We start from the raw sequence: 72089 nt of genomic DNA on the forward strand, positions 1-72089 counted from the left end.
GAAGAGGAAAGGGAATTAGTAAATGGGGAGGAGGGAAAGGAACAAGTAAGGGGTTATATGAACTAAATATATTATTGTATACACTTATGAAACTGTCATAATTATCATATAGGATTAGCATGTGCTTGTGTATAGCATAAGGTAGATGGCTTAGCAAGGAACAGGCCTTGTCACCAAGACTGGCAAACTGAGTGTGCTCCCTGGGACCCACATAAGGGAAAGAAAGAACAAACACCAGAAGTTGACCTCTGACCTCCATGCCCTATGGCATGTACCCCCACAAGTATGTAATCAAACAGACACACAAATAAACGTCAGCAACTTTACATTTTTCTAACATTTGAAAACTTGAAGGCGCTGTACGGAGGCGGTGCACGCCTTTAATCCACACACTCGGGAGGCAGAGGCATCTCTGTGAGTTTGAGGCCAGTCTGGTCCAAGGAGTGAGTTCCAGAACAGCCAGGGATACACTGAGAAACCCTGTCTTGAAAAGTCAGAACGAACAACAAAAACTTGAAGGCAATGTTGTCCTTTCCCAAGCTGGACCACAGTAGACTTTCTTCAGACATGTTTTGGGCTGAAGATATGCATATATCCTTGTTCAAAAACAGGTGTTCACAGATCACTCTGGTCCTGGGATCCTCCCTGCTTCTTCCTCCACTCACCTTTAGACTGCACACAAGGGAGAAAAGCTTGCTTTTGCTGTTGCATGACCCTTCCCGATGATATCTACTTCTTAATCACCCCCATAGGAGGGGGGGGCAACTAGGGAGGACCAAGTGGCTTCAGAGGGCTGTCACTGGCATTCCCTTCTCAAGTTACTGCCCTGCAGCTGTGGGGGTACTCAAATAAACAACTCAGGGTCCTGACTTTCCTGCCGGAAAAAGCACAAGCCCATTTCTGAAGGCAAATCCAGTCACAGCATCAGGATGTGGTCTTCCATGCCCTTGTTTTCTGAAATAGCTCCTCCAGAATAAAAGCTCCTACCTTTCAGTGGCAGGTTGCCCTGAGAAACCAGTACACTGTGTTCATTGAGCTCTTAGTCCGTGCTCTGTCTCACTGCTAGGATTGGGCTCCTATTTCCCATTTGAATAGGACTTACGCTCGCTGCCTCGCCTAAACAGCCCTCATATTTTTATTCTACTGATTAACTCAAACAGTTTTATGGCTAAACCGTTTTATTTAACAGTCTCCAAAAGCACCCCAATAAAATGCATGATGAGTCCTTTCTTGGGGCTATTTTAATAAGCAAGACCTACTTCCCTCTCAAAATCCCCATGAGCAAAATCTCATTCATTCTAGTTGACAGAAAAGCCATCTACAGAAACACACTACCTGTGAGGGACAGAATGACAAACAGCAGACACCAATAGAAGAGGTTGAAACGCACTAATTCTGCTCAGCACTTCCCTGTTCGAGTAACTTCCTTCCTTCCTCACCCACTCCCACTCAGCAGGCCATTGGTGGCCATGTTTACATACCAGCTCAATGCCCCTTCCAGGGTGTTCCTAGCTCTTCAGAGGGGTCAGAAAGATGCTCAGCTAATAAAGATGGCCTCTGAGCCCTGGTGGTTCCATTGTCATGAGCCACTTAGTTAAATAAAAAACCATGGACAGGCCATGGGGCTGGTGACTGAGGATGCAGGGACCAGCTCTCCCGGGCAGTCTGGCTTACTTGGTGAAGCTCCAGGCAGGGAGAAATGCTGTCATAAACAAACGGTAGAAGGCACCTGAGAAATGACACCCAAGACTGATTTATCTAACAATAGGAAAAAACTTACATACCCTCCCAGCACCCAGGCTTTCGGATCCATTGGCATCGTGTGGTCACCCCTCACTGACTAGGCAGGATCAGGACCTCTAACAGCTCTGGGCAGACTCCTGCAGGTTGGTTCCTCTTGGCCTGGTAAGTCATAACTTCCTACACAAGGCTATCCGCTAACCTCCAGATTCATTCACACACTCACACACTCACACACTCACCTGTAGACATATACCCACATACATCAGAGAGAGAGAGAGAGAGAGAGAGAGAGAGAGAGAGAGAGAGAGACAGAGACAGAGACAGAGACAGAGAGAGAGAGAAGAGGAGATGGGGAAATAGTGTCCTTTTACAAGTTAAAATGCATTCTGGATTAAAGTAGAAAGGGGTAAAACTACCTAAAGAAGATAAGTGCCTCTTAGGCCAAAGGTCTCCACTTTAGCCTGTTCCCATGTTTCCTGCATCATCTAGGTAAGTCCTCCAGACTTCTAATGACCAAGCCTGCTAGCCCAAGCCTCCCTTGAAAAGCAAGAAGAGAAAAATCTGAGTAACAAACCCCCAGTGTAAAGAAGCACATGCCAGATCGGCTCAAAACTGGAGGATGCCTCTCTAAACTGAAAATATGCCTTCACACAGCCCCCAAATGGCAAGGTGGTCCTTTGCCAGACTAGAAGGAAATGATTTTAAATCTTCCTAGATTGGGGTCCAAGACCCTGGAAGAAGCAGAGACTAGAACGGAAGTGAGAGCGGGTGGGGAAGTTGGGCGGCGGCGGGCTCTCTAAAGGGTTTTACTCAGCCTAACTGCCTCCTATAAAGATGTTAAGATGCGGAAATCATTGCCAAATGTCACCCAGATCCCAAAGCTGAACCGGCAGGGCCTCTCCAAGGGCAGCACATAGCAGCACGACTCTCTAGTATTTTCCCTTTTTATTGATCCCAGCTGATCTATTAATTTAGTCCAACGCGCACAGTAAGAAGGCTGGTCCTGTGAGTCCTCAGACCTCTGGGGTCTGTTTAATTGCACATGGTGCCAAGTTGATCGCCTTTCTCATGAAAGATGTCATCGGCACCCTGCCACAGGGTGTTCTTTATAACAGCTTTCTCTAGAGCGCACTTCACCTGACAAACGGGGAAGCACAGCTCGCCAGGCGGCTTGGGGCGGGGCCAGGGCGGGGCCGGGGCGCAGGGTTGGGGGCATTTCTCACGCTCTGAGAGTTCTCTCTGATGCTGAGCAGGCAGTGATCTGGGCATTTTTGAGACCTCCTGGCATCAGTAAATGACTGTGTCCCCACGCCAGGTTACACAAGTGCCCTGGTGCTTTAGGAAACACCTCTGTTTGGTTCCCCTCACCAGGAATTTAGAACTTGAACTTCTGGACTCAGACCAAAATCTGTCTCCTTCTCACTGCTATGTTGCTTTTTAAAAAATAAATAAACAAATAAAATAAGAGGCTTAGGTGTTCTTTTTAAAATAAAATTATTATTGATTTTATTTTATGGGTTTGGGTATTTTGCCAAAATGCACGTCTGCCTGGTACCCATAGAGGCCAGAAGATGCCATCAGATCCTCTGGAACTGGGCTTAAAGATCATTGTTCGCTGTCATGTGGGTGCTGGGAATCAAATTTAGATCCTCCGGAAGAACAGTCAGTGCTTTTAACCAATGACCCATCTCTCCAGGCCCAGGTATTCCTTAAGAAAGCTTTCAGCCTGAAAATATTATAAATAACCTCATAGAAATTTATAGAAATTCTGTGCTTTCATGTTCTGTACAATTATTTTTCCATCTTTTTTATTGTCTTAATGCAGTGCTTTTCTTTTTTATTATTGATTTTTATTGAGCTATAAATTTTTCTCTGCTCCCCTCCCTGCTTCTCCCCTCCCCTTCAACCCTCCCCCAAGGTCTTCATGCTCCCAATTTACTCAGGAGATCTTGTCTTTTTCTACTTCCCATGTAGATTAGATCCATGTACGACTCTCTTAGTGTCCTCATAGCTGTCTAAGTTCTCTGGGATTGTGATTTGTAGGCTGGTTTTCTTTGCTTTATATTTAAAAACCACTTATGAGTGAGTTCATGTGATAATTGTCTTTCTGGGTCTGGGTTACCTCACTCAAAATGATGGTAGGCTACAATTACCTTGATACTCAAGCCACAGAAAGACATTACTAAGAAAGAGAATTACAGACCAATCTTACTCATGAACATTGATGCAAAAATGCTAAATAAAATACTGGCAAATCGAATCCAAGAACACATCAGAACCATCATCCACCATGACCAAGTCGGCTTCATCCCAGAGATGCAGGGATGGTTCAACATACGAAAATCTGTCAACGTAATCCACCATATAAACAAACTGAAAAATGAAAAACCACGTGATAATCTCATTAGATGCCAAAAAAGCTTTTGACAAAATACAACATCCCTTCATGATAAAGGTCTTGGAGAGAGCAGGGATACAAGGAACATGCCTAAACATAATAAAGGCAATATACAGCAAGCCAACAGCCAACATCAAATTAAATGGAGAGCAACTCCCAGCAATCCCACTGAAATCAGGAACAAGACAAGGTTGTCCACTGTCTCCATATCTATTCAATATTTTTCCATCTTTTGAAGCACATTGGCAAATAACATTGTATATATGGAGGGTATCTATAAGCAGAGTTTCTCTGTCCCACCCAGTCTTACAGACACTTCCAAATAAATATCAGTCAGGCTTATATTAATTATAAATGTTTGGCTGATGATACAGGTTTATTATGAGAGAGCTCCTGCATTTAAATTAGTCCATATTTTTTTTCAATGCTTTGCCATGTGGTTCATGGCTTACTACTGTGTATCTTTATGTCTTGCCTCCTCAATGGCTGGCTGGTATCTCCCAGACTCTGCCCTTCTTCTCCTGTAGCTCTGCTTGGTTTTCTCGTCTGGCTATATCCTGCCTTGCCATAGGGCAAAGCAGCTTTATTTATCAGTCGATGAGAGTGATATATATTCACAGCATACAGAAAGACCATCCCACTACAGGTATCCACATGGTGGTGTAAAATATGTTTCTCGTGAAATGTTTGCTACAATCAAGTCAGCTGGTAAATCTCTCACCTCATATGGTTTTATTTATCCACTATAGTATTAAAATTTTTAGCAATTATTTTATTAATCAAATAATCCATGTATTTCATTCAAAAACTACAAATGCATATTAGTAAAAAGATTAAAATGTAAGTTTCTATAATCTTGTCACTGTTAATATTTTTTAAGATTTATTTATTTTTATTTTATGTGTATGGGTGTTTTGCCTGCTTGTTTGTCTGTTTACCACATGCTTGCAGAATCCAAGGAGGCCATAAGAAGGCATCAAATTCCCTGGGAGTGGAGTTACAGTTGTTGTTAGCTGTCATGCAGGACTGACACCCAGGGAGTCTAACCCAGGTTCTCTGGAAGAGCAACCAGTGCACTTGTTCTCTCTCTCTCTCCTTCCCTCCCTCTCTATCTCTCTCTGTCACACACACACACACACACACACACACACACACACACACACACACACACACACACACGGTCTCTCTATGTAGTCTTGGTTTGGTTGTTCTGAAACTCCCTATATAAACCAGGCTGGCTTCGAGTTCACACGGACCTGTCTGCCTCTGCCTCCCAAATGCTGGGATTAAAGGTGTAATCCACCACACCCAGCTTGCAGCCTTCTCTCCAGCACCCTGTTGGTATTTTGCAGGCATCTTTCTAGACATCGTTATTGTCATTACTATTACTATCTGAGTGTGTTTTTGTTGTGTGTGCACACATGCTGTGTTGCCGTCAGGTGACCACTCTGAGGAACCACTTCTCTCTTCCCACCTTTTTCTGGGTCCTGGGGATTGAACTCAGGTGTGGGCTGCAAGCACCTTTATCCACCGTCTCTCATCTCAGTGGCCCAGGCTTTCATCTGAGCATCATTATGTTAGAAATCCTCTTAGGAAACGAACTTACTCATGTTAATTTTTCCACAGTACTTTTCACTAAGCACAATACTGAACACCCCCCCAAAAAAAGGGAAAAAGAAAATACCCCAATATTCAGAACTCTTTTCTTATTTATTTATTAAAGATTTCTGCCTCCTCCCCGCCACCGCGTCCCATTTCCCTCCCCCTCCCCTAATCAAGTCCCCCTCCCTCATCAGCCCTAGAACTCTTTTCTTTGCTAAAGATATCTGCACATAGTCATTTCAAGCATAGTATTCTAAGAAAATACCAAGATTTATTTTGCCAAAGTCTTGGCTTTTGCATTATAAATATTTCTCTGTTGATCATCCTATAAACCTGCTTTCCACAAAGAAGATTGTTACTAAAATGTAAAAACCGTGAATGTGAGGCCCGCCTGAGCTATGTGGCTCATAAAAGTGACAGTAAGTTATGGAGGACTGGGATGTCTGCAAAATGTGCAACCTCAATACTGATATTCATCCACTCTTAGGATTTTATATTGTTTTTGTTTGGTTGGTTGGTTACTTAGTTGTCTTTTTTTTTTTTTTTTGTACTTTAGTACACTGAGTCAGGACTGTGCTTTCCAAATATGTAAATTCCCCTAGTAAGCTGTATCTTTATAGCATTTGGGTTTGTTCATTCAAGACGCTAGAACAGTGGTTCTCAACCTGGGGGTCAAGACCACACTGGGAGTTAAGCAACGCTTTTATGAGAATGCCTTGAGACCACCAGAAAACACAGATCTCTACATTATGATTCATAACAGTAGCAAAATTACAGTTATGAAGCAGCAACAAAATATTTTTCCAGTTGGAGGTCCCCACAACATGAGGAACTGTGTTAAAGGCCGCAGCACTAGGAAGGTTGAGAACTACTGGGTTGGAGCATACAGAAGACTTTGGGGTATTTCATCTGGAATAGTTAGGACACACACAATACTCAGACGAATGGGAGCTGACGGAGTGGAAGATTTCCTCAAACCATAGGTCAGTCCATGACACCGGAAGTGGGGATGGGGTCCATAGTTGCAATACGCTCTGGCTTCTTTGGAGCTGGGAGAATTGAGAGAAGCCAGTTTCCAGTCCGCTCACCCTGGTTTTCCCTACAGACTAAGGCAGCAAGGCTCCGTACTGCACTGGCAATGGCAGTGGGACATGAGGCCGTTTGCACAGTGATCTATGTGTATTACAACGTCACGCAAAAGCTCAGACTCTTGACTGGAGGGAACCGGAAACCAGAATGTGAGTCCACAGCTGCTGTTTAGTCACTCACTGCTGCTCACTGAGAGAAGGTCTCAGAATCACTCCAACCCGCCCCCTCCCTTGTCTGCCCTGTAACACCACTGCTAGAGAGTGCTATACCAAATCGTTAATTCAGTCATGTGCCCCATCCTCAAGACAGGAGGAGATTAGTAAATAAGGCTCGCTTTTATGATTCGCTTACTTCGAGGCCTGTATTAGTAGGCGCTTTTCAGATTTCTTGTCCCTCACCCCGCCACTTTCTCCCTTCGGTGAGCTTTGTTCCCTTAGACCTGAGGCTAAGTACCATGGCTCCCAGCTCCCAGACCCAGGGAAGACAGTAGGGGATATTTCGCAGCATCTCCAGCAAATAAATAATAGCCACCCGGGACACAGACCTTTGTTTCAGCACTTCAGGAGAATTCATTCTCAGTAGAGAAAACTCATTTGCTGGTGGCAGCAGTTCAAACTGCTGGCTTCCCAGAGAGGATTGCCGGAGCCAAATCCTTGCTCAGCTACGGAGGTCAGAGGTGAAGCAACTGTGCTTACAGGGCAGAGCGGTTTTATAGATTCCCCTGGCTTTCTGCTCCCTTCTTTACAGCTGATTAACACTCAATGGCCACTTCTCTTAAAAAGAAAAAAAATTCAATTCCTAGTTTTAATTAACTTCCCTATCACAGCTCGCTGGAAACCAGACCGTGACTTGAGACTTTAGACTCCTTGATTTCCGTCAAGGTAATTCACTAACGTGGCTCAAAGACTTCCAAATACGATGTCAGGGCTAGGTGGCTGTGGTAAGGCCTAGATTTAACATCTGGGTAGCTCTATGAGGACCCCCGAACGCTGTGTTAGTGTAACCATCTCAGGTGACTGACCTCCTCCCTGTTTTGGATTGACACTTTACCCGCCACCCCATAGCCAAGCTGAAATTAGTCTTCCCTTCCTCTCCCGACCCCAGGTTCAATGACAGCGGGACTTCCGTTGTCAGTTTGAACAAACTGTGGGGCGTTTCTGTCCACTTCATCCTTTGATCAACTAGCAGAAAGTGTTTATGGGAGATCACAGCATAGCCTCCTCTCTGTTAAGTCGCTGTAAACTAAGACAATCGTATGCGTGTTTAGCCTCTATTCCAGCTCTCCAGTACTGTAGCATTGCAGCAACACAGTGTAGTTGCCGAAAGCATAAAGACTGAACCAAACTGCCTGCGTTCGTGTGAGCTATGATTTTAAGCAGGGTAAGCTCTGTGACTCGGTGGCTTCGTGCATCGAGTAAGGCTATAATAACAGATAACGGTATCTACCTTGGGGTTATGCCCTTGATTAGTGGAAAATATAAAACAATTATGACAATGATTGGGTCCACAGTGGCCTTCATGGTGCATTTGTGGGAGGTCAATCTCACAGAAAGGTCATTTCACCGAGCTTGAGGCTATAAATTATTGCTGTCACAGCACGTCTCCTTCAGCAGTTACCTGGGAAGCACGAAGACAAGGCCTCACAGCCCACCCTTGAGTCAAATGAGAACTGGGCACATTCGTCAGAGTCCCATAACAGGCTACTGCCTGAGGAAATGACCCCACTGCCAGGGCCTGGCTGTCATGAGTGAGGCCTCGTGCATCACAGGGTAACATAAAGTGGCCGAGTTCTGATTTCTGACACAATCCTCTCTTCAAGGTTTGTTGAAAGCATGCATCTCACCTTTGTGATCTCTCCTGGAAAAGCCCAGGACGCGAGGAAGGAAGAAATTCTCAGGGGTCAGTCTGGGTATGCACTGCTGTGAGCATAAGGCCTTTCATTCCTTTGAAATTGAATACAGCAAGAAAGCATCCACCGTCGACATGCGAACCAGCTTGGTTACGAAGCCGTCTGTCCCTCAACTGAGTAATAGCATTGTCTGTAGCACAGAACTTGTAATTTATTGTTGATAGAATGCCCTGGAAAAAAAAAAAAAACATCGTGCTATGATTCAAAGTGAAAGGAAAAGTTACTGCGGTGGAGAAGGGCTCCGAGGAGCAGCGTGACACACGGGGAGAGGAACTCTGCCAGGCAGTTTGGCACAGTGCTTTTCCTAAACATAAAACCAACTCTAGATGCCGAAGAAGCTTCGGGTCATAGCTTGGTGGGCAGAGCTCTCTTGTTTTCTCGTGTATGTATGCACAATATTGATGACTTTTATAAATTAACTCTTCAGAAGCCGGGTGCAGGGGCTCATACCTGAAATCCTAACACTTGGGAGACTGAGGCAGGAGGATTGCCTCAAGTTTAAGGTCAGCCTGGGATACAGAGTTGGGGGAGCGAGTGTACTCATATGAGCGAGCATTCATAAACTAAGAATGGTCCTGTCAAGGACACAGATGTCTCAGACTAATGGGACATGGGAACCCACAGTGACTCCATTCCATCTTGACCTAAGGTCAGAGAGTTCAAGCTTGCTCTTGCTCCTCAAGACCAAATAGCAGGATATTTGACCAGTGGTTACTAGATGTTTGAGATTTAAGAAGGTGATTGTGCTTGTTTATTCCTTGAACCATGGTAAGGAAGTCTTTTGCACCCACCCTCCTTTGCTTTGGATATAAAAGGGCTATGAGAAACAAATCTGGGGCTGCTGCGGTCACTGAGAATCCTCCCGAGTCTATCCTTCTGTCTTTTGTCTCTTTCTTTAATCCTCTCTCCCCTTTTCAGGCGCTGTTCCACAGGTCAGCTGGTCAAGAACCAAAAGAAAGATAACTAGTTGAATAAGCAAAATAAAAATTAACCTCACTTTGGTGGAGTCTGTTATACTCTAAAGAACTATTGACAGCTGGATTCCAGAATAACAACCTGAAAGTTTTCTTCAGTATTTCAAATTTTCAATTAATGCAAAGTCAAGTTCTATCTGCATTAAGATAGTTTTCCTTTACACTCATTTTATTTTAAGCCTATATATGTTAATTTTGAAAACAGTATTTTGGTTATAAATGTGAACTGAGGTTTTGGTGTATAATTGAATTATTTGAGTATAAATTAAAATAAATTCATTTCTGTTAAGATGCAGAAAAGAAGGCCCAGTCGACCACCCTTATGTCTAATCATCTCCCAATAGAGTGTAGAACCTAGAACACAGATGAGGCTCTGCCCAGACCCATGGCTTCCTCCCAGCCAAGGCAGATCCCAAACCCACAGTGTCAGACTCTCTGCAATGGCTTTCAAGAAACTTCTCCTGAAATCATGCAGGTGAACTGAGCTCCCAGACAGCCATTGTCCGTATAAGATGCAGCTTCTCCATCACCTTAATTCCAAAACTTATTTTTCTCATGTAGAGGTAGAGAGTTAGGCAGACTGCTTTGGGGCTCATAGACTTCAGAGGAGACAGTCGCATTTTCTTACCAACATTCTGACACAATGGTGGGGGGGGGTGGATAAGGAAGTAGATCTCCTATTTCAGCTGAGGGGAGACATTTTCCAGATTAGTACTTGGCCTTCATTCACTCTCCGCTTGTAAACCGAGCAATGCTCTTCTGAGTCAGTGGAGCAAGGCGTTCCCATCCGGGCAGGGTTCTCTGTCGAAATGCCTGGAAGAAGTCCCGTTTATCAGCAAGTGACACCTCTGCACTTTGCACGTCTCACTAACTATGGTGGTTGAGTTTTCCGGACCCTATCAGAAGAGCAGCTCATTGACTTTAATTCTTTTTCAAATTCATTGGCTCCATCTTAGTCTGAAGCTGGCAGGTGCCGGTAGGATTTTATTGCCAGAAATTAATTAACAAGTGAGTGGAAGGCTTTGGGAGTTGATACTTACCCTTCATCTCCCCATTTAGGCAGTTGAGAGTGGACCTAAGAACCCACACGCTAGAAGGGAGGACAGGTACAAGGTGAGTAGCCAAGACACAAGAAAATCACATCTCAAGGTCAGCCAGAGATGTGACACTTGTTTCTACCCCATTTGCTTTCCAACTAAGTCACCACGAGACCTCCATTCAGAGGTCTGGGTACCGGATCATTTCCAGCTGGTGTCTGCATCTAGTTGGCTCTAGATAGAAATGACACTTAAGAAGTTGAATAAAAAAAAAAATAAAAAGATTTATGGCAGGAGGAGAGGTGGGGGAAGAACTATAGTTAGAATGTAAAATGAAATTAAAATAAATGAATATAAAAAAAAGAAGTTGAATGAGATTCTCCCTGCATGCAGTCTGTTGAAGTTTGCTTTCATTGGCCTGTGCAAGTCCTGCTTTGTAGCATGTCCCTGATATTCCTCACTCATCAAAGTGGCTAGTCCCCTGTTGCAGATCCATGTCTGCTGCAGTTCCTCTATTGAAAAGTAATTTGGGGGAATATAGGACTCCTCACCATAGCTAGATTACCTCACCATGGCTAGAGACTCCTCACCATGGTACCCAAAGAATTCTCTTTCTCTGTGTGTATTATATGTCATAAAACATACATAATATTTAATTAAAATTTCCACAAATATTTTGCACAAAGAAATCATACAAGAATATATATCAGAACAAAGATGCCTACTATAGCATTAATCATAGCAATTAAACATTAGAGAAACAAACCAAATATCCCACAGTCAATATAATAAATAAGTCAACCCTCGTCTAGCTACTAGAATATTAACACAGCCAGAAGTGATGTCATTAAGTAATTTATATTTGTTTATAAATTATGCCAAAATCACAGCAACATTTTAATTTTCATCCCTGTATATTCTCATATTTTTAAGAACTTTCTGCATTGAGCATTTGCCGCTCTTGTATGCAGAGAAGGAACTTGATCTGAGTTTTCAAATAGAAAAGAATGCAGCCCCCTTGAATCATGGCACAGCACACACGGCACTTTGTAGGACCACACCCTGTTGTTCCCGAAATTCACAAGGAAGGCTCTGTGATCCCTTGAGGGCTTGTTGGCTCCTAAGCAGTAAGCCTGGAATTTTGCATATGTTATCCCCGTTAATCATGACAGTGATCCTAAAAGGTGGACACTGTTGTCCTTATCCTTATGGATGAGGATACAAAGATTACAAGAAATTCAATGCCTTAATTTACGTTAACTTCAAACTGGCTGTAGAGCCAGAATCCACACCCTCAGGGCTGGTGAAAGTTAATCTCAATTGACATCCTGATAAGATCTAGGGTTAACTGTGAGAGGTGCCCCTGAGTTTGCCTGGGGCGGGGCAGGGATCTTATTTAGATTAGCTGAGGTGGGAAGACTTGCCCTCTGTGGGTGGCACCATTCTCTAAGGTCCTGGACTGTATAAGGAGGAAGTGAGCTCAGCAGCTGCGTTCTTCTCTCTGGTTCCTGACTGTGGACACCACGTGAGCAGCTCAAGTCCCACCACCGTGATGGACTATAACTTGAACTGTGATCCAGAATAAACTCTTGCCCCTCAAGTCGCCTTTGTCGGGATATTTCATCACAGTCAAAGAATATTAACTAAAGTTGGTTTTATTCGTTTATAGTATACACCCAGAGGATTTGAATAATGATTAAATAGGTCTAGCAAATAAAAACATAGACTGATGAACATAGAACTAAATTAATAAACATAGAAACTAATAAAAAATACATTTACCTGCTAGTTTTGAAAATTAAGTGTTTTAGATACATATGATGTATGACTTGTTCCCCCTTCCATTTTGTTCTCTTCCACCCAGAGCAAACATTCATTCCAATATGAGACTTCTTGTTCTCATGTAAATTTTTCTTTCTTGGCTACAGATGCTGTACCCATAAACTAGACTGAATTCATCACTTCTTAATAAGAAAGTACGAACAACTCAGTGTATTTCATATAAAGGGATTTGGCACTGACATTGGTTCCAAAGGTTTGGAAAGTTAGAGAAACAGGTGGAAAAGTGGGGTTCATGTCATTTCCTCCGCTTGACCTCCAAGTTAATTCCTCCAGTGCTTGGAAACTGGGTGATACAAACTACCTCACCAGACTGCCCTGGCTTCTGGCTTCTGGTGGTTTGGGACAATGGGCAGCATTGGCAAGAGGGCAAAGGGCAGAGGAAGTGGAGGTCAGAGCCCCTACTGTAACATTAGGTCCTTCTTGTTGGGTTTCTGTCCTGCCCAGTTCCCACAGCCGGCAAGCCCCCCAAAAATTCACACAGAGGTCTCCATAGGATATAAACTGATAGGCCCATTAGCTCAGGCTTCGTATTAGCTCTTATAACTTATATTTACCCATTATTCTTATCTATGTTAGCCACATGGCTCAGTACCTTTTTCAGCGGGGTAGAATCATCCTGATTCTTTGGTGGTCTGGGCAGGACTGCAGAAAGAGCTTCCTTCTTCCCACTCCTGTTCTCCTTGTCCCGCCTCTACTTCCATCTGGTTGTCCCACCTATACTTCCTGCCTAGTTACCGGCCAATCAGTGTTTATTTAAAACATGATTGACAGAATACAGACAATTCTCCTATACCACCCTATCTACTTGACTTCTCCCCTGTTGGAGGTCAGCATGGCATTGCTGAATTAACCATGGAGTCTCTTCTGTCCCCTCTTCCTATTGCTGGTGTTCTCATATTTGCTGTACTGCCAGGAACAGGGGGAAAAAATGGTATCTCACTCTCTGCTGCCTTTCAGTCCCCTGCCAGTGCTTCGAATTGGCAAAGCCAAATCAGAAGCCTGCCACATGGGTGCCATTCACATAGATTTTAGCCCCTTGATGCAGAACAATGCGCCAGAAGGATACACAGAATCAGCGGAGTTTAGAGACGGCAGCACAAACAAACCTAATACAAGTGCCTAACATTGTTTGCCTTTGTTTGTTTGGTCCAGCATCTCCTGGTCTCAAGCTTGCTATGTAGTGGAGGATACCTTCAGATCCCCTTGCTTCCGCCTTCCAAGTGCTGGGATTACAAACGTGTATCACCTCACCCAGGTTAGTGTCTGGAATTTTAGAGCTTCCTGTCAGTCAATACCCTAGTATTCCAACAGCATGCTTGAGACTCGAAGCTCAAAGAGAAGGTGTCTTTTGGCTCACAGGCTCAATCCATAATTGGTCCCATTGATTTTGGACTGGTGATTTGGCAGCGTATCATGGCAAAAACACCCAGTAGAACAGAAGTGCACACAGCATGGCCCAGATACGAGAGAGACGAGACTAACATCTCACACTACTGTTCAAGGCACATTTCCAAGGTCTCAAAGCTTCATCAAACCCACCTCTTAAAGACTTCATCATTTTCCAGTAGCAGTGAGTATTTAACACACAGAACTGGGGTACGCCTACCCAAATTATGCCTATGCTCTTCTTATTTTTGTCATATTTAACATCTTTGAGATATAGCCATGTTGGTGCAGGGATCTCTAATTGACTCTTCTGGCTACAGTACTGAATTCAACAATGGTATTTCTGCACGGGAACTAGTAAAATGAACAACATGAAGTGACTGAGATTGGAACATGAGTTATGAAGACAATATATGGCAGACATCAAGAATGGGTCAGATTGGATTGTAGGAAAGTGTGTCCAGATGCTGTTCTTCTCATCATTCAACACAGATTCATCAAGCACCTACCATGTCCTTAAGCATTGTGTTCTATACAAAAGACAGAAAATCAAACATGACCTGGTCCCGGCTCTCCAGCTGCTGACACACAAGCAGTTAAATATGTAGCGTCCATCACGGGAGGCAACGTAACAGATGAGGCAGCACTATAGTCAATAAATTTAAAAAGGAATTACATAGCAATTTCAGTTATAGATTTAAGATGCTCTAAACAGATGAAATACTGTACTATAAATAGAATATATAAGTTTAGTAAAAATATATTATAATATATTACATATAATAATAATAATATCATGACCCAAGGGTTTATTTTCAGACTGCAAACTAGATTAACTATTTTTTTTTTAAAAAAAAGAAGTATTATCACAAGTTAATAAAAAAAATCTAGGAATATGACAAAAACCCACTTGAAATACTCTGGCAGCTTTCTTAATAAAAATTTAAGCAAGATTAGTGGAAAATTATCGTACCGTGATAGACTGGTGAACGAGCACTTCAAGCAAGCATCACATTAAGTGACACGTTCTCCTGCCATCTAGCCAAGAGGAAGGCTGCACTTACACGAACCGTCTTTTGGACACTTCAATAGTACAGCAAGTTAGAAAGAAATGAAAGGGGCTGGGGAGGTGACTCAGAAGGAGTGCACTTCCCTGAGGACATGAGGCCTGAGTTTGATCCCCAGCTCTGAGGGGAGAAAGTTATGTGCTTTAACAAATAACAGAATGCGTAGTATTTAAGATTACTCAGACATTTTAAAAGTTTATTTAACTTTGTTTTATGTGCATTGATGTGAAGGTATCAGATCCTCTGGAACTGGAGTTACAGACAATTGTGAGCTGCCATGTGGGTGCTGGGGAGTGAACCCGAGTCCTCTGGAAGAACAGCCGGTGCTCTTAACCATCGAGTCATCTCTCCAGGGCAGGACCATGGAGCCAACCCTGTCAGTGCCGGTGTGGGTGGGAGAGTTGTCCCCATTTCCCGTCTGGGGGACCAAGATGCAAAGGGTATGGTTTGGCTCGCCCCGTTATCCACACATCATTATCTACTATGATCTGCTGGAGCAAGTGAAGGGAGCTGACCTGCAGACCCCAAACTGCAAGATCTCCACATACAGAACAGGGTCTCCAGAAGGCTCCCGAGCAAGGGCTCAGCTTCAACCGGGTAGTAGAAACAGAGGCCTCGAACCAGATCAATGCAGTGAACACTTCCAAATGGACAAAGGGGTTTACTGTGTGACTCACTGTATCATACTGCAGCTTCCAAGATGAGATTTTTTTTTTAAGTTTTTCTTTATTTTATTTTTTTTTCTCTTAAATTGTGTTTTCTTTGGGGGGTGTGCAGGGAAGGAGTGCAGATGCGAAGGGATGGGGGGAATGAACGGGATCAAGATACATGATGTAAAAGACACATAGAATAAATAAACAAATAAATCATAAAAGCGTCAATGCATGAAATATGCAATTAAAAAAAAGAATTACTCAGCCGGGTAGTGGTGGTGCACACCTTTAATCCCAGCACTTGGGAGGCCAAGGCAGGTGATCTCTGTGTGTTCGAGGCCAGCCTGGTCTATAGCCCAGGTTCCAGGACAGGCTGCAAAGCTACACAAAAAAACCCTGTCTCACAACAATGAGGACACCAAGAGAAACTTACATAGATCTAATCTACATGGAAAGTAGAAAAAAGACAAGATCTCCTGAGTAAATTGGGCTCATGGGGACCTTGGGGGAGGATTGAAGATGGGAGGGGAGAGGCAGGGAAGGGAGCAGAGAAAAATGTAGAGCTCAATAAAAATAAAAAAAAAAGAAAGAAAAGAAAGAAAGGGGCTGGAGAAATGGCTCAGTGGTTAAGAGCATTGCCTGCTCTTCCAAAGGTCATGAGTTCAATTCCCGGCAACCACATGGTGGCTCACAACCATCTGTAACGAGGTCTGCTGCCCGCTTCTGGTCTGCAGACACACACAGACAGAATATTGTATACATAATAAATAGATAAATAAATATTTAAAAAAAAGAAAGAAAGAAACCCTGTCTTAAAAAAACAAAACAAAACAAAACAAAAATTTACTCAGACATTACTTCTTGTGGTAGTTAGCTTTGTCAACTTGACACAATTTAGAAACACCTGGGAAGAGTCTCAATGAAGGCTTATCTCCAAGGAGTTTGCCTGTGGGTGTGTCTGTAAGGGATTGTCTTAACTAAGTTCATAGTTGTGGGATACAGCCTACTGTAGCCAGGACCATTCCCTAGGCAGGAGTTCCTGAACTGTGTAAGAGTTGGCGAAACTGAGCTAAAGGCAAGCAAGCCAGCACGTATGCATCCATCTCTTGCTGCCCTTTATCTTTAGAAAATGAAACTCTGAACAAGGGTTAGCACCTGTGTTGGTTTTGACTATTATGTTTAGAACAAGTGCTTTAAATTCTGACGTGTGAACTATATATAATTTTATCCACCACCGACCTCTGCTGTTGTCACCAACTACGTATTCTGTTCATTTTTTTTTTTTTTGCCAGTTTTGAACTTTGGAAATACACAACAGTTTTAGTAGGTGGGTTAAAGCAATGTGGAGACAGCTTGGCTATTGGCTTCAGATGCTATATAATGATGCTCTTAGCCATTTGGTAAGTAGAAGCTTACAGAATATATACAGTTAGCTTCTTTGGCTTAATGAGATTCCTCCCATCTCCCAAGAAACTCTTAGAAATGCTGACATGACAATATTATCATCAATCCTTCAGATGAAACAACTATGAGATTTTCTAAGATATGTTTTATAATCATAGGGTGTCTTCCAACCAGCTTAGAGGTTTTAAAGACTCCAACAATAAGGTCCTGACCCCGCACTTCCCTACTTGGCCCCATGCAGGTCTATGAAAACAAGACAAAACCTCAGGGTAGACTCAGTGTGCCCTTCAAAGCCCCGGCCTCAATTCTCCTTCTGCCAGCCTGGAAGGGTAGGTGAGAGTGTATACAGTCAGAGCATTTAGTTCTGTCTCCATGCCAAGACGAGGAATCCTGGGGTAGCTAAAAAGCATGAACTTCAGAATCAATGTGACTGGATCTTAACTCAGATTTGGCTACTTGCTTGCTGTGGGATCCTGAGTAAGTAAGTCGCTTACTCTCTCTGGACCTTCATTCTGTAAAGTGAGTTTAATATAATTCCCACTTGGAGTAGCAATGTCCTGATGGTTAGAGATGACATGAGCTGTCAGAGGAGGTAGAAAGGCGCCTCAGTCATCCAGCGACTGGAAGCCACAGTCGCTGCTACAGCTGTCGGTGCAGACAGGAAGGCTTCTGGACGTGGGGTCAGAATTCAGCGCTGCTTCTGGTTCTGCTACACATCAATTCCTGTGATTGAGTCAAGTCACAATCTCTCTCCTCCCCCCACCTAAAAGGTGAGACTACAGGGCTGGAGATGGCTCAGAGGTTAAGATCACTGACTGCTCTTCCAGAGGTCCTGAGTTCAATTCCCAGCAACCACATGGTGGCTCACAACTGTCTGTAATAAGATCTGATGCCCTCTTCTGGCCTGCAGGTATACATGCAGGCAGAACACTGCACACATAATAAATAATAAAAAGAAAACATTAAAGAGAGAGAGAGAGAGAGAGAGAGAGAGAGAGAGAGAGAGAGAGAGAGAGAAGGCTACAGGTAAATGCCGTAGGATCAAACAAGAAGTTTGACCCTGCTCTGCATCATAAATGGCATGTCATTTGCCAGTACATCTAACAAGGTTAAAATATTGTTGGTATGTTTGCTAAATCATAACAATCATCACATAATAAACACTAACAATCATCAGCACAGAGCCCTTATCAGCTGCTTTTCTGTTGTTGTGATAGAAAGTACCTTGACCTGGCCAAAAGGAAGTTCGAGAAGAGTTTATTTCGGCTTGCAGGTGCAGATGGGATACAGTCCATCGTGGCAGAGAAGGCATGGCAGGGGAGCAAGTGCCAGGCTGGCCATCGGGAAGCAGACTGATTACATTTCATTCACACACAAGAAGCAGGAAAAGACCAGGAAGACGAGCCTTGCTACAAAACCTCCAAGCCTGCCCCCCAGGGACACACATACTCTAGCAAGGCTCCACTTCCTGATACTTGCTGGGGACCAAGTGTTCAAACACAGGAGCTGATGGGGGAATGTCATATTCAAGCCACAATAGTAACGTAGATTCTAAACCAGAGATCAGAACCTGATACTTACAGATGCACCTGTTCAGCCTTCCCTCCATTACATCTCCAAGATACATTTGTTTGATCTGTGTTCTTTTAGCCCACAAACCATTGGCTCTTTAAAACAATGTGAATTTATTGAGAAAAAAGTGGTGAACTTCATATGAGGATTTTGAGTTTTGAACTCTTTTTGAGAAACCAAATTTGACAATACTGGGCGGTAGGCAGATGATTTAGGAAGGGATTGAAATGTCCAGATTCCCGTGTCCCACACTGCTGCCGTGTCTCTCAAACTCCACCCAACCCATTCTAACTATGGAGGAATGAATTTGTGATGTTGGGTGTCATCAGCAAATATAGCCTAATTAACCATCAACATTAGCAAATGTATTCTAGTTGCACGAGAGCAGGCTCAATGTTTTATTACTGACAACATCACTCTCACCCAGTTCTATTTCAATACACTTTTTTAAAAAAAATTTATTACAGGGGGCTGGAGAGATGGCTCAGTGGTTAAGAGCACTGACTGCTCTTCCAGAGGACCCGGGTTCAATTCCCAGCACCCACATGGCAACTCATAACTGTCTGAAGATCCAGTTCCAGGGGATCTGACACCTTCACACCAATGCACATAAAATAAAGTTAAATAAACCATAAAAATATTTAAAAAAAAAAAGAAAAAAATTTTATTACATATTTATTTATTCATTTACTTATTTATTTATTTTTGGGAGGGAGGTGAGGGGCACACAGGTATCACAGTACGTAAGAGGATATCAAAGCCGGGCAGTGGTGGCACACTCCTTTAGTCTCAACACTCGGGAGGCAGAGGCAGGAGGATCTCCGTGAGTTTGAGGCCAGCCTGAACTACAAGAACTAGTTCCAGGCTAGTTAGGGCTCTTACACAGAGAAACCCTATCTCAAAAAACCAATCAATCAAAATCAGCAACAACAACAAAAAAAAAAAACCCATAAGAGGACATTAGAAGGCAACTTGAGGGAGTTGGTCTCCATCACGTGGGTCCCAGGGATCACTTAGGTGTCCAGGCTTGGCAGTAAGCACCTTGATGCACTGAGCCATCTTGCTGGCTCACAACACAGTTCTTAAGGAATGTCCTGATGTGGGAATGTCATATATCAATCTGTTGATTTCATTGGTTAAGTAATAAACAAACTGCTTGGGCTCATAGCTTAGGACATAGGTGGGTGGAGTAAACAGAACAGAATGCTGGGAGGAAGAGGAAGTGAGCTCAGACTCGACAGCTCTGCGCTCTGGAGCAGAGACGCCATACTCCCGGCTCCTGGGCGGACACGGGGATAGCTCTGCTCTCTGAGGCACACGTGATGAAGCTCCGACCCAGGATGGACGTAGGCTAGAATCTCCCTGGTAAGCCACCTTGTGGGCTACAACAGATTATTAGAGATGGGCTAGTCCAGGTGCGAGAGTTAGCCTAGAAGAGGCCAGATAGAAATGGGCCAAGCAGTGATTAAAAGAATACAGTGTCAGCAGGGCGGTGGTGGCGCACGCCTTTAATCCCAGCACTCGGGAGGCAGAGGCAGGCGGAAATCTGTGAGTTCGAGGCCAGCCTGGTCTACCAAGGGAGTTCCAGGACAGGCTCCAAAGCTACAGAGAAACCCTGTCTTGAAAAACCAAAAAAAAAAAGAATACAGTGTCCGTGTAATTATTTCGGGTAAAGCTAGCAGGGTGGCGGGAAGCAGCCCGCTGCTCTTATTTCAACAATGTCCCGAGTCATAATTATCCAACTGAGAATTTTGCATAACTCTCGATGTACCCTCATCATATGTCCTCCAAGGGAAAGTCACTTGCTTATGGCATTGTGGAAGGGAAGAATTTATCTTAACAGGACCCTGAAAAGCCCCTTGATGCACCGTGTGCCCTTTTGATAAGAGACCTTCAGCATAAGCCTTTTAACATCGCGGTACACATCGTACTGTAACAGCATGATTACGTTGTCCTATGTTACAGAACAGGAGTCAAGGAAAAATAAACAGCCTAAGATGACAGAATAAGCTTTTCTCCATCACTCAAAACCATATGGCGACTGTCAACTTCTTCCACGGCCTGAATTTGGTGCAGCTTGTGGATTTTCAACTCTTCACAATATCAAGGGAGAAAAATCAAAAGGGCCCATCAGGCAAGTAAGCTAAGTATCAGGAGCCGGACATTAAGAGTCCCTGCTGCACTGATCACTGGGCTCTGCCTGTATCTTTCATCTTCAAAGGACCCACAGGTAATAATGTGAGCAACACTCCCTCAAATTAGGCAGAGTTGCTGGAAAGACTCGTGCAGGAGACAGTTGAAAGAGGCAGATCTGGGAAGGAAGCGTTAAAATAGACTCTTTCATCTGCAAAAAGCCAGACAGGCTACTTTGAATAATAAAGGTTTTAGGTAAAAGCCTACAAGGTAAGAAGAACAATGGGATATCAAGACAGGCAATGTACAATTAGAGCCTTTAATCCCAGCACTTGGGAGGCAGAGATGGTAGATTTCCCTGAGTGCCAAGGTCAATCAGAGCTATACACTGAGACCATATCTCAAAAAAAAAAAAAGAAAAGAAAACTAAGGAGAAAATGTTCATTATCTTGGTTTAGTAATCATTTTTTATGTTAATGGCAAAATATGATATGTTGAACTTTATCAAAATTTAGAAGTATTGTTTTGTGATTGATACTGTTAGGAGTATGAAAACTTGGGAAATATCTGTAAGTCACATGCCTGGTAAAGATTCATATCCAAAACATACAAATAACTTATAAAAACTTAACAATATAGAACTAAACAACCTAATTTAAGTATAGGAAAAGATCTGAACAGACACTTCAAAGGCAAGATACAGGATGGTATATAACCCCTGAAAGGATGCTTAGCTGCATGGATTGTTAAGGAGATGGAAATTAAAGCCACAATTACATACTATTATATGTCTAATAGAATAGTCAACCCCTTAAAAGCAACTGAGGATGTAGTTTAGTGGTACAGTGGTTGCTTATGCTCAAAGCCCTTGGTTTCGTCCTCGGCAACAGCAATAATCACACACACACACACACACACACACACACACACACACACACAGTGATGACAAATGTTGCTGAGGATGCAGGCTGTAGGGATGCTCATTTATTGTAAGTGCACTTGTAAATCAGTGCGGCTATTTCATCCAGTATCTTCCTTCCTTCTTTTCTTTTTTGAAGATACTTTCTTTAGTATCCCTAGATGGCCTGGAACTTGCCACGTAAGCCAGGCTGATCTCAAAATCACAGTGATCTGCCTGCCTCAGTCTCTACTCTATAGTGCTGGGATTAAAGGCATGTGCTGCCACACCTGGTTCAAGAGAAGCCAGCTAATTTTTTGGTTTAATATGTGTGAATGTTTCGCTTTCATGTATGCACATGCACTATGTGCACGCCTCGTGGCTGAGGTCTGAAGAGGGTGTTGGATCCTCTGGAACTGGCGCAACCGATGGCTGTGAGCTATCATATGGTGCTGGAAGTTGAACTTGGGTTCTCGGCAAGAACAAGTGCTTTTAACTGCTAAACCATCTGTCCAGCCACAGGAACAACCACTTTAAAAAGACAGCTTGTGTCTGGAGAGATGGCTCAGCAGTTAAGAGCACTGGCAGCTCTTCTAGAGGACCCAGGGTTTGATTCCCACCACCCACATGGCAGCTCCCAGTCATCTGTCACTCTAGATTCAGGGAATAGGACACTTTCTTCTGGCTTCCATGGCAGGCACCAGGCAAGCAAGTGATATTCAGACATATATGTATTCAAAACACCCATATACATAAAAGATAGCTTGCAGCTATTTATAAAGCCAAATATAAACTTAGCCATATGCAATCTAACAGATTTATCCTTTATTTTTATCAATTTAACAAAAAAGCATGTCCACACTAAAACATATGCATTATTTCTATGGCAGCTTCATTGACAATTAAACAAAGCAAACTAGAAACTATGTATCTCCCAATAGATGAATAGCAAAACTAAATAAACACATCCACAAGGTGAAATGTCTTTCAGTGTCCAGCATGCAATAGAGTTCACAACATATCAATCTTTTGCTTGACTGTGTGTACATTTCCTTTTTGAGCATGGTCTCATATAGCTCAGGATAGCCACAAACTTGCTGAGTAGCTGAGGCTGACCTTGAACTCCTGATCCTCCTGACTCTACCTCTTGAGTGCTGAGTTTACAGGCGTGTGCCTCCGTACCCAGCTTTTCTTTTTCTCTCCCTCTTTCTTTTTAGAAAATTATTTATATATTAATGAACTAATTTTAACACAGGGTCTATTTACATACTAATTAGCTAATTTTAAGACAGGGTCGCATAGCCCAGGATGACCTCAAATTCACCATACAGTCAAACCTGACCTTAAACTCTTATTTCTTGTGCCTCCTTCGTCCTGCAAGTGCTATAATTAAAGGCATGAACATCTGGCTTTATACATGAATCTTAGGCGAATCTTTCTAAATGAAAGAAAGCAGACCTAAAAGGCTATGTGTTGTGTGATTCTAGCCTGGAAAAGGCAAACTCACAAAATTAGGAGGCTAGAAGAAAGATTAGTGGTTCCCAGAGTTAAAGGGTAGAGTGATTAGTCAGGGAACACAGGTACAAATTGAACAACAAAACCTTTCATGTTCTATTCCACCAGCAAAGAATAACAGTGCTAAGTATAAAATATACATGGGGTCATGATGATATAAATAAATGACAAATAATAAATGACAGACAAGGAGCAAACTTCTCTGCAGAAGAATGAAATAATTTTTTGCACATAATTTCCCTTCCCCCAGCACATTTGCAACTAACTCCTTAAGCGTGTCCAGACATGGTGGCTTGCTTCCTTGGGAAAGGGTAAACGTAGCGTGTTATTAATAAGACAGGCAAGCATAGGGAATAGTTTAGTAACCAGGAACTCCCCTTGACTTGGGTATACACATAGCCCCCAAAGTGGTTTTTGGGGCAAGTGTAGTAAGATAAACTGCCCTCTTCGTGAATTTTTAGGGAGAATCCCCTATTTACCATCTTCGAAATAGATAATTGAGCTTGTATATAATTGAAATCAGATGCATCATGGGAAAGGGGCACATCAATCAAAACAGAGAAGCACCTGGCACTATAGCCCTTGGCAACGAATTCATCCTTTTCTTGAGCCCTATAAAGAGAATCGTCAAACAACCAGAGCCGTTGGGCATTGTCACTCGTGTGGCTATGGTCACTTTCGGCAGCATATTTCTTCCTGATCTTTACCACGGCTTTGCTTTTGAATAAAGTTTCATTGCTGGTCTGTAATCTGTGTGTGCTGTTATTTCAATCCTTGCATAAGAAACGAAGAACCGGGGGCTGGAGAGATGGCTCAGTGGTTAAGAGCATTGCCTGCTCTTCCAAAGGTCATGAGTTCAATTCCCAGCAACCACATGGTGGCTCACAACCATCTGTAATGAGGTCTGGTGCCCTCTTCTGGCCTGCAGACATACACACAGACAGAATATTGTATACATAATAAATAAATAAATATTAAAAAAAAAAAAAAAGAAACGAAGAACCTGCAAGCACCTGGCCTGGAGTCTTGTAGTGATAGTAGTGGCGGGCTGCTTTCCGCCACTCGGTTAGCTTTACCCAAAATAATTACACGGACACTGTATTTTTTTAATCACTGTTTGGCTTTTTAGCTCCAGCCCTTTTCTCGGCTAACTCTCGCACCTGGACTAGCCCATTTTTAATCATCTGTGTGTAGCACCCCAAGGTGCGCTTACCGGGAAGATTTTAGCCTACGTCCATCCTGGGTCGGAGCTTCATCGTGTGTGCCTCAGAGAGCAGAGCTCTCGCCTCTGCCCGCAAGAGTGGAGCATCGTGTCTCTCTGAGGCGTCTGCCCCAGAGAGGAGAGCTGTCAAGTCTCTGACCTCACTTCCTCTTCCGCCCAGCATTCTGCTCCGTTGACTCCTCCCATCTACGTTCTAACCTATCAGGGCAAGCAGCTTCTTTATTTAATTAGCCAATGGCCTTCCTCCATCACTTCCCCTTTTTCTGTTTAAACAAAAAAGGAAGGCTTTAACTTTAACATAGCAAAATTACATATAACAAAACAGTTATTAAGCAAGAATTACAGTTGCAATATTTATATCTACCTTATCTTTTATCATAACAATGGAAAACTATAACTAACCATTCTTTAAGTTTATCAAAGACTCCAGAAGAATATAATATTACCTAAGTAAACAAGAAATCCAAAACTCTAGAAATGACAGACATTTTGCTGCCTGGACAGTCACCCAAAGTTCCTCTGTACCATTGGGGCATCCATCTTTGGCCTACAGGCCCATAGTTTCCAGCAGACATTTTCACAAAGCAGGAAATTTCAAAGGCAGTCACTATCTGCTTGTCCTGAAGAATGTCTTGCAGACTCTTTTATGAATCAGGAACCCAGAGAGATCATCTCACCTTAGGCAAGTTCAGTAGTCCTCTCTCTGTGGGTTCTCTGTGTCCAGTTTATGCAATAGTCCAGGCAAGAGCAGTTTCTTGCCCAAATGGCTATCAAACTCCATAAGGATCCTCTTTGATGCCCATCTTCCTCTCCAAGTAGATTGGTGCCGCCAGGAGCGGACATGTCTCATTGTCATGAAAAGTCCTAAGTTATTAAAACATTTAAAATGCCATATTCTATAATCTTTGAAAGATATGAAGAATGCCTATCTAAAATATATCTATGCACATCTAAAAATCTTAACTAACATGACTACAAACTTGACTATTATGATTATCTATTAACAAGCTTACATTTTAAGTGAACTACATAATCACAATATCTTATTTAAGATCAGAAATACATATACATATAACAAAATTGACCTTAAAATCCATACCAATGCAAATTATTTATTATTTGTTATTATTGTTTATAGTTGTAGTTAGTTTAGTTCTGTCTTATTTAGACAAAAGGGGGAGATGTAGAGAGACCCCGCCTTTTGGGGCGGGACAGCCTCGGGCGAATGTTTTTACTAATGAATTGGAACGCGAGACTGGAGCGCTTCCTGTTTCCAGTTTACAGTGGATCGCTAAACTCCAGGTGTGTGAGTGTGCTTTTATATTAAAATTGTCTTCTTGTACCCACTGGCCTGGATTAATTAAATTCGCCTTCAGAGTCTGACTAGTTACAGTCAGACAGCATTAAGTGGGCAGGCTATCATGGCCAACCGTAAGCCATGTTCACATGTTCACAGCACGTAATTCTGATATGACAGTAAGGATGGACTTCTCTATTGTTATTCTGCACAACCCACAACCCCAGTCTAATCATGAGAAAAAGAGCAGATATGTCGGAATGGAATATATTCTTTAAAATATCTGAGCAAGGCTTTCTGAAACTGTCATAGCTGTGAAAAATGGGAAAGCTTTGAGGCATAGTCACAAGTCAGAGAAGACAAAAGGAGATATGAGAAATAACTGTGAAGTAGGCCATGCATTGAATCAGTGAAGCAGGGGGAAATGTGGAAAAATCTGTAGACTTCAGTTCATGATGCAAATGTGGACTTCCTGGTTTTGACAAATGCACCATGGTGATGTAAGATATTGACAACTGGAAAACAAAGTAATGAGCACATGGGAACTGTATACATTATCTATAACTTTTCTGTGACTCTAAGAACAGTGGAGGTGGTGGCTTATACCTTCAGTCCCAGCATTTGGGAGACAGAGGGAGAGGTGGATCTCTGTGAGTTCAAGGCCAGCCTGGTCTACAGAGTTCGTTCCCAGATAGCCAGGACTATAGAGAGGAAAGCTAAAGAAGCCTCTAAAGAAAAAACAATAAACAAACAAAACAAAGAGTTCCATTTCGAAAATAAATAAACAAGCCAAGTACGGTGGCACACTCCTATAACTTTGGGAGGCTGAGGCAGAATAGCAAGTTCAAGGCCAACTGAGACATTGCCTTATTAAATAAATAACTTTGACAATAAGTTGTTATTAGTATTAAAGGAACACAAGTGTTGTGGACGATTAGTTGAATATGTGTTACATTTGTTTATGCTGTGGAATATTTATTTAAAGATGTAAAGATGTCTTACATTCTTTTATTTTGCATTCATTTAACTCTGTGAAGCTGTGCTACTTTGCCTGTCTAAGCCTGATTGTTTTACTAAAGACATGAATGGCCAATGGTTAGGCAGGAGAAAGGCTAGATGGGGCTGGCAGCCAGAGAGAATAAGTAGAAGGAGAAAAAGAGAAGAGGGAGAAGTGAGAGAAAGGAGACGGAGAGGAGGACATCAGGGGTCAGTCACCCAGCTACACAGCGATTGCGGAATAAAAACCAAAGAAAGGTATATAGAAAGGTAAAAGCCCAGAGGCAAAAGACAGATGGGACAATTTAAGTTAAGAAAAGCTGGCTAGAAACAAGCCAAGCTGAGGCCAGGCATTTATAAGAAAGACTAAGCCTCTGTGTATTTATTTGGGAGGTGGGTGGCAGGCCCCCCAAAAGCTAAGAGAAAAGAGTAGAAAACAACTAACTATACACAAGAATATCAGTACAACTTGAGTCTGTGACCATTCAGTTCCCACAGTTTCTGTCCCAGCATTAAAGCAGCACAGGTTTTTTTAGGCATTGCATTAGTAGGAAGTTCCCAAACGTGCGGACCGGAAACCCATCATGGAAGTGGACATAGTAGCACTCGGGCTTATATCTTTATTGAGTTCCTATTCCCACCCGGGGTGGAACGCCAACACTCTACTGCTTCCTATTGACATTACACTTGCACAAACCCGCATCCCTTCAACGCCACTGACCAAGAAGCTGTTCTATGCCAAACTTCTGTCACAATTGAACACACAGCTAAACACGCAGGCACACATCAGCCACAGCTGCTATGCTAATATGCAAATGACAAACACTGTGTTCCTCTTCGGTTCGCCCGTTCTCCAAAAGCAATCCATTTATCGGCTCAGCCCAGCTCTCACTCTTGTGTTTTATGGGGCAGAACTCCTCCTAAAAGGCCGCTTCATGTGTTCCTATTAAGTGGAGTTACGCATTGCCTACAGGTCGTCGGTTCTCCTGAAGTCTGGGCAGTGGTGGCTGGGCTTCTCTGGCACACAGCGTGACTGTTTTGCTAAGCAGCAAGGCAGGCTACGGTAGGCAGGGGTTGCCGTGTGGAACCGATCTGTTCCGGAAGGGTTGCCATCCACATACTGAGAGTCAGACCTTCCCAGATTATGGCCTGGAAGATAAACTGCACTTATCAACCCAATGAAAAGGGGCCCTTCCATCATGAGAACTCAGAATTCACAAAGCCCAGATCAGCCACGTGAATGCAGCTTCCTCGGAAACAAATTGCTTCTGGTTTGATTGTTTTAGTCTGTAGACGTTTCTGTCTGCAGGACCTCGCTTTTTTTGCTGCCTGCGATGTTTCAAAATGCCAACTTGCCTGCAGCGGATTCTGACTCAGACTGTGACTGGCCTGGACAATAATTTCCCATGCATTCTCCTCCAGCGTGTTGTATTTATTTACATTAGCTTTGGCAGTGTCCTTGGGATTTTATTCTTTGCTTTCCCTTTGAGCATTTTCCCCAACTAAGTGAAGAAGGCAAACTGGTACCAGGAACAGGAGCAATGGTCATATTTTTAAAATGCTCAGATCTATACCTTGCCTGCTATCAATTGGTACTGAAGACATAATACATATTTTGATGAGGTAGAAACAGTGGTCGCAGTAACTGAGTTGGGGGCAGGGTTGTGAAGCTATTCAGTTCATACATTTAATTCAAGTCAATAATATTTTTAATTTACTGACCTGGGGAAATAAGAGATGGAGCCATGGGTTTGCACACGCTAGGCCAACATTACCCGACAAACGCTAACGCGATGTTCACGCCATACACTAGAGACCAAAAGTAAAAGGACATATCATACTGCACTCCCGCCCACTCTGCCACTGAGCTACACCCCCTAGGCCCCTCAGAAACGTGAGTGCTTGTGATCTCCGCTCTGCCACTGAGCTACACCCCTAGGCCCCTCAGAAACGTGAGTGCTTGTGATCTGAATTCAGGTCCTCTTGTTTGTGCAGCAAACACTTTCACCCACCGAACCATCTCTCAACTCCTAATCTAAAGCTTTGGCAACATATCAATACCATGAAGAAAATGATAACTATCCAGCAAGATAAGATCATTATCATCAAATCCTGTTATTACATTTATTTTCTTGTATTAAATATTTATTTACTGCATCAGCTGCCAGGCCTCCTAGTAAGTACTGGCGACATGGAGCCAACTCCTCTGTACTCCTGTGCTTGAGAAGCCGCATGCCTGGAGCCTTCATTTACTCAATTACGTACTTGTTTAACCTTCCAAGGATGTGCTAATTGTCTTATTAACAGCAAAGGGAGAAATGATATTTTATTTTCAAATTTTAAATAAAATTTGTTAGGAAAAAGAAAATCCTATAATGCAGAACATTATAGAATAGAATATAAAAACAGCAAAGACTTGGGAGGCAAAGGCAGGTGGATCTCTGTGAGTTTGATACTGGCATGGACTGCAGAGCGAGTTCCAGGACAGCCAGAGCTACATAGAGAAACCCTGTCTCAAAAAGCAAAGGCAAAAATAAAACAAAATTTCTGTTACTACTCTGAGATCACTATTATAGTCCTTCATTCATATCATCCCAGATAGTTCTAGGTAGAGGAATGCACTAATATACACTTTATATTTAAGAAAATTATTTTATATGCTACAGACTCAGACTGTCTTCTAGCCAGTTTTTCCCTCAGTAATTAACTTCTTTTTCATAAAAATAAATATTTCCCTTCTAATTCCAGTATTCCAATGACCATATTCAAATTCATCCAATGGAACCAAAAATGTTCTTTACAAACCAGGAACACTGGAATATCTCAGCTACTCAGAAGGCTGAGGCAGGAGAGTCACAAGGAATTAAAACTAGTAAGGAAAACACAGCAAGATTCTAGCTCAAAACAAAACAAAATAAAGCATTTCCTTCACAGCTAATTGGTAAATTCCTTTTTTTTAAAAAAACATTTGTTTTGTGTGTATATCTGTTTGTGTGTGTGTGTGTGTGTGTGTGCGCGTGTGTGTGTGTGTGTGTGTATGGCACAGCAAAGAGGGTGCCAGATACCTTGGAGCCAAACTCATACCATTGTGAACAGTCTGATGTGGGTGCTGGGATTTGAACTCCCATCCTCATGATGTAGCAGCAAGCACTTTAATCCCTAAGCCACCTCTCCATTCGATAGGAATTTTTTTTCAGACTGGCTTTGTGTCAGTGTTCTGGATCAGTGACAAAACACCTAAGGTAATTAACTTATAGAAAGAAAGATTTATTTTACTTGTGGTTTCAGTTTATAGCTGTTGGCTCCATTATATTGGGGTCTGTGGCAAAATCGTGCATCACAGTAGGAAGCAAAGGTGTTTGTCTCAGGGCAGCCATGAAGCAAAAAGGGAAAGGAATGGACAGGGTCTTACTGTCTACTTTAAGGACAGGCTCCAGCTTACTTCCACTAGGTACCATCTCATAAAAGTTCCGGTGCCTCTACCGGCGAGTGACCAAGGCTTTAGCACTTAAGCCTTTGGGGTGACATTCCGGATCCAAACGGTAACAAGATCCTCATTCAAGCTCTTCCTTGTATTTTCTAATTATGTCTATGGGATCTCTTTCAAGGCAGCATTCTTTTTATACGATTCTGATTCCACGTGGAGAGCTGGCCAGTCGTGTGCAAGCAAGGTCCATGGACTGTATTTCCCTGCTTTCTCGGGATGCCATTCCTCTAGTCTTTAAACTGAGCGATCTAACTGAAGGCGTGTGTAGGTAACTATTAAAAAACATTTGGAAAAAAAACTAAAAAAATAAAATAAAATAAAAAACATTTGGGACTAGAACACGTCACCTTTAATAGCAGTTCCCATTGCCAAACACCAAAGACAGTTGACACCTGGATGGCGCACCCTTACCGAGAGTCGAACTGACTGACTACAGTATCTGGGGGTGGGAGGAGCAGGGTCAGGAGGAGCTGTGAAAAGGGCGAAAGGAACAAATGTGAGAAATGTGTGAATCAAGCTTAGCTACTTAGACACGGTGTAGTGAGGTATCAAAAGGCAAGAGGCAAAATGCCAAGGAAATGCAACGTTGTTTCCCCTCTCTGGACTATGTTCTATCAGGAAGAGGAGAAGAACAACAGCAAAATTTGGGACAGCTGTTATTTCGGGGAACATTGCTCTTTATAAAAGCGAATTGAAAGGACCTGATATTCCAATCCCAGAAAGCCACTGTGAACTCTTATTAAACAAGACCTAAAACAAACCAAATGCCCAGTGTGCTTTTCTGACTCTGGCCACCAGGAGGCGCTGCAAGCAAGGACCTTTTCTTCCGGGACCGTAGACTCGCGCCTAGATGAGTCTTGTCTACTCCGGAGCCCCGTAGCCAGGCGTCGCGCTCGGAGCCGTAGTTCCGCTTTCTCGTGCGCCGCGCCACCCCTTGGCCGCCCGGCCGCCAGCTCTCTGGCCTTCCCCGCCGGCTTCCGGAAGGGGGCGCTGTCTGCGGCGTCGCAGCGGCCCCGGCTGCCGGGAGACCATCTCCCGGCGGGCTGTGCGGCCCGGCTCGGGCGTCTGCGAGTGCCACGTCCCAAGTGCTACGCGGAGTCGCGGAGCGGGCGGTGCGCGAGGGCGAGCAACGCTGAGCCGGCCGGGCCGTACGGATCGCCCGCCGCCATGGGCTCCTCGCAGAGCGTCGAGATCCCAGGCGGCGGCACGGAAGGCTACCATGTCTTGCGGGTAAGGGGTGCGGGGGCGGAGGCCCTGGGGACGCCGGGGCGGCCAGGCCCGAGTCCGCCGAGCGTCCTGGGCGCGGCTGCGGGCGACGCTGCCGGGGACCCGCCAACCTGTCCCCGGCCCTCCGCACGGCCTCGCCGACCGTCCTGATCTGAGCTTCCGAGTTGGGAAGGGCAGGGGACACCGCCTTCAGAAGGGACCGGAGCCGGTACCTGGGTTCCCAGGGAGAGTGACCGAGCCTCCGGGGATGCCAGCCCAGGTGTCGGTTCACCTCGGCGTCCCCAGGATGCGTGGAAAGGCCATCTGGGCAGTACAAGACGAACGAATGGCCTCCAACCAGATTTGACGGACTTGAATTTACTTGATTTTTTTGATAGGACTTTTCCGTTCCGGGTCGCTCCTGACCCTTCCAGATCTCTTCTACATTTCCTGGAGGAGAGGGACTTCCGTTCTTCTTGCTTAGATGAAATAATCAGGGAGATAAAGGTTTAGGTCTGTGTAGTAAAAAGTAATGGGGAGGAATGTTTTCAAAATAGTCAGGGTTGGTAGGGGAACGCAGTGCCAGACACCAGGGTGCAAAAGCACATCCTCCTGTGAATGTCTTTTCCTCGTGGAACCAGGAATGCGGCGACACCTGTGTGAGTGGTAGCGCGAACAGAGTGGCCTCCGTCTGCAGCGCCTTGTAGGGACAATATAGTGTCAAAAGATGGCAGCTTCTCAGACAAGACAATCCTCCCTGAGAGTGTGTTTGCTACCTTCCTTTTCTGCCCTGGTTCCCATGTTCTGAATGAGCTAACATTCTAAAGTTATCTGCATGCTGGGGCTGTGATGGGTTATGATTGTTCGGGATTCCGGTATCTAGCTAGCTGCCTCTCCATTCCGCTCCTAGAGCCTCTCGAAGTCCAGTTCTTAGCAGTTTGTTTTGCCAGGGTGTTTGTACATAAGCCATGTTACTTTCCTCTTCCCTTCAGCTAACCAGACTCCTAAGTGTCGTAGTGATGGGAAAATAGAGAACTGTCCCATCCCGGATTTGAAGGAAAATTAATGGCGGTGCTTTTTTAAAATCTGCTCTGATTTTGATTTGTCTCCTGTTACTAGCAAATGCTCAGAATGGCTGACTGTGACCATGAACCCTTGGGGACCTGCTGTATTTTTATAGTAATAAACACTTGGGAAAACCAAATAGGACACATTAGTGTAAATGAGTAGGGGGGGGGAGGTCTTTAGGGTCTTCAAAGACAAATCTTCGCATCAACAGAACTCCAGTTTAATGACTTCATTCCTATGCAAGACGGTTGAAATACATTTTCTTAAAAGGTATTTATTTTATATGCTTGGTGTTTTGTCTGCATATGTGTCTGTGTGAGGATGTTGGGTCCTCTGCAACTGGAGTTACAGACAGTTGTGAACCACCATGTGGGCGCTGGGAATTGTACACGGGTCCTTTGGAAGAGCAGCCACTGTTCTTAACCACTGAGCCAACTCTCCAGCCCCAAAAGACTTCCTTTCTTATTGTTGGTTTCTTTGGTTTTTTGTTGTTTGGTTTGGGGGTTTGGTTGGTTGGTTGGGGGTTTTTTGTTGTTGTTAAGACAGAATTTCTCTGTATATGTACCCTTGGAACTTGCTCTATAGACCAGGTTGGCCTCGAATTTAGAGATCTGCCTGCCTCTGCCTCCCAAATGCTGGGGTTAAAGGCCTGTCCCTCCACCAGCTGGTGCATTCCAGAGGGTTTCTATGCACAGTCGGTGCACAGGTGAGCTATTACTCTCCCCCTTGGGTTTTAGAAGTTTGAGGGGCAGCCTCAGTTACCATCCGCATCTGAAGCACAATGCTGTAAAGTAGGAGCTCATTCTGTAGAGAGCTTTAATCAGAGGGAGGCTTAGTGACTGTGTCATGAAGCGAATGTTTCTGCATTCTCAACCCTCTCTTCCCCTAATTCTGGCACTCATTTCCTTACCTGTGTTTTCAGAGGAACAAGAGCTATTTTCTTCCTTCCATCTGTTACTGCCTAAACGCATAGTGGCGCGTTCCACTAGAGGACGGAGCTTGGGGACCACTGTGTCTGCAACAGGGAACTCTTGAGATAAACTCACCCATGTTTGATGAGTTCTAAACTGATCTAATTTCATGTTCTTTGATAACCAACTCCCTGGGGATGAAAACACTGCTTCGTATTTTGATGCCCGTATCTGCTGCCGTCCTACTATTTCAGGCATCCGCATATTGATAAAGTAAACTTCCCGTTGAGAGATTATTTTCAGTACTTACTGTTCAGTTCTGCCGTACAAATCTACAGAGGACAATCTGAAAGATCCGGCAGTTTCTTTAAGCAGAAGACTTTTCTTCTTAGGTAATTGTGTATTTCTGTCTGTTAGGTGCTGTGTATTTCTTCTGTCTTCCTGCATGGCTCAATGCGGTTATGATCCCATGATACTCAACTCGTCATCCCCAGAGGTGACTACCCATTCCTGAGAGTTTCGTGTGGCCATTCAGTGTGTAATGTATATAAAAGCATCTGTTTGCGCACTTGGTCAGTTTTCTCAGGTTTTTGCTCTTTTGTGTAACTATTGGAAGCATATGATAACACTCGCTGTAAAGTTACTTAACTGGCAGTGAGCCTCACTGAATTGAGCTTCCTAGGAGTGTGGATAGCTAGCACCTCCTGGTTTTGAGCATAGAGTTTGCCGGTCTTAAACTCTTAAAAGGAGTTTCTGGGGACCTTACAGTCTTTTTGTTTGACTTAAAATATATACTTCCAAAACTACGGAATTTTAATGTTCTGCAAATGCTGATCTTCATTTTGCTGAGTTGCTGTCCTTTCTGATTATCTGTTCTTTAGAGAACGTTTAAGCAGATTTCAGGATAAAACAAAAGTTCCCTGTAACTGCAGTGTCTGAAGGTAACTACTGCTGGCATGTTCGTCTTTGTCGTTTATTTTCCTGTGCTTTACTCAGCCCCTATCCATGTGTCACAAAGGCTTTGAATGATGCGGCGAAATCAAGTAGAGTGTGGGCAGAATATGGATTAGAGCCGGGCGTGGTCGGTCACGCCGGTAATCCAGTGCTTGTGAGGGAAGGCAGGATTGCCAAGTGTTCAAGACCAAGCTTGAGTGCATAGGCCAAACTTAGTTACGGAGAGAAAACGAGAACAAGTGCATGGGTGTGTTAGCCTTCCAGCCTGAATATCTATTTCTTGTAAATGAAGCGAAGCTTAAGCATTCATTAGAAAGCTGTGCTTTGGAGGAAAAGCTTTCCAACACCCTGGATATTTTCCAAAAGTTTTATTTTAAAAGTGGATACCTGGGCTGAAGAGATGGCTCAGTGGTTAAGATCACATGCTCCTCTTGCAGGAGATCCGAGTCTGGCTCCCATCGCCCAGACTGGGTGCCGCACAGCAACCCTTTTGTTTGAACTGTAGGAGTGATAGCTCTGACCTGTGCGGGCGCATGCGCGTACCATTCCTTCCCACCCCCTATGAACTGTAGGAGTGATAGCTCTGACCTGTGCAGGCGCATGCGCGTACCACTCCTTCCCACCCCGCAAACACACCGCTAAAGATAAGATTAATCCTTAAAAATAAAAGTAGATTCTTGGGGTTGGCGAGATGGTTAAGAGAGTAAAAGCTCTTGCCACTCAACGTGACAAACCTGAGTTCAAGTCGTAGGACCCGGATGATAGAAAAGGAGACCTGACTCCTGAAAATTGTCCTCAAACACTGCATGTGCACTGTGGTGCCCACGGACCCACATGCCCAAGCACACAAAATATAACTGAATTTACAAATTTCTTGTAGTACACGCCTTGATACCTAGCACTCTGGGGGCAGAGGCAGGCAGATCTCTGAGGTTGACTCAGCCTGGTCCACAGAGCAAGTTGAGTTCCAGGCCAGACACAATAGTGCACACCTCTAAGCCCAACACTTGTGAGGATAAGGTAAGGGGCCAGTTTAGGGTTGTATAACAAGATCTGAGTGTGTGTGTGTGTGTCCCCATCCGTGTTCCCATGCCCTTATGTGTGCCTGTGAAGACAGAGGGGGTGAAGTTCTCATTACTCTCTACCTTATTTTTTGAGACGGCATCTTTTACTGAGCCCAGGCCTCACTGATTGGCTAGACTGGCTGCCCAGCGAGCCCAAGGGCTCTTCGGCTTTCTGTCCCTCCACACTGGAATTGCAGACCACACCCAGCTTTTTAACTGGGGCGCTGGGGATCTGAACTCAGGCACCCTTGCTTTGCACAGCCAGCACTTTTATCTACTGGTCCATCCCCAACCCAGAAGATGATGATGGAAGATTTCAAAACTTGTCTCAAAGCCTTGCAAAATAACATTTCAGCTTTCCTTAGCCAGTGGGTCTGGGGCTGCTGAGATGGCGCGAGCCTGATGCCTGGTTGACCCTGTGACACCTGTGATGGCCGCAGAGGACTGCCTCCCATCCGAACGCCACGGTGCCACATACACAAGACGGGTTGTTCTTACAGCTTCAAACAGTAGGATAGAGCGATGTGTCACTTCTCTTCCCATCCTTGAATCCTAATGGAAGGCGGAGAATGTATCTGTCAGGGCTCCTAGATTCTGCTAGAAGTTACTGCAGGTTACCTCCTACAGTAATGCCTGCCAGACTCTTGCTTCCATTTGACATTTGTTATCCAGCGAGTCCAGCAAAGCCATTGTCAAAAGTCATATCTTTGGAGTGGCCTCATAGATATGGCCATTATAAATTAAACTATTCTAGCCTGTACGTAGCACTCCTTGAGAAGGGAGCCCTCTGGAGACATGGGAACTGCTGTGTTACTCTTCGGGGTGTATTGACTAATGGACTATTGAGATGCTCTGCATTCCCCTTGTAATCAGAGGCCTAGCCCGAGCCATTTGCCGCAGACTCGACAGCATTTAGGTGCTGGCTTCAGAGTACAGAGTTGCTGCAAATGGAGTTAGTCCTGTGTAAACGGAACCTGAACCATGTCTGCTGTCAGGTGGAGCTGCCCTGTTTGGTGGCACCTCACTGGCTAACGGAGAGAAACCCTGCTACCGCTACCAGGGGACACACTCACAGACAGCTGTGCTAGTTAACTTTTTTTCCCCCAGAAGTAATTAGATTGCCTTATAAGCCAGTACCACCCCAGATTCTGCCTTCCTCCCTGTTGATCTCTTCAGTTTAACACCAAGAAGCTTTTTGATTCATAAACATTCTTTGAAATTACCTTCTAATGCAGGAAGCAGATGCTTTCAGTTTACTAAAGCCCAGGAACACAATACACGAGCCGTAGGGCACTTGTAACCGCTGTGTCAGTGAGCGTAAACTGTGTCGGAAGTCTTGAGCCGGCTAATCTAGCCTGCCAGGCTCCTCACTGGCCAAACCTCCTCCTGTTCTCCATTACCTGTGGCTTCAGCAAGGAGTCTGCAGTGCTGGTCCCACCCATCCCTGCCAGGCCAGCTTGATGTCGTGATGGCGCCAATGACAGCGCCACACTTCCTTCCCCCTTTAGTAGTCTACTGACAGGACTCTGTTCTTCTGATTTGCTGCTAAAAATGTGAACTGGTAAATACTTGTGATGCTCGGTGTGAGCTTTGGAATCTGACCGCATATTGCGGGAAGTGTGATTATTTCATAGTCTCGTGTCTTTAAAAGTCACATTCGGAGCAGAGTGGTCCTGGGAGACTGTCTACTGCCGTGTTGGCCATGCAGATGTACTTTCTGCACAGGGAAAAGAACGGGGCTGCGACCTCCTGTGTTCTTCCCACACCTCCCCCCCACACACCTTTTGAGACGATCCACACATATTTTCAGAAATAGAGAACCAACCACATCTCGTGGACATGGATACATTGAGAGACTGGTCTAGTGGCCCACCCCAGAGCACACTTGGGAAGTGGAGTCCAGCCCCTGCTTTACTCAGCAGCCCTGCGAACCTCTTCACACTGCCTGTTAGCTGAAAGGAGACGACAGCTGTGCCCTCAGCCCCACATCACACATTAGACATGAACATAATTTGAAAACAAGTGAATACTATTATCTTGGGGGAAAAAAACTTAGCTTGGGGGCTAGCAAGGTGGCTTGCTGGGTACCTGTGCCTGTGCATAGGCCTATCAACCTGAGCTTGGTCCCTGGGTCCCACCGAACATCAGGAGGGAAATGACTCCTGAGAGTTGTCCTCCAGTCTCCACAGTGTGCAGTCCTGCACACTCATACACACGCACGCTAAAAATATAGAAGTTAAGATATAATCTTAGCCAGGCGGCGGTGGCGCACGCCTTTAATCCCAGCACTCGGGAGGAGAGTCAGGCGGATCTCTGTGAGTTTGAGACCAGCCTGGTCTACAAGAGCTAGTTCCAGGACAGGCTCCAAAACCACAGAGAAACCCTGTCTCAAAAAACCAAAAAAAAAAAAAAAAAAAAAAAAAAAAAAGATATAATCTTGACTCAAATCCGACCCTTTAATTACTTCCCTAGAGTGCACACATATATGGCACTTGTCCTTTTAAGGAATTTTTGTTTTTGAGGAAACTGTTGAGACTCAGGTGAGCACCCTTGCTTTCCTCACTGCTCTGCCCCATTGTGACTGGATACAGTCATTAAAGTTCCTAGGAGCCCTGTGATCATGGCGATCTGCATTTGGTGTTCTTCATGCCTCACGGACTGTCTGGTTGGCTGCCTCTCTTCACAGCCAGAGAAAGCACAGAGAGGTTGATCTGATTTGCCCAATCACACAGCAAGCTTTCCTTTCCCAAGAAAAACGTGTAAATCTGGATTTGAGCTGGATTTGGATAGTTTTTGCTCCCCAATCCCAGATCTTTTCTAGAAAGCTGGTACATGTAATGGCAGGTCTTTTTGCCATTTTATGCCAATTCTTTTTGGTCATCAGAAATGGGGGGCTTGTTTGTTTTGAGATGGGGTCTGTTGGTGTTGGAACTTGTGAGCTAAAGTCTCAGCCTTCTGAGTAGCTGGGACTACAGGCATACTGCTGCAGCTTAATAAATCATTCAATTAAAATTGCTTCACATGTTACGTGTGACATCACAGGGCCAGTGTCAGAACATGCCCTTTGAGTTATTTGGAAGAACTTGAGAGGAAAATTTGTGGGTGAGTGAGACCTAACATCTCGTAGCCTGTTGCAGAATCATTACTACATGTTGTGTCTCCTGTCGCCGTGGAGCATTTAGGCTTTGTTTTTGAGAAGTCACATTAGCAAATCTTCCATTGCTGTGGCCGTGTAAGCACACATTAGCATAAGGGTTTATGTGTGCAGTTGAAGTGAGTCCTCCAGGGCTCACATGCTTGGGATTTATTTTTTAATCTTTTTTTAGTTTTGATTTTTGAGTCAGGGCCTCACTTTTTAGCCCAGCTTGGGTTCACTCTATCTATTACTTGTGGTAATCTCCCTGCATCAGCCTCCTGAGAACTGGATTGATAGGTGGGCACACCATATACAGGTGTTTCTGGTCTTGTTTAGCATCTCTGCTGCTTTTAAGTCAGGACAAAAGCAAGGATGCTGGGCTTAAATTGAGAGCCACGTGGCACTGATGGTACAGTCATTCGAAGAGACTGTGGAAAAGAATCTGGTACGATTGCACTGGTAAGATAGCTCAGCAAGGTGGTTGTGAAGTACGAGGACCTGGGTTTAACTCTCACTACTCGCATAGAAAACTAAGTGTGTAATCCAAACACTGGAGAGGCTGAGGTAGGCAGATCCCCGAGACTGACTGGACAGCCAGTGTAACCCTACTTGATGAGTTCTGGGTCAATGAAAGATCCTGTCTCAAAAAGAAAGGCAGAAATTGCCACAGGAAAGACCCAAGTTGCCCTCCGACCTCAGGCATACACACACACACACACACACACACACACACACACACACACACACAATCTATTTCAATATCGCTAAGCATCAGAGAAATGCAAATCAAAACTACTCTGAAATACTACCTCACCCCAGTCAGAATAGCTATCATTAATATATCCAACAACAAGTGTTGAAGGGGATGTGTAGAGAAATGAACCCTCATTCACTGTTGGGGTGCAAATTTATACAGTCATTGTGAAAATCAATTTGGAGATATCTCAAAAAGTTAAAATTGGAATGACCATATATACCCAGCTATTTCACTCCTGGGCAAATACCTAAAGAGCACCAAACTGTACCTTAGAGGTGTTTACCTCTCCATATTTATTGTTGCTTTATTCCCTATAACAACCTACTTGTTTATCAACAGATGAATGGATAGTGGAAATTTGGTATATGTATGTAAAACAATACTATTCAGCTTTAAAAAATGAAGTCATCGGGGGCTGGAGAGATGGCTCAGTGGTTAAGAGCATTGCCTGCTCTTCCAAAGGTCCTGAGTTCAATTCCTGGCAACCACATGGTGGTTCACAACCATCTATAAAGAGGTCTGGTGCCCCCTTCTGGCCTGCACACAGACAGAATATTGTATACATAATAAATAAATAAATATTAAAAAAAATGAAGTCATAAAATTCGCAGCAAAGTGAATGGTCTTAAAATGTGTAATACTAAGTGAGGTCACACAGTCTCAGAAAGAAAAGAAAGTTCATGTTCTCCCTCATGCAGAACCTAGCCAGTAATACATGCCTGTGTGTAAGCAAATACACATGAGAGAGAACAGAGTGCTAGGGTTAAAAGTGTGTGTCATCACCACCCGGCTTTATTCGGGTTTTTGTCTGGATCTATATTCTCATTTCTAACATTGTATATTTAGAAATGGAATTGCTAGTCATGTCCTAACTGTGTTTAACATTGTGGATTTGACAGACTTCTGCAATGGCTGTCCCATTTCACATTTTCACAAGCAGTGTGTAGCTGTTTGCTTCTCTACCTCCTTGCCAGCATTTGTTCCTGTCTTTTCTTAATTGTAGCTGTTCTAATGGGTGAGGCGTGCTTTCTTATCTGGCTTTGTTAGTTTGTGTGTGACAGTGTGTGTGCTTGTGTGTGGAAACCAGAGGTCTACCTTGGCTGACTGGTTAGAGCCGTATCTACCCGTCTCCACTTCTCCAGTGCTGGTTTTACAAGCCTGCACTGCACCCCTGGGTTTTAGGTAGGCTGGAGTAGTACTCGGATATCATGCTGATGTGGCCTGCGCTTCACCAGCTGAGCTGTTTCCCAGCCTTTCTCGTCCTTTCGTTAAGATTGGTCGGGGTTTGTTCAGGATCCAGACCCTTTTGGGTGTCTGCCGTGGCTTCTCTCAAGTTGCCTTCTGAAGAGCAGGTGCTCCTAGGTGTACAGTTTGTCACTTTTTATAATGTTGAATACTGCTTCTTATATACATTTCAGAAGTCTTTGCACTCTGGAAGGTCTGACACTCTCCTTTGCCATTCTCTGTGAGCTTTGTTTTTCCTTTGACCTTTGAGCTGCCGTCCATCTGCGCTTAATCTTCGAGAGGCAGCCTTATTACATGAGTCTCCCAGCTAGCTCTCTGTTAATCCGCTGTTTGTTTACAGAGTAGCTGAAAGAGTAACTAGTATCCAGGTAGTAACTGCTTCCGGTGTGGTAGAGCTTGGAGGGTGTCACCAGCTTTCGCTCGGTGCAGCCCCGCGCGTCTAAAGATGACACTGTCCTTTGCTTGCAGATAAGAGGATGGAGTCCCAGAGAAATAAACAGACTTTACTAACGTAACACAGTCATTCACAAATCCACAGCTCAAAACTGTGTTGACCGGTCCTAGCTGGGGATAATAGCACACATCTCTAATCCCAGCACTGGTCTTTTCCCAGCCAGTTAGCCAAGCCTAACTCAGTAAGATCCTGTCTCAAGACAAACAAAACACCAACAACTGTCTCAGTCGGCCCTAAATTTTTTTTACCTTTTCATTATACAATTTTAAAACCTTAAATTTCAAATTTAACCTATTTCTTTTAAATTACTATAATATGATATTTGGCCCTGTAATAAGTGTCAAATGGTCCGTGGAATCAGACATATATGGTTTTTGTTTTGTTTTAATTAAGATGGGTTTGAAAGAAGCAGAAGATAAACAAACACTCGATATCTTACAGAACAGAAAATACTGACATTGTCTTGATGCTGGGGGTGAGCTGAGGAGAGTCTTGGCAGTAGCAAGTACCACCTTCATATAGCCCTGCAGGCCTTACTTTCCATGCTGTGACTCACGGGGTACTAGCCAGAGACTGACTTCCAGAGCTCCCTCTGCTGGTGTCCTAACAATAATTAAGATATCTACTTGCCCTAATTTGTGCTGGGCTCTAATGGTGTATAATAAATTTGAGAAATTAATTTCAAGGTCCATTAAAAACAGATGGAATCAATATTTTTACCAAATGAAATGGAAAAATTGAAAGGGTTGTTTATTTCTTTTAGAATTCAGACTAAGTATTGGATCCGCTCTGAGTTACAGGAAGGCTACTTCTGACGATACTGGAAGCTTTCCCACTCAGACACACTTTGAACTTCACATTGTGAGGGCAGGTGCGGTCAGTATGCTAGGAATCCGTGTGGGGTCACCTTTGGGAGCTGACACTGTTGCAAAAGTACTGACCTTGGCTCTTCTTAACTAAAAGATCAACTTTTCAGGGAAGAAGCCCAAAATTGATCTGTCTGTAAACTAGTTGGATTCTAGATAAAGTGGTATCAGCAGCAATTTAGAAGCTATATTGAGATAATTCATATTTAGATAATCCAATTACATACGGACCCAGTTAAAAGGAAAACCTCATTCTTGGGGTGATTTATCTCTTTTTTCATACCTGGGGCACTTCACATGTAGTTGACAGCCACCTGTGGCTGGAGGTTCATGACTAGTAAATGTAACTTCACCCTCCCCTCCCCTCCCCCAACTATAACTTGATTTGTTGGGTTTGATCTCTCTGCTCTCAGTTCTCTTTCTTCTGCTCCCCGAGTCCCCACTACAAGCACGTGCCACGTGCCCCAGGCCGTCCCCAGCTGCCTTTTCAAGTTGCTATTTGAGAAGAAATCTGTTTGATATTTTGACTTCTAGCCATTTTGATAATACATAAAGTGGGAAAGCTCCCATTTAAGAAAACTAGCCATAAGGAAATTAAGGAATATATTCTAATTTTTAAATTAGCTTAAACACCCTTGGGGCTAGAGATGGCTCAGTGGTTAAGAGCACAGAGTCTGTTCTTAGGACAGAGTTCAGTTTCCACCCCACACCTGGCAGCTCACCCCCCATAATTCCAGTTCAGGGGATCTGAACTTCTGGCTTCTGCAGGCATCTGTGCTCATGTGCATGTCATACACAGACACATACATGCACATGTAAATAAAAATAAAGTTGTATTATTTATTATCTTTTGGTACACACTGTCATTAGTTAGCCCCAGCTGGCCTAGAACGTGATATGTAGACCAGGCTAGGCCCAAACTCAAGAGCTCTGCCTGCCTCTGTGTCCTCAGGACCAGGACTAACGTGCACCACTGTGCCTCCCCAGCCCCTCAAAAATCTTCAGAGAAATAACTATGGAATGAGACCCTTTGACACTGATTCTTTATGAAAACTAATATCTTTAATAATTAATTACTTTCTTTAATATTTAACTTATTTATAAAAAGGACTTGTACTGGGAGAACCACTGAGATGGACAAAGAAGTGAATATCTAGCGAGGCAGAAAAACCCGTCCGTGGAGAAAGTGCAAGTTAGAGCTCTTAGCAAACAGCTGTCTGCAGGATGAGATGAGCCCTAGCTGCTAGTCCACTACACGCAGCCTCTGGGTCCCCCTTCACTGTTAGTCCTGTTTAGATCCTCGCTCCTCCTGCCTTCTACCCTCTCCTCACTGTCTTCTGTAAACAAGAAGCTAACATCTTAGGTAGCCCACTCTGTTTCCTGTTTATGTCTCGCTAACGTTCCCGCAGACTTAATCCCAAAGTTACAGGGAAACAGAATAAAGCAGAAATAAGTTTTTAAATACAGTATATGCTGACCCATCTCTATAATGGAACACTGCCTACCAAGCAAAAGAAAAATATATTTTTGTTGTTTAGGGCTAATGATATTTGTTCTTGGTTTGTTTCTTTTCTTTTCTTTCTTTTTTTTTTTTTTTTAAATCTTTGGCTCTTTACTCTTTGGGGGACCCACCACTCAGCTCCCAAATAAATCGCATGGAGGCTTGCTCTTCCTTACGCATGTCCAGCCTTAGCTTGGCTTCTTTCTTGCCAGTTTTTCTTTTTTTTTTTTAATATTTATTTATTTATTTATTTATTTATTTATTTATTTATTTATTATGTATACAATATTCTGTCTGTATGCCTGAAGGCCAGAAGAGGGCGCCAGACCTCTTTACAGATGGTTGTGAGCCACCATGTGGTTGCTGGGAATTGAACTCAGGACCTTTGGAAGAGCAGGCAATGCTCTTAACCACTGAGCCATCTCTCCAGCCCCCTTGCCAGTTTTTCTTAACTTAAGTTATTGCGGCTACCTTTTGCCTCTGGGCTTTTATCTCTAGCTCTGTATACCTTTCGTTGTACTCTGTTGCTGGTTGTGTAGCTGGGTGGCTGGCCCCTAATGTCCTTGTCTCCTCCTTTTCTTGCTCCTTGATCTTTCCAGAGTTCTCCTTTTATTTATTTTCTTTGCCTGCCAGCCCCACCTATCCTTTCTCCTGCCTGGCTGTTGGCCAATCAACTGTTTTAGACCACTCAGGTGTCTTAAACAGGCAAAGTAACTCAGCTTTACAGAGTTAAACAAATGCAACATAAAAGAATGCAACACATCTTCACATCATTAAACAAATGTTCCACAGCATCAACAAATGCAGCAATCTTTAATATTCTACAGCAGATATTAAAGAAAAAAGAAACATTGACTCAGGAAGTAAAGTACAATTTTGAATGATACTGTTGAATGATACCGGCCTTAAGTGAAATATATTCTAGGAATGATCCTGGCTCCATTTTCAGAGCATTAGAATCATGTGCCCCTGTGGGGTATCTGCAGCTTTATGTGCATATGAATGTGTAGGAACTGTAATTTGCATAGCCTCAGAATTGCCCTTAGAGCCATGTGGTCTACAGCTAGGTATGGTGGCTCACACCTATAATGCTAGAACTTAGGAGCTAAGGCGGGAAGATGGCTCGCAGTTCCAGACCAGCCTGGACAACAGCATAAAACCCAGAAAAGGACTATATAGTCTGTTACAGAAAATCAGCCTGCAAATATTAGTGCAAATGTCATTTTTAGGGTAGTTTTGATAGAGTTAATAACCTCATGCAGAGTAAAAATCCCTTCTGCTGCCAGGTGTGATGGCACACACCTTTAGTGCTGCACAGGCAGGCCTCCCTGATCTACAGAGTAAGATCCTGTCCAAAACAACAACAAAGATACACATGAACACATTTTGGAAAAGCAGATGTAAAATTAGTTGTATTCACTTTAGATTTTATTGGTTATATTTCTATTGCTAGTTGTCAGTGTGCTATGAATTTAGAAAATTTGGTAGTTAATCGACTTGAGATCTTCCCATTTAGAGCTCTCTCCGTCCCAGTTCTGAATCTCTTAGGTTTGTGATTAGAGGCCTGTGTGCACCTCCCTTCCTCTTCTGATCCTCTTCGTGGCTAGCAGGCTGCCCTGACACTGGTCCTTTGTTTTTGTAGAAATGAGTGGTGCCCGGGGAATCAATGCTGGAATGTGTCTCTGTAGTGATTGTTTGACATGTCATCTGCTGATGTGGGGGAGGGCACCCCCATTCTGCCCTATACCTCTGTTTTTCTGTGTCAAGTATTTATTTCAGATATTCTTTTTACAGGTACAGGAAAATTCCCCAGGACACAGAGCTGGGCTGGAGCCTTTCTTTGACTTTATCGTTTCTATTAACGGCTCGAGATTAGTAAGTTCAGCTTTTTATGGTTTTGTATATAGAACTTTGTGATATTCTTCAAAGTGGAATTATTCTAAATTAGGTTAGGTGTGTGTCAGCTACTTTTCAGATGTAATCATGTTAGAGGCCGGTGAGATTTCCCATTGGGTAAAGATGCTCGCCATGGGCGTCTCCGGACCTCAGTTCAGTCCCTGAAACAAGCACAAAGGTAGAAGGAGAAAACGGACTCCAGAATTCCTTCTGACCTCCATGAGCGCTGGCTTTTGTTCTATCTCTCCCTCTCCCTCTCTCTCACACAAACGTACACACAGAACCAAAAAAAAAAAAATCAGCTGTGCACACAATTATAATATGCTTATTTTTTCAAGAGAGGTTTCACTATGTAGCCCTGGAACTCACTGTGTAGGCCAGGCTGACCTGGATCTCAGAGACCCCCTTGCCTCTGCCTCCCGAGCGCTGAGACAAAAGGTGTGCACCCCTATTCCCAGCATGTTTAATTTTTATAGGAAAGATGCTAATAAACATTAGAGTGTCACATCTTCTTAGGGAAGCAGATTTGTTCTTCGTAGATGAAAGTTTGGTTTTTTCTAGGCCGGTGACAAATGGCCTAGGACAGTATCACCTCCCTGCCAGCTTTCTTGGATTGCAGTCCCATGATTTGTAAATTTATTGGAACAACAGAAAGAGTTGTTCTCCAAAAACGGCTTTTTCTAAAGTGTCTTCGGTTGATACAGTCCTAAAGAAATTATGTAACTTCTAAAGGGAATTCTCATAACAGGAGCTATTTGGCTGGCTTATTTTTATAATGGTCTTATTAAGTTTTTGCTCATAATTTGTCAATGTCTGACACAGTGACCTTTGTTTACATAATGAAATATTAGCATTATTTCATTCCTTTCCCTTTTAGCTCCTGATAAACAATAGATCATGTGTTAGAAGTAGGGCCTAAGATTAGACTTTAAAGTCAGCACATATTTTAGATTTTAGGGTTTCTCTGTGCAACAGTCCTGGCTATCCTAGAACTTGCTTTGTAGACCAGGCTGGCCTCGAGCTCACAGAGATCCTCCTGCTTCTCCTCCTGAGTGCTGGGATCAAGGTTTGCACCACCACCACCTGACTATATTTTAGATTTTTTTTTTTGCTTGTTTTGTTTTTGTTTTTATGAGATGGTCTTTCTGTGTAGCTCTGGCCATCCTGGAATCCTGGAACTCTCTCTGTGTAGACAAGACTGGCCTCAAACACAAAGATCGCCTGCCTCTGCCTCCAGAGTGTTGGGATTAGAGGTGTGCCTGGGTCCTCTGAGCAGCCAGTGCTCTTAACCTCTGGGCCATCCCTCCAGCCCATATTTTAGATTTTAAAAGCAGTCGTTGTAACTTTGATAGAGATGCAGTTCTTGTGACGTATTTTGTCTTTAGTCACTGAGTTGCTGGGCCACTCTAGTGTCGAGTTGGTGTTCCATAATCAGGGTAGAAAAGTAGAAAGTCAGCTTGCCTCACAGTGGGAGTTCATGTCCTGACATTCTTTTACTGGGAGAAACATTTGAAGTTAATAAAACTTCTGCCTGAAGAACTTGTATTTATATTGATTATCAATATTACTTTTATGAGATGCTTAAATTAATAATAATTTGCTTTACTTTTATTCATTAAAGACTGATTTCTGTGTGTTTGTAGAATAAAGACAATGATACTCTCAAGGATCTACTGAAAGCCAATGTTGAAAAGCCTGTAAAAATGCTCATCTATAGTAGTAAGACCCTAGAGCTTCGGGAGACCTCAGTTACACCCAGCAACTTGTGGGGTGGCCAGGGCTTGCTGGGGGTGAGCATCCGTTTCTGCAGCTTCGATGGAGCCAACGAAAACGTTTGGCATGTGCTGGTAGGTATTGAACGTGAGCTACTCCTGTGGGTGTAAACACAGTGTGGAGAGCTGGAGGGACACTGGCATCTCCAGCTTCCAGCTAGTGTAGGCATATTATTATTAGGGATGGTATTGAGTTATGCAGATGTTATTATTCGGGATTAGATTGGGTTGTGTAGGTATTATTAGAGATTGTATTGGGTTGTGTGGGTATTATTATTAGGGATTGTATTGGGTTGTGTGGGTATTATTATTAGAGATTGTATTGTGTGGATATTATTAAGGATTGTATTAAGTTGTATTGTAGAGAGATTATTATGTTTTTGGTTTCTGAAAATTAGTATTTATTGATTTTTAGATACGATTATTTTTTTAACTCAAGAAAGAGAAACCAGAGTCAATAATGCAGACAGTGATAGAAATATTTTAATTATTAAATATTACCTAATTTTCGTTGTTGGAAATTTAAAATACATGTATTCTCTAGTTTCTTAAATTTGACATTATCTCTAATGTGGGAATATTGGGGGTTCTTTGGTCACTGTAATTACGAGCCGTCTCTATAAGACTTGGAGGATTATCACTTTCTATGTGTTGAGTTGGGCTGTGTCTGTGCCATCCTAGGAAGTGGAGTCAAACTCCCCAGCAGCACTGGCAGGACTTAGACCTCACAGCGATTACATCATCGGAGCAGATACTGTCATGAATGAGGTAATTAGAACACCGCTTAGTCAGGAAACATGCGAGGTAGAGAACCTGTGCAATGACCACGTGATGTTCCCCTCACAGCTACACATAAGGAGACAACTTCCAGATCTATGTTCCATTTAATACCCTCAGGCATGAAGTATCATAATCAGCAAAGACAGAAATTTTAACTCTAAATGCAAAGCATGTGAAGTTCCTGAACACACACAGCAGAGAGGAAGTGTGACCTGACTCATTGCTAAGGAACATGGTTTCACCCCATCGCTTGGACTTGTCACTCAGTTATGGCAGTGCTGCAGAGGTCCCTCAGCTCAGCTGTGTTGCTCAGGTCCTTTTCCTTGTCTCTCCACTAGTGAAGTTCACCCAAACCTGAGTAACCAGAACACGCAACGCAGAATCTGCAGAACCTGAAGATTCGTAGTAAGAACACTGATAAGGGCTTTTGGGACTGGCCTGAGGCCTGGCATCTAGTGGACTTGCTTGAATTAATATGTACATTAAATTAGCCTCTGTTAGGTCATTTTGTATTAAATAGTGATGTCCATGTCAAAAGTAGGGTTTAGAAGTTGATTTATTTTAGGAAGTTTCTCAGCCGATTCTGATAGGAGCCAAATTTTGAGACCCACTGTCCCCAGCTACAATACCTTCAAGTTTTTTCTCTTGACTGTGTGCAGTCCGAAGACCTGTTCAGCCTCATTGAGACACACGAAGCGAAGCCCCTTAAGCTCTACGTGTACAACACGGACACTGACAACTGTCGAGAAGTGATCATCACACCAAACTCGGCGTGGGGTGGGGAAGGCAGGTAAGGTCATCCTCAGAGAAACTGTGGCTGCTCACCCTAGCGGTCAGATAGCCGCAGCTTTTATTTTACCTTATTGTAAAAGAATGCTTTTAAGGCTGGAGAGAGGTCAGAGGTTAAGAGCACCACTGGCTGCCTTGAGTTCCTAAGTTCAATTCCCAGCAACCTCATGGTATCTCACAGCTGTCTGTCATGAGATCTGGTGCCCCCTCCAGGTGTGCAGGTGTCCATGCCAGCAGAACACTGTATACATAATAGGTAAATAAATCTTTAGGAATAAAAGAATGCTTTTATTTTCAAATAACATCTTGATTTCTTTTAGAACTCATTAAAAGAAAGAACTGCTGTAGAATATTGGAATTAGTAATTTATTTTCTAAAGCCCACACCTAGAGAGCGTAGGACCCATGCTGTAGCCGTCTGTCTTGTTTTCCGGTCCTGACCTCAGAGCTAACTAACTCCTTTCTCATTTGAGAATTCCTGAGTGTAAGTCATAATTACAAAAAACCTTAGGCAGGGTTTGGAAACTACACATGTGCTCACCCCTGCTCAGTTTGTGTGGTTTCCTGGCTCCATATGGGCTCCATATGCTCACAGTATTTTTATCTCCCTACCTAAGGTTCTTAAGTTAAATGTGTTGAGCTGAATTTGCCACCAGAATTGTACATTGTAACTCAAGAGCAGTGAGATGGAGTATCTTCTCCGTATCCAGCCTGTCTGCAGCAGCCCTTGATCATGTTATCACTAGCCACGGTCCAGGCTTGCACACACCCAGAAATGAGATCTTCTCAGGGCATTCATAATTGACCCACAGCAGGGGCTTGGGATGTAGCTCAGCTGGTAGATTGCTTGCCTAGCGAGCACAGAGCCCTGGCATAGAGCGCTGCATAAAACTAGATGTTGCTCACATGCCTTTAATTCCAGCACTCAGGAAGTAGAGGCAGAAGGATCGCAAGTTCAGAATCATTCTGGACCACATAAGACTCAGTTTCAAAAAAAAAAAATGTGTTTTAGTCCACTTTAAGATTGCCTCATATAAACTAATTTGCAAAGAGGCTTCTGTGTGCATTGGGTGGCAGAGTTCACTTCACAGTACAGGAGCACCCTCTGCTCCTGTGTTTTATCTCTCTTCCTCTCACTGTCTTAAACTGCCCTGATGGAGGGCAGCTTATGGGGAGACCATAGCAGGTTACAGCCCATCACTCTGGGGAGGCCATGGTGGCAGGAATTTGAGACATTAAGTCACACACCCCCGTAGCAGAGAGAACATAAATGAATGTGTGCGTGCTTGACGCTAAGCTAGCTTTCTCTGTTCTTACACGGTCTGGGGCCCAACCCAAAGCATGGTGCTGCCCACAGTGGGCTGGGTTAACTCCTACATCAGTTAACAATCTAGACAATCCCACAAACATGCCCACAGGCCAGCCTGATCTGGACAGTCCCTCATTGAAACTCTTTGCAGTGTCAAGTTGACAGTTAGAACTAACATCACAGTATGGAAGAATAGCCTGGTCAGATTAGTGCCGCAAGAGTACTTGGTGAGCAAAGGGAAGGAAAGGTTTGGAGACAGTGAAGCTCAGCTGCAAAGGACATTACATGTTCTTTCTTGTTTAGTGACATTGACTGTACACCACTGTGTTCATATTTACAACATCTGGCTATCTATCGTTCCTTTTCTCTGAAGACTTTTTAAATGTACTTTAATACCTTTTATGGGCATCTCTCTAGACAGTGCCTTTTAGGCATTTTCTCTGTTGTGTTCTGCATTTGTACACAGAGTATCTCTGCCTCCTTTCCTTCCTTCCTCGGAAGCTAACTGTGTGTTACTCAGCTGCTGTTCATCTTGAGCCTCTCCTGAGTTTGCAGCAGTATCTTGCTGTTGCTGCCAGCTCTTTCTCTGTCGTCACCTAGTTATTTTGACTAGCAGGCACCTTGTAAGCCAGCCTGTTGGTGTCCACCACAGTGCTCAGAAATTGACATAGCAGGGTTGCGAGTTCAAGACCAACCTGACTACATAGCTTGACCCTTTTGCTCCCATCAAAGACTATTCCCCAGCAAAAGTAAAAAAACAAACAATAACAACAATAATTTGCTTTAAAATGTAATTATACCCAAAAGGCTATCATTGATCAATATAGATTACTTAATGTTTCTTCCTCTAAATTTGAGGAAAAAAAAATGTAGCTTTGATGGTAAGAGAAAATGGAAGTGTAGTTTTGAAATGTAAAGCACCCCTGTGAAAATCAGAGTTAGGTAAGGAAGACCTGAAGCTGGCTGTTGCTTGGTCCACCAGTTTTTGGTAGTGGTGGGGTCCAGAGATACCATATATGCCTTAGCAGAGGAGAGAGAGGTTTCCATGCCTGGTGGCTCTGGAAGGGCCAGCTGCTTTGGGAGGTAAGAGATCGGGTGGAAACATAGATTGGAACCCTCCTGTCAAAGGACTTAAACTCACTGATCTAGATTTGGCTTACTTTGAGGTCTGGGGCTGTGTCAACCATGTAAGTAAACGTTCATTGATTCCGCGGTGTGGAGAGCTGTCACCATAGTAAGTGTATGGCCATGTGGATTAGCACACAGGACACAGCTATAGAAAAGCAGAACGTAAAGCATCTCCAGCATCCCACTGGTGAAAGAATGAGCTGATTTTCAGGTTTTGTCACTTCCAAGATTTTCAGCTCTGGGTAGAACTTGATCAGCTGACTTTGGTCATCCCTGCTCTATTGGATTGTCAGAATAGAGTGTTGCTTGATAGTCCCCTCAGCATTGCAGAGACAGCAGGAATTCCCCCAGAGGAGGAGGAAGAAACGAGACAGACTGCAAAGCAGCAGAGTGCTCCTGTCTTTTTAGAAAGATGCCTCTGGTGCCAGTGGGCAGAAAAATTAGGAGAAATTGGCATCAAATATACTTATGTGGCTTGTGCTACACTCTCAAATGATGGCATCACGTGGGCATGTTTAGAGCTCTTCGGTGGGCAGGCAAGCCTGTGATTTTGCAGCAGGTAATTATTAGGTGTCTGCCTAGTGCCAGGACTGTTAAGGCAATTTAAAGGAAGGGCTCTGTCACTGCAGGCCTTCATAGTCTATTGAGAGGGACAGACAGTAAACAGTTAACATACCATGTGTTGAATGGTAGTAAATGTTTGGAGAAAAATAGGAACTAAGAGTAGTGTCTGGGTAGACATGGTGTTATGTATAGGTGGACCCTAGAGACTTCTGGGAAGATGACAGAATGGAAATATGGATGTGTACAGGATGAGGAGGAGCAGGAGTCCAGACTACATGGCACCATGTCTCAAAAAAAAGAAAAAAGAAAACTCGAGGGGGAGGAAATGCATGAGCTTATATGTTTTAAAACTACAAGGAAATGCAAGTTGTATTTTATAACAATAAGAAAATGTTTCAGCCTTGGATGCGGCATCGGCTATGGTTATTTGCACCGGATACCTACACGCCCGTTTGAGGAAGGAAAGAAAATTTCCCTTCCAGGACAAGTGACCGGCACACCTGGTACTCCTCTTAAGGATGGGTTTACGGAGGTGAGATCATTTTCTATGTGGTCGTTCCTGTGTGGAAGCATGTGGTGGTGGCGCTAGTTGAGGCAGGCAGTGAGGAGATAGGCACTAAGCATCATGCTGAATTTGAGGTCTCTGTACAACTGGAGGGAGGCTGAGTATGTGCTCCTGGACTTCAGAGGACTGGTGTGCAGATTTAGAGCGTCAGCATAGAGGGCAAGTTAGCCAGTGAAAGGTGATGAAATTATAAGGGATCGTGTGCCTGCAGGGCTTTTAACTGCTTCTTTAGGAATCCATCCCATGTGGTCACCTCTCTTGTCAACACATAAAAATCGCACACCTGAGAAGAAGATGTAAAGGCAGGGTTAAGATTGGTTTTGTGTGTGTGTGTGTGTGTGTGTGTGTGTGTGTGTGTGTGTGTGTGTGTGTGTGTAAGTATGTGTGTTTGTGCATACATACGTGTGAATGCCCAAAGAGGCCAGAAGAGAATATTGGAGGCCTTGGAGATGGACTTACATGCAGCTGTGAACTTCCTGGCATGTGTGTGGCAGGGGAACCAAACTCAGGTTGTCTGCAAGTCCTCACTGCCCTTGTTGCTGTCTCCAGACCCTGCCACAGTGCTCAATTCCCCTTCTGCAGTTCCAGAGGAGGGGCAGCCATGAGCAGTTCCTCCTTTCCTTACTCCCCATCTCCCCATGCCAGAGCCCAGGTAGTTCCGTGTTCCCGTCTCCTGCCCGCTCTTCCACCCCCTAACTGGGGCCTACTGCTAGAGGGGTTAGGGTCAGAAGCATAGTGTCAGGTGGCGGCCAGGGAAAGGGCAGAATGCAGTGTGAGAATGCAGAGAGTCACGAGAAAACTAGACCTGACTCTGAATACCGGGACTCTGAAGTATCTAGAGTCCGGATTCCTGGAAGGTAGCAGTGTGGTCAGCGAGAGAAGAGTGAATAATACATCGAGGAGCTACACATCTTGAGATGGAGAAAGGAATCATGGGGTTAAGATTTCCAACTGGTCTCTCAACTAATTCCTAAGTAAACCCCTCCGACCTGTGTTTGTTTTTCCACTAGGTCCAGCTGTCCTCAGTTAGTCCCCCGTCTTTGTCACCACCAGGAACTGCAGGAATTGAGCAGAGTCTGTCTGGCCTTTCTATTAGCTCATCTCCACCAGCGGTCAGCAGTGTTCTCAGTACGGGTATGTAGAGCTGGACCTGTTGGTAGCCTCTTCGTCTCAGGCTAGTTTCATAGACCTTAAGAAGCAGGACCACGTGCTCTGCATCAGCAGACAGCACCTGTCCGTAAAACCCCACGAATCAGGATGTGCACTCGCACAGACTAGCATCCCACTACCCTCTGCATGGTGGAGCCTGGGCTGCGTTACCTCCACATCTGCTCAGTTCAACATGGGTAGACATGGGGTGTGAAGAGATGCTTTTTATTTCTCAGGACATACACCTGGGTCCCTCCATGTCTTTATTCTGTTCTACCTGACGCTGGTCTTTTGGTTCAGTGACTCTAACAATTTTTTGGAGAGAATTCCCATGCCATACAAGTCACCCACAGCTTTTCTCAGTTTGCATCTAGGATCTGCTCCCTAGGTGCCCAGTCCCCATGCTCTCCAGGAGGTTTGTAGGGTGTGCAGTCAGATATCCGTGTCAACAGACACATGGCAAGGGTTTGTTTCCCACCTAACATGTGAGTTCTTTCTGGCTGTAGTGACTACTTAGGTCCCTCAGACGACCTTCTAGTTATTCCTGAATCGTTTGGTAATAGTAGGTCAGCCGGCCCTTCTGTGGCTGAGTAATTATTACCTAGTTCGAATAACTTAGGAAAAAGATGACACCTCACTTTTACTTCTTCCTTGTCACCCTGCTGTTGAGCCAGTACTGTGTTTGACATCTGCACCGAGATCCCTGGAGCTGGCACTGCAAAGACCTGGCCTTCTGGATACTACAGAGATGACCGTGAATGAAGCAATACTCGCTCATAAAAGACTGAGAGGAACTGGCATTTTCACTGTTGAGTCAGTTTAAAAAGGCACTACAAAAGTTTTCACCACTGAGAATGTGAATTTCTGAGACTAAAGTGTTAGCACCTTGGCTCTGTCAGAAGCAGTGTCCTGTTAGATTGTTTTCCATTCTGTTTTCTGCTTGTTCTCTAGAATTTCACATAGTAACTATGGACATAGAAAAGTGTGTTGTAGTTTTTGGGTTGGTGTTTTGTTTTGTTTTTTTGAGACAGGGTTCTCTGTGTAGACTTGGCTGACCTGGAACTCTTTCTGTAGACCAGGCTGGCCTTGAACTCACAGAGATCCTCCTGCCTTTGCCTCCTGCTGGGATTAAAGGCATGCACCTCCATGCCTAGCTGTCAGACCCAGTGAAGCCTATTTGTGGCCCTAGACCATAATTCCTGGCTTAGGTACAGCCAGTTATTTTTTGATACAAAGAATGGATTTATCCTTTAAAATGAAAGAAATGCAGTATGAAAGATTTTATTAGCAAATAGAATTTGAAACAAATCTAGGCTATTTTCTTTTTTTTAATGTGTTGGATGTTTTGCCTTCGTGTGTGTCTGTGCACCACACATGTTGCTGGTACCCTTGGAAGTCAGAAGAGGAACTAGAGTTACAGACGATTATGAGCTACCATGGATGCTGGGAACCAAACCCAGGTCCTCTGCAACAGCAACAGGTTCTCCTAACCACTGAGCCATCCCTCTAGCCCCTATTTTAATTTTCTTAGAGCCAAGGTTTAAGACAGAAACATAAAGTTGTTAAAGCATCGCTATTATATGTTAGCACTTAACAGGCACTCTGGTAATAGTGTGGTCTAGGAGAGAGCCGTTTCCAACACTCGAGTTATGCATCTTGGGCTCCTAGAACTCTTTCTTGCCAGTGCTGTGGCTAGGGTTTTTCTTCTTCTTTACTTTCTTTCTCTCTTCTCCTTGCCCCTCCTTCCTTGCTTGCATGTCTCCAGTTTCTTCAGGAAAGACTTCATATACAGTAAATAAGATAGCTGCATATGGTGGCTCATCCTTTAGGCACAGTTCATCCCTGCTGCCTGTTTAAACAGAAACCGGCCCAGCATGGCAGCTCGGGTACCGCCTCTACCTGCAACACTCAGCAGATGTCATGAGCCGAACACAAGTGCATTTGTTCTGAACACAAACATGTAGCTTGAAGATCGTTCTGTACTGTAGTTTTAGGTGCCTGGGTTTTGATTTCCATTCCTTACGTGAGGTCAACTGTGGCATTTTCCACTTGCAGAGTCATGATGGCTCTGAAAAAGCCTCATATTTGGAATTACCTCAGACTTTGGATATTAATTAAGGGTGTTCAACGTGTATTACTATTATTTTGACATCAGAAAGCCTCCCACTTGAGTAGGTGGTAAAGACAGTAGTGGGTCCCAAGGATCCCTTGTACGTGGAGTCTATTACCATGAGCCACTCTTGGTACAGACAGATGTGCTGGCCTGAGTAGGAAGTCCAAGTGTCTTTTTGTCTGCTTAGACATGTCTGCCATTGTCCTCATTCACTGAGACCCAGGGCGTAGGGCTCTCTGGCAGCCCCATGTTTGCATGAGCCCACTGTGGATCTAGCCCATCTCAGGTCAGTGGCAGACATCCTGTCCAGTGATCTTATCCTTAGCTGTGACTAAGGTGTCTGTCAGGGCTGTACATTGGTGGGTCGCTCTGAAGGGTGACACAACAAAGGACACAGCCAGTGGTTGGGTCTTGATCATGGTGAAGGACTGGACAATGTCCCCTTGTATATGGTCTGTTTATTTTCTGGCAGAAAAAATGGCTTAAAATTATTTTAATGTGTTTTATTTTAGGTGTACCAACTGTACCATTGTTGCCGCAAGTAAACCAGTCTCTTGCTTCTGTGCCACCAGTGAACCCAGCTACTACATTACCAAGTAAGCAGCAGTCTAAAGACATGCTCAGTGATGGTATTTGCTCTCCTCAGCAGTCCAGGAGGCAGGTACCAGTCTGCCTGGTATTCTCTGCCATCTCACCTCCCGCCTGCACTCAGAGCTTCCTCATGGCTGTTCTTGCAGTTGCCCTGGCTGAGAAGACTCCTTATTTAGGTCTTGAATGGCTCAAGTGTTAAAAAGGTTCTCCTTAATATTTCTGATGCAGACCAAGTCCCACTGTCTGGCTGTTACCAGTGAGCTGTCACCTCAGTGATGAGTGTGTGTTGTCAGGGCCTCAGATTAGAGCTGCAGTTGTCCATGTGCAGGTGTGGTCAGCCTTGAGCTGCACATGCGCACAGAGTGATGGGGCAGCATGGTGAGCTCTTAGTGTGTGGACTTGAGTTGATCACCCTGGGGGTGTTCATTCCTGCTTTTGCAAATGTCGGTTTCAATGAGTACACATGTGAAAGAAAGCCAGAGACAGTAAACATCTGCCATCAAAGGAAGATCCAGCTGTGCTTCCTGCGTGGTTGCTGGTGGACTCTCTCCAGGTTCTGGACTACTGGGCAGCATCCCTCTTTTCCAGGGTGTAGGAGCATCTGCTACTTGTTCTTAACCTTTGCTGCTTTCACAATCACTTAGATACCAGAATATGCTGAGTAATCACTTAGATACCAGAACATGCTGAGTTATGTGACAGTTAGCTGTTGCGTGTGTACTCTGATGGGAAGCCACCACACAGGAAGTGAAGCTGAAGAGGGAGGAGTACTTTTATCAGCATGTGAGGAGCCGTCTTCTTCCCAGGCAAACAGTTTACTGTGTGTTCTTTCTTCCCCTCTGTTCAGGTCTGATGCCTTTGACAGGAGGGCTGCCTAACCTCTCCAACCTCCCCAGCCTCCCCAACTTCAACCTCCCTGCTCCGCACATCATGCCAGGGGTCACCTTGCCGGAGCTCGGAAACCCGGGTATGTTGCCTGCCTTACCCTCCTAGGATTTCACTAATAAAAACTCTTCAGGAAAGCGAGGCCTCCAGCTCAGTCTTTTCCACTAGAGCAAATCAGCTTAGCAGATTTCAGCTTCTTGTAATCAGTATTCATCTTTTCATGAAGAGGAGGAAAACAGAAGTCTGTGAGTCAGCCACTGCCTCCCCTTCTCTCTCTACAGCCTGACAGGTTTGGCCGCAGACAGGCTGTCACAGAAGGGTCAGTGGAGTGGCACTGTGGCTGAATCTGATGATGTGGTGTGGGTCACCTGCTAGAGGTGCCCGAGTCCCGCTTTTTCCTGCCTGCTTAAGGCCACAGCCACAGGGAGTGCTGCCTGGTGCCTATGCTGTGCAGTCGAGGCCCATTCTTTTTCATTTTTCTGGGACTGGTCTAGGCTAGCGTCAAACGGATCGTCTTCCCATCGCAGCCTCTCAAGTGCTCAACCACGAGTCTGCACTCCCCTGCCAGCTAAGTAGTCTGTTGTTGACAGGTGCTTGTAGTGGTGACTGAGAAGTCTGGCTGCCAACCGGTGGGACTCAGACTTTATGTCCAGGTGAAAAGGAAACAGCAGCACCCTGTCTGCTCCTGCTGACGACCCGATGACTGCCCATTTGTGGCACTGCAGTGGTGCATCCCACTGCACTAAGTATTGGTGACCCTGCAGTGGTGCATCCCACTGCACTAAGTATTGGTGACCCTGCAGCGATGCATCCCACTCACTAAGTATTGGTGACCCTGCAGCGATGCATCCCACTCAATAAGTATTGGTGACACTGCAGTGATGCATCCCACTGCACTCAATATTGGTTGTCACTGTCACACTTCCGGCAGATTTGCAATTCTCACCATCTGTGTACTCATCAGCTCAACACATTCTCAGCCAGACTGAAGAAAGGGGCCCAGAGAACCCTAGTCATGCTCACCACACCACACTGCTCCTCCCTGGCGCCTGGATTTGTGGTCCCCGCTGTCTTAAATGCAGCAAGCTAAGCGCAGGAGTTAGCAGATTTCAGCCACTTCTAATCAGCATCCTGTTTTATATGAAGAAGAGGGGAGGAAAAGTCTATGACTCTCCTGCCATGGACAGACACTATTCAGTCTGCCTTCTCTTAGCTCTTCCTGCTTTGAAAATCTCCAGACGATCCCACTAAGAACAGCATAAATAGTTGTCAGTCTCAGGACCTCCCCGGGTGCGGGGTGGCTACCATGCTCCTCCATGGCTCCTTCCTGTTAGCTATAACTGGACTTGGCACCTTGCCTGTCTCACAGCCAGCCAGCTCCTCAAATGCTATGGGTGCTGCTTTCCTTCTGGGAGGACCTGTCCTCCCATCAGCAGATGCCTAAGTGTGGGACTCAGCAAGAGAAGCTTGGCAATCGGAACTTTGGCCCTAGCTAGAGGTTAGCGGAGGCTGTGGCTCGTGGTCCCTCCTCAGCTTCAGGTTCCAGATGAGGCATAGAGAGAGGTGCTTGATAGCAGCATGCTGGGTGCTGGGAGGATATGTGATCTCTGCTGTTTCTGTCCTAGGTTTGCCACCTCTTCCCTCCTTGCCTCCCCGAAACTTAGCTGGCATTGCACCTCTCCCCTTGCCGTCCGAGTTTCTCCCGCCATTCCCTTTGGTTCCCGAGGGCTCTTCTGCAGCCAGCGCTGGGGAGCCGCTGTCTTCCCTTCCTGCCACGGGCCCACCTTCTGACCCTGTCATGACTACTGCAAAAGCAGAGGCTGCCTCCTCACTCACTGTGGATGTGACGGCCCCTGCTTCCAAGGTCCCCGCCACTGTTGAGGACAGAGCCGGCGACTCCACCCCAGCCATCGAGAAGTCTGTTTCTGCAGTTACGGATGCAAATGCTTCTGAGTCTTCTTAACTTGGAATCAATCTTCACAATCAACGTGGTCTATTTATTTAACCACAGGATCATGTCTGGGAGCGCAGACCACCATTGATTTCATACTAGTTTGTACTGTACCTGTAGGCATCCTGTACATAATTCTAAGGGGAAACTACGCAAGAGGCCGAGGGCTTGTCTCCCACCAACTTGGGTGGAATCACAGCCAGGGAGGGGTGTGAGAATGTGCTTGTATTTTCAACAACCAAAAAGAGTTGTTATGGGTGGCTTGCTGCCAGGCATCTCCTGCCATTCTGGGTTGTACATCTTTGGGAAAGAGCAGGGTGCCCGCTGGGTTCCCTGCCCCACTGCTACTCCTTATGGAAGGAAATGAAATATTTTATGCCTAGGGCCCACATGCAACGTTTCTTGTACTTTGTAAATTGTTTGCAAGAACACAGACCACCTCACTAAACTGTCAAAGGAAACAAGGACTTACTGTTGGTCTCTGTGAGTCACATCTCTCTTAAGGTTTACATGAAACTCCCCTTGAAGACGTTTTGTTCCGGTTACACAGCACACTAGTAATTGAACATCTTTTTATTCCGCCTGTACACAGATCTTGTTCTGAACTCAGAATTACTCAGACACCATTTTGTAGCTGCTGCCGTTGCTTTAGGTGCCTGCAGTAAGATGGCATTTAAAGGGAAATAAAGGAGGTGCTGCACTTTGTAGCTACTTAACAGTACAGCGACCCCGGACAGCATAGACAGCAATAAATTACAGTGGCTTTACTTTTCTCCTTGTGTTCTCTCTGCACATGCACACATCAGTGAGCTTCACATCTCTAAAGTCAGTTTGTGGTGTGCTCCTAAGTTTCCAAGAGATACTAAACTAAGTGGGATTGGTTTCCTGAGAGATATAAATGCATCCACTAGCCCCGTTTTGGAAGTAAGATGGAAGTGGTTGACCTGGTGCCAGCATAAAGACTCACACTGCAGCAGTGGCCGCTGCTAACACTCAATCAGAAACCCAGCCCCTCCCAGGATGCCCTTACAGAGCCTCATACATGCTTCAAGTGGAATGATGAAGAGGGCTCCCCCAGTCCTGGCACTGGGCATCCCTGAAGTTCCCTGGCAGCTCGTGAACCAAATTGGCAAGCTCCCTATTCAGTGAGAGGCCCTGTCTCAAAAGATAAGGTGGAAAGTGATTGAGGAAGACATCTGACGTAGACCTCTGGTCCACACACACTCATTAAAGAGAAGATACAGCAGTTGTTAAAAGACAGTCGAAGCAAATGAGCAGATTTCAGGCTTTTAAATGACTAAGCAGAAGAGCCTCCGGTGAAGGGTCTTTAACGAGCAGCTGGGAAGAGGGCATCACTTGTATCAGTTGTTTGGTCAAAAGAGCAGCATTGGGTATGAAAGCCTTGGATGAGACTCTACCCCCTTTAGCCCCACCCCTTGCCTCATCATCCACAGTCTTCTCCCATAAGCCACTTGGCCTCCCTCTCCTAGGGAGCTGCCGCCGCCCTGGGGTCACTGAGCATCTCCCCATCCCCCATGGTCCTAGCTGTCCAGCGAGTGCTACTCAGCCTAGCTCGGGGCCGTACTCTTGTTTGCTCTGTTTCTCTCTAGAGCCGGTTCCTGAGTTTTTGACAGGCTCCCAGCCAGCAGCATGGCTCTTGCCACATTGCCATCAACCACACCTAGCGGCTAAAAGGACCTCAGGCTGAACAATCTGTCCCCACTATACTTCACACGGGAGAAATAACGCTTACTCTTCTTACTCTGGAAATAACTGCTGACCACTGAGTCAGGCTTACCGTCCGCCTGTACTGCTTTGCCATTTATTTCTCCCATTGCTCAAGCCTTCCAGAAGGTCCCAAGCACATTATTCGGGTTCCCTATCAGCCATGCCACACCTGCTGTTGAGAACTCAGACAGACAGACACCCCTGTCTGCTTTGTCCCTTCAACTCCCTTTGATTTAGCGTTTTACAAGTCTAATTTCCATGTCTGTCTAAATCGTACAGATTTTCCAGAAGCTCTCAGTTTTTCTGCAGCTTAACCCCCCCCACACACACACACCCCTTGGGGCTTCAGTAAGACTTCTAAAGCCCCTTACCAAGTTCAAGGGCCCTGCTGAATCAGTCAGGCCTAGGGAACTGGGAATCAAAGGCCTCCCTCAGGTTTAATTCCCTCCACTGCTCCAATGCCTGGTAGTCATAGGGACCTTAGCCCTGAGTAGTAAGTACCAATTGCTGGGTGAACCAGTCCAGCAGGGATCGAGTCTCCTCAGGCTATGCAGCTCTTGTCTCGAGGAGGGATGAGTTTTATTACTTAGTCTCTCTGCTTCTCCTGCACTGACAATGTTTACATTAGGATTCATAACAAAATTACAGTTATGAAGGAACAACGAAATAACTTTATTGGTTGTGGGGGTCACCACAACCCAAGGAACGCTACTAAAGGGTTGCAGTGTTGGGAAGATCGAGAACTGCTGATGTAGAGGACCACGGCCACACCGGCAATCTCTCGAGGAAGATCCAGTTTCGGATGGCTCACGCTTGGTTAGCCATCCCATCACCCATTGCAGGGAGCAGGCAACCACCCCTCATCAACAGCACACTGTCCCATACAACCTATCAAAAGGATGGTCCCTGCAGACACTGTACCCTTACAGATGGACCTCAGTTGACTGTTTCAGCACCCACCCCTCCCAAACTCTGTTTGGGTTCTCTCGGTGCCGGTGGGAGCACCCTGTGGGACTTTTCCAAGGAAACGGTGAACAAACTCCTGTTTGTATCAGATAGGGCACCAACGGCAGACCGAAGGAAATTTCATCTTGGTGTCTTAGTGAGCATGTGTGTTTCTGGGGGTCACAGGAGTATGGGGCAGGGGCTACTTCCAGGGATGGGGAATGCACAAGTAGCTAAGCCACATCACCTACCCCCGCATAGGTGATGACCCGTGAAATCAGAAACCGTGAAGTGCCTAGCTCAACTTTAAGAACCTAGATGCCCCAGGCTGTCCTGCCTGGTTATTGGCACTGCTGGAACTGGGCTTGAGGAGACTCCATCCCACCTCAGAGGCAACTTCACAGAAACTTGTGTGGACCGGGAGAAAGACCCAGGAGCAGAGGGGAACTGCGCACAACCATGACAGAACAGACTCAGGCATTGAAGAAATCTTACAGGGGAGCAGCCCAGAATCCAGGGGGCCCCAAGGCTGTCAGCCCCACTGCGCCCCGCCTTGTGTTCCGTCAGCAACAAATGCATTTACACCACACATGTGCTATATTTTAACAGTTCATCAAAGTCTTTTTTTTCTTCCAGAGTGTGGTCCTATCTTTTATGTTACCTTTTAAGGAAGGGTATTGTTTTGTTTGTTCCCTGTTTTTGTTGGTTTTTTTCCCCCTACTGTTTTTCTGTCGGCACAGTAGCAACACCTGAATTTATTGCTGTTTGAGCCAGTAATTGCAGCTCCACAGTTACTAGTTCTGTCTCTGGCAGCAACCCAGCATGACTTCTCCATCCTGTCAGATCTGCCTCCTGCTACTGCCACTAGATGTAGTTCTAGCTACATCTCTATTGTTCTCTTTAGCAATAAGACCCAGGAGTCAGAGGCTGGGGTGAAAACCTACTAGCTCAGAAAGGTTGATGAGGAACTAGCTGACCTTCCTTCTTTGTCAGCATCTCAGAAACTGTTCTTTCACTCTGCCATCCTCAAAGTCCCTTCCCACTACTTCCTGTGTGCCTCTCTACCCATCTTCCAGACTCCCTCTGACTCTATGATTATTTTCTCTCAACCAGTTGCTGGCTCCACCTTCTGACCCAATGTAACATGAGGGCCTGCTTGTTGGGGTTTCTGTCCTGCCCAGTTCCCACAGCTGGTAAGCCCCAAAGAAGTTACACAGAAGTCTATAGTAATGAGAAGCTGATTGTCCCATCAGCTCAGGCTTTGTATTAGCTCTCATAACTTATATTAACCCATTATTTTTATCTATGTTAGCCACGTGGCTCAGTACCTTTTTTGGTGATGCAGATCACATCCTGCTTCCTTGGTGGTCTGCACAGGACTGCTGAGGAATGGGCTTCCTCCTTCCCAGCATTCTCCTTTTCTCATTGCTCCACCTCTACTTCCTGTCTGATTGACCCGCCTATACTTCCTGCTTGGCCAATCAGCGTTTATTTAAAACATGATTGACAGAATACAGACAATTCTCTCGCACCAACCCAAGGTTGATTTATTAACACAAACACAAACTTGGAATTCACAGTGTGATTGAATATCCTGGAACATTCCCCCCTCTTCTCTGCAGTCTGCTGCTTTCTGAGCACCAGCAGGCTTTCACCTGTCTGCAGGCCAACTGCCGGAAGCATACATGAGCTTTTGAAACTCTTTTTCACATCTGCAGGGAAGGAGATAAGAGTTAGACTGACAGCTGCACATGGTGGCACAAGCCCTTAATCCCAGCACTTGGGAGGCAGAACCAGGCGAATCTCTGAGTTCAAGGCCAACGTGGTCCACGGAACAAGTTCCAGCAAGACAGCCATGTGTAAACAGAGAAACCCTGTATTGAAAAACAAAACAACAACAACAAAAAGAGTTAGGCTGACCACTGGCATTCCTTCCCCTTAGGTGCTGAGTTAGTCAGATGATTCTGTGCACAGGGAGGTGACAGAGGTCACAGGCGGGGCAGTATTGGCCCCAGTTTGGCTAGCAATTGGCACTGCTGATACTCTAGCATGCTCACTGAGGGTTCCTTTACAGGCTTCTTGAGTATCAAAACAAGCTGCTAAATAGAAAAGCAGGGAAGCAGCATTGCAACAAATTATTCCGACTCTGGAGTGACAGGCCGGAGGAAGGGCAGAGGGGACATTTTCCCGGGTGCCAGGGCCAAGCAAGTGGTGAGAATGCACCTCTCATAGGGGCTGGTGGTTTTAGTTAGTAGAGCACCTGCCTTAAAGGCACGATGGACCAAGTTCGATCCTCCTAGAACCCATGTTAAGACAAAATAAAGAAAACAAGCCATAGCTGGGCATAGTTGAGCACACTTTTCATCCCAGAACTCCGGAGGCAGAGGAAGGTGGATATCTGTGAATTCAAAGCCAATTTGGTTTACATAGCAAATTCCAGGCCAGCCAACGCTGTGTAGTCAGACCCTGTCTCAGACTCCTGTCCCCGACCAAGGCCAGACATGGCAGCAGGTGCTTGTAATCTCAGCACCAGAGAAGCAAAGGCAGGTGACAGGTGGTCTCTTGGTAGCCAGTCAGCCTCGCCCACTTGGTGATTACAAGAGCTTTGTGGCACCCTGTCTCAAAAGCCAAGACAGACAGCATCTGAGGAACAGCCCAGGGTGTCCTGTGGGCTCCAAGCCCTCGTGTGTACTCACATGAGAATACATGCACACACAAACACAAACTCTTCCTGGGGCTCGGGGCAAGCATCTTCAGAAAGGCCTTGACTCAGGATGACTGGAGGCAGGTTATAGGAACAGCTCATTTCTTCTTTTATACTTTCCTGTATAATCCTAATAATTGCTAGTGTTGAGATAGGGTGGCGGGTAGCCCAGGCTGACGGTGAATTCCTGATCCTCCTGCCTCCACCTCGGCAGCGCTGGAATTACAGACGTGCAGCAGCGGTGTTTCTGTGTGTGCTTTCGTATGTAGGGCAGATCTTGGACATACGGGGCGAGTGCTCTACCCACTTCTGAGTTACAGCCCCTTCCCATCAGTTTTCAACACATAATTGGGTTGTTTTTTACTGTGCACAAACAAGAAGCTTACTTCGAACCAAGAAGAATGGGTTACTTAGAGTCTGGGGAAGCTGTCTCCTGCCTGGGCGCTCCGAGGCCCCTGCTGTCTCATAGGCACATCCTCTTCTGTGTCTAACTAAGCGCGGAGGTGGCTGCCTCCCCGACAGCTCTGCGTGGCTGGATCGGCAACACTGTGAGGTTGGGGATCCGTTTAGGAATGTCCTTGTGTAGCGCTAGAGACAGGCCCAGAGACCTGGCGTCAGAACTCTGCACTGTGGCTAGGCATGTTTTATTCTCACAGTACCGTTAACTGTCAGGCCCAGGAGGCACACACGTGTAACATGACTTCGCTTAAGCTCAGTGGTTAGCCCCGTGTGCTTCTATGGCAAAAAGGAGGGAGTGCATTGCAGCAAACACCATCTGCTCGGTTAGGCGGCCTAGGTAAAGCAAGAGCCAGGCTCCTTTGAACCAGGAGTGGAGCTGAAAGTAACTGGGAGTCTAATGACCCCTTCATCACCTTGGGCTCTGCCGAGGCTGTTTCTCTCTCTGGGGTGAGCAGATATTAAAAAGTGTAAAGCATGAGATAAGGAAGTTCATATTTTCAAATGTAGGTCTTTACTAAGTAAGGGAGGGAGGGATGGAGAGAGGGAGGGAGAAAGGGAAAAAGTGAAGGGAAGGAAGGGACAGAGGGAGGAGGAAGGGATGGGGGAGAGAGAGAGAGAGAGAGAGAGAGAGAGAGAGAGAGAGAGAACTGAGGTCATCAGGTTAATTTAAGGTTTTGGACTTAATCCTGTGGATGTGTTACCAACTGTGGTGCATGGAAGAAACTATTTTTCTAATTTAATACACATTTTAAATATATATATATATTGAAAAACAATTGTTCTATTTCAGTGAGAAAAAAAGGAGCACGTTTAGAGAGACGTGAGTCAGGCATGCTTTCCTAGACTGAAGCTAGCTCACACGGTAGGGGAGCTGTGGGTGGGAGTTTGAATCCAGGTAGATCTGTGCTGGCTCAAGCTTCAGATCTGCCCCAACAAGGCGTCCCAGAAAGGCTCCGGGGACCTGCAGTGAGCACTGCAGGCCACCAGATGGCGCTGCAAACTTAGAAAAGCTGCGCCCCGTTGGAGACTGCGGGGTCTACGGGCCGGTCGCGCAGGGCCCGGGGCGTGGCCAGCAAAGGTGGAAGGCGTGCTCGGGCTCCTGGATCTTGCTAGCACTAACGCTTGACTAGGTAGAGAGGATACCGGGGATCTCTGGAGTATCGGTCCAAAAGGGTCCAGGCTGTGAGGAACGTGGCTGGGACCAAGTCTGGTGCAGTATTCCGCACCCTCTAGGCTGCATCCTGCGCCCAGCCACTTAGCGGTTTCTGCCCAGGTGGTGGGTACAGAACAGATTGTGCCAGCAGTCACTCCTTCCGAGGTTTACAGACAGACATTCTCTCGGGTTCAGGAAGAAGGAAGAGTCATTCACGACGGTCAGGGAAGTAGCACACGCAATTCTGGGGCAACACACCCTTCTTAGATGAAGGGAGGATGGCTGAGTAGTGCTGGACATGGAATGGGCCATGGGTTGGGATACCGTTCTGCAAGGCCTTGAACGCAGGGGTAAAGTGCTTAGCAGACCACACAGTTCTGAGGATCTTGCCTTTTGCAGAGATCAAGGTTTGAAAACCCTCGTTAGCAAGTAGAAGTCTTTTCTGACTTGGGAAATGAAATATGTGAAAATCCAGACAAGTCTGGTGAATTGTGTCCATATGCCCGGGGCTTCAGTCTCTGGTCAGATGATCAGCAGCAGTGAGGCAAGCCCCACTCGGCCCTCCTGCAGACGCCATTCAGTCCTGGGGCCACATCTGGCTTTGCTGGTGGCTTTGCTGGTATCAGTTAGTGAACCGCTGTGAGTGCAACTCCAAGTGGTGAGGGGGCAGAAACGGCTGGGACACACGATGGCTGGACACTCAGGTTTCCTGCAGCATCTTGGCCATGACCCTCTCTAGACCAAGCAGGGGCATGGTGGGGGCAAGGGAGGATGCTTCTGCCCACATCTGTCCTCATGGAAGTGACTGTTGAGGTAACTGAGGAAGATGATGATCGTGAAAGGTAATGGGGGGGAGGGGGGGTTCTGCCTCTAATGCTGAGTTCATTAACTTCCCAATGGAGGGGAGGGTGGGGCGTAGGCACACACACACAAATGGTTAAGAAATAGAAATGTATCCTTTAAACTTTGCAATAAAATTGCTTTTCTGCAAAAATCAGTTGTGATTTTTTCTCGTCATAATGAGTTCTGAATAAAGTCTGGGGCACATTTGTCACATCAACAGTTTCTAAACAGTGTGCTGGGGATCTTAAGGTATCTCAAACACAAGATAAATAAAACAGTAAGACTCACATTTGAAAACTTCTGAGAATATAATACTTCCCCCTGCTCTCAAGACAGGGTTTCTCTGTGTAACAGCCCTGGCTATCCTGGAACTAAGTTTGTAGACCAGGCTGGCCTTTAACCCAGAAGTTTGCATGCCTCTGCCTGCCCAGTGTTGGGATTAAAGGCATGAACAACCATGGCAGACATAATTACCTTTGTGTTGAAAAGAAAGATGCTTACAGAGACTGGTGCTCATTATTTAAAGCAGTTGAACTATGTGGTCCCCATGCCCAGATTAGCTCAGCTCCTGCTGCCATGCTATGAGCAGACTAGACCTGCATCCCTCCTGCTCAGACCTACAAAATGGGCATAACTCTAGTTCGCTGTGGTCAAGTCAGTGTCTCATACACAGGTAACATCTATTCCTGCGAATCCTTTCTTCCTTTTTTTTTTAAACAGATTGACACAATTTAAAGTGTCCTTTGTTTTTTATTTATTTATTTAATATGTATACAATATTCTGTGTTTATGCCTGCAGGCCAGAAGAGGGCACCATACCCCATTACAGATGGTTCTGAGCTACCATGTGGTTGCTGGGAATTGAACTCAGGACCTTTGAAAGAGCAGGCAATGCTCTTAACCTCTGAGCCATCTCTCCAGCCCCTGCAAATCCTTTCTTAAAGAACATAGCATGGGGCTAGAGAGAAGGCTCAGTGGTTAAGAGCACTGGCTGCTCTTCCAGAGGTCCTGAGTTCAACTCCCAGCAACGGCATGGTGGCTCACAACCATCTCTAGGGAGATCTGATGCCCTCTTCTGGTATGCAGGCATTCATACAGACACAGCACTCATACCTAAAAAAAACAAACAAAACCAACAAGACAAAAAACATAAATTAAAAAAAAAAAAGAGCACAGCATGGACCTGGGTGGCAGCTTCAGCTTGTCCCCACGCTGAGGCACGGGTCTCCAGGAGTTTCCATCTAGAGTTGGGGATCAGTTTGGAGCTTGATGGATGGAATATTATGAAACATACCAGACACCCAATTTTGCAATCACTAGAGGATAAGTGATGTGTTAGCATGTAGATGGCAACTAGACATTAAAACACAGGAGCAATTTCATGGTCACCATGGGGAGGGGTGCCAAACTTATGAGAGCCCATTATGTATTTACAAAGATCTAGATGCTCTAAGGTCCCAGACGTAAGAGGCATACGTTTCATTACCCTGCTAGTGTGTACAATTACTGTTAATGATGACGTCAGGGTCCTCTAGGTCAGTTTTCCACTGAGTTCTTATGTGCTCCCCAAATCTAGGAAGTCACAATCCTATGTACAGGAGATTATATATGATTTGTGGTGACCCTATGTATGATACTATGTATGTATCTGAAGCTGACTTTCCAAAGCAAAGACTACGCGCAGAAACAGGTCATTTGTCGAGTTACTGGAGGTGACCCCGTAGTGTTTTGCAGTTATGTGGGGCCTTATGACTCAGCTGTCGTCACGAATGATACTCCTGGTCTGAGGCATGAGAACCCAGGTGTCCTCCCTCGCTTCTCTTCTTCAGTGGCTGCAAGTGTAGGAACAGAACTACCAAATGATCCACTGTGCTCACGTGCCATCAGCCAAGGCTCCATACCAAGGACAGCTGGCTTGGAGAGTTGCCAAGGGCTCTTACCAAGCCTGCACAGATTTTTCCATGGAATGAGAATTGAGCTTTTCTTTCTGGGGTGGAAGGGGACTTGTAACTCTAGCATATCCTATTATACCATTTTGACTCAATAAAAAAAAAAAAAACACACCACAAAAACTCCAAACTTGTGTGTGTTGGGGGTCTTAACACTTTAGGATACACGAGGTCACGTGCTGAGGGCTCCAGTCGGTTTTTACTGAAGTGTACCCCGTATGTTACAGAGAAGGAGCAAATGTGCACACAAAGAACAGTGCTTCTAAGAGACGCGGACCCTGCTCAGCTTTACCGTTTAATCCTGTGGTAATGGCAAGAGGAGAGCGATGTTTCCATCGTGGTTTCGCCCAAACCCTCCAAACCAGAAGGGAAAAGTTCTAGTGCCAACATGGCTGGCCTGGGAAACAGACAAGAGGCTTTGCAAGGTTTCATGTTACATGTTGAAAACAAGACACTTCATTGCCACTGTGTCCTCATGCCAGGCCACTAAAGGAATGCAGGCATACTCATCCCCTCAACCAATGCAGAACCAAGAACGTTCCTAGGGTGAACCTTTATGTTTTCCAGATTTCCTCTCCGAGTATGGCTTCTAGAGATGTGGGGGTTAAATGAACTCCATCGAACAAGAAACTTGACTGTGGCCATTTTAGCAGAAATGAGCAGTTCACACACTCCACCAGATAGTCTAAATCACCCTTACAAATCAGTTTATTTTACTACGAAAAGGTTAAGACCTGTTTTGTAAAGTTAAAAAGAAAGAAAACCAACAAAATATCAAGTAAGCTACACTTTAGCATAGTTCTTTGCCCTCACCCCCCAGACTTCACCTCTCCAACAAAATGGAACCGCGCGTACATTGCTGGCCCAAGGCAAGGATAAATGTATTTGAAGATAAGCATGCTATTGAGTCAAGACACACAAAGATAGTCCTGCCTGTGCTGTTTAAGCTCCTTACACTAACTTGGTCATTATCTGGGAATTCTGCATCTTGATATGCACGATCTGATAATGCTTGGGGGGGGGTGTCTTTCAAGGTTTCTTGTAAAGTTCAAACTATGTGTCTGTGTAGACGACCCATGCTTCTGAAAAAGGAGCTTTACAAACTGAAGAAAACATTCCTACTGGAGAGGGAAAACTGTCAGGAAAAAGTTAACAAGCTCTTTGATACACCTGTCCAGAAGCCAGCCGTGTCAGTAGCCATGGTGTCTTGAGATCCAGAGGGCAAAGGAACGGCATTAGCAGGCAAGGACCTATGAGAGCGTGCTGTGTCCCGGCCACAGGCAGGCCTCACACAAAAGCCATGCCAGGATAATGGGCTCAAAGACAGCCTCAAAACCAGGTGCTGGCTGCTGCTAAGTCTGCTATCTCTTCTTAGGGCCTCCCAATGGCTTCCATGGAGGTCCTATAGCCTCTCTTATGTACTGGGGCATGGTTTCCTGTGCTAGGTTCCTGCCAGGCAGGGGGTATTACTAGACAGTTTACAGATGAGTGACTATGGTCACACAATAAACACGCAAGGCAAAGTCAGAGTTGACTTCCACGCAGGAGATCTACCCCTACCCCACCCCATCTTGCATTATCCTTCTCCTGAACACCTTCTTAAAAAAGAAGCTGCAGATTTGGTCATTAGTAGACAAAACAACCATATTTTTGAAGAAGCTAAAATAAAACTGTCAACACTCATTTTCAGCAACTTTAGTCTCTAAGTCTGATGACTACCCTGCCCTACAGAAGACCTTAGTATCTCCTGCTAAGTGGATGAATTAACACACACACACACACACACACACACACACTCGCAGCACCGGGAGCTGGGCTTGTAATGTTAGGTCCACGGAAGGCACCGCTCACATCAGCCGTAAGACTTGGAGGGACACACTGGCGCAGCTTCTCCCAAGTTTCAGGCTTCCTTCTGGGGGAGCTCCTGACCCAGTCACTTCCAAAGTTCTCAATACTAAGAGAACATCGGCAGGAAGAAGCCCAGAGCTACTTTGTGCTCTTCCATGGGGAAGCACACAGGCCTACGCATGGGTGGCCTCGTCTGACTGTAGGAGGCAGAAGACAAGAGGAGCACCGGTCTGTAACTCGCCCTTATCGCACCTGAAAGGTGTCTCACTGCCACCAACGTGCTCTGATGGCATCCCAATACCTTAGGTTTGCTCTTTATGATTATAAAAAAATAAACAAAAATCACATTTGCTCTTGGATTTCTCAGCACTGAAAAGTGACACTTTGGGATTCCAAAGGCTTTAATTGATTAACTGAGGCAGTCTTTGTAGCCCAGGTTTCAACTCAATCCCCTGCTCCATACCTCCCTACACTGAGGCTGCGGGCATGGATCAGTCACCGAGCCCAGCTTCTCGGTCCCATTGGCTTCCTCTTTTGGGGAGCAGATTCCGCCACCCTCCTTCAAACAACTGTTCCACAGACAGAAGTGCTTTGAGGAAAAGAGCATACATAACTGGCCAAAGCACGATCCTTCTGGAGCTCAGTTACTGGGTTTCCCCTCCGTTTGTTTACTTTCCTTTTCTTGGGAACCCAGTCATCTCTTCCTTGGAACTGGAGCGAAGCTGGAGGACCCACTTCTTTGTTGAAGAAACTTAAGTCGCCACAAGAACTAAAGCGGACTGCTTTTTACACGTAAGGCAAAGTGTAAAAAGTTTCGAAAAGGGGGCTAGAGAGTTGGCTCAGAGGTTAAGAGCATTACCTGCTCTTCCAGAGGTCCTGAGTTCAATTCCCAGTAACCACATGGTGGCTCATAACCATCTGTAATGGGGTCTTTTGCCCTCTTCTGGCCGGCAGGCATACACACAAACAGAATATTGTATACATAATAAATAAATAAATAAATAAAAGTTTTGAAAAGCATCTGATGCTGGCATTTACTAAGTTCTGGGCGCAGTCCTGAGTGACTTGAACTCGACCCACACAGCACCACAGCAGACTCTGATCCTCGTTCTCAGATGGAGAGCCCAGACAATAGCTGTCAGCACCCTGCTTCCAAACTGTTTCAATGCCCGGAGAGGACTTCTGTGCAGGGGGTCCACACCCCAGAGCCGACGGCCTGAGGGCACTCAGACCAAACCCACACACCCTGCTATTCACTTGAGACTTTCTACCAATATTTGGTAAGGTTCCATGAAAACAAGTTTTGAGTTTGGTTTATATACACTCAAATCTTCCCTACAGAAAAAAAATTTCTTTTACAAGGTGGAGTTAACAGACAAATGTAATTCCAGCCTTCTGGAGGCTCAGGGAGGAGGGTTACCATCAATTTTGAGGCCAGTCTGGGCTATAAAACCCTAAATAAATAAATGAATGTGGGTGGGGGTAAGGTAATTGGAGATGTTTTGGGTGGGAAAGCCAATTCAGATTAAAACAGACAAGGTACACATTCAGAACACTGAAGTTCAGTGTATGGATGCAGTTCT

General features: G+C 44.9%; 1 protein-coding gene across 1 annotated transcript; it reads left to right on the forward strand.

Annotated features, from left to right (window-relative positions):
- The first annotated feature begins 31257 nt into the window (after positions 1 to 31257).
- Gorasp2 (golgi reassembly stacking protein 2) lies at positions 31258 to 59649 on the forward strand. The gene is made up of 10 exons (XM_005346543.3): positions 31258 to 31454; positions 45181 to 45261; positions 46926 to 47129; positions 47736 to 47822; positions 48494 to 48624; positions 52023 to 52155; positions 53199 to 53322; positions 55963 to 56046; positions 56889 to 57008; positions 58552 to 59649. The coding sequence occupies exons 1-10, from the start codon at positions 31392 to 31394 to the stop codon at positions 58887 to 58889; spliced, it is 1365 nt and encodes a 454-aa protein (XP_005346600.1). The 5' UTR covers positions 31258 to 31391; the 3' UTR covers positions 58890 to 59649.
- Positions 59650 to 72089: the final 12440 nt, after the last annotated feature.

The sequence above is a fragment of the Microtus ochrogaster genome, chromosome 4, assembly GCF_000317375.1.
Source record: "Microtus ochrogaster isolate Prairie Vole_2 chromosome 4, MicOch1.0, whole genome shotgun sequence".
In the NCBI taxonomy this organism is placed as follows: domain Eukaryota; kingdom Metazoa; phylum Chordata; class Mammalia; order Rodentia; family Cricetidae; genus Microtus; species Microtus ochrogaster.

Coding starts and splice junctions, on each gene's coding strand:
- Gorasp2 (XM_005346543.3), top strand. CDS start 31,392: ATGGGCTCCTCGCAGAGCGTCGAGATCCCAGGCGGCGGCACGGAAGGC. Junction 45,262..46,925: donor CTATTAACGGCTCGAGATTA/GTAAGTTCAGCT, acceptor GTGTGTTTGTAG/AATAAAGACAATGATACTCT. Junction 52,156..53,198: donor TTAAGGATGGGTTTACGGAG/GTGAGATCATTT, acceptor TTTTTCCACTAG/GTCCAGCTGTCCTCAGTTAG.